At 50.7% G+C, this 70,321-nt stretch overlaps 2 protein-coding genes across 2 annotated transcripts; both read right to left on the bottom strand.

Annotated features, from left to right (window-relative positions):
* Nucleotides 1–5,612: 5,612 nt before the first annotated feature.
* PGM2L1 (phosphoglucomutase 2 like 1) lies at nucleotides 5,613–56,888 on the bottom strand. Its single transcript, XM_084270230.1, has 14 exons — nucleotides 56,776–56,888; nucleotides 35,292–35,459; nucleotides 31,725–31,831; nucleotides 28,530–28,614; nucleotides 26,297–26,380; nucleotides 23,690–23,883; nucleotides 22,125–22,314; nucleotides 21,812–21,906; nucleotides 19,844–20,024; nucleotides 15,296–15,389; nucleotides 13,826–13,955; nucleotides 12,318–12,507; nucleotides 11,494–11,627; nucleotides 5,613–5,768 (listed from the first exon to the last, which is right to left on the bottom strand). Exons 1-14 carry the CDS (start codon nucleotides 56,884–56,886, stop codon nucleotides 5,666–5,668), a joined length of 1,866 nt encoding a protein of 621 aa, XP_084126356.1. The 5' UTR covers nucleotides 56,887–56,888; the 3' UTR covers nucleotides 5,613–5,665.
* Nucleotides 56,889–66,182: 9,294 nt separating this feature from the next.
* KCNE3 (potassium voltage-gated channel subfamily E regulatory subunit 3) lies at nucleotides 66,183–67,062 on the bottom strand. The gene has a single exon (XM_084267422.1). It carries the CDS (start codon nucleotides 67,045–67,047, stop codon nucleotides 66,724–66,726), a length of 324 nt encoding a protein of 107 aa, XP_084123548.1. The 5' UTR covers nucleotides 67,048–67,062; the 3' UTR covers nucleotides 66,183–66,723.
* Between the last annotated feature and the right edge of the window lie 3,259 nt (nucleotides 67,063–70,321).

Consider the following 70,321-nt stretch of genomic DNA (forward strand, 5'->3'; position numbering starts at 1 on the left):
CCCCCCTTCTCCTGCATGCTTGTTGTAGGCCAAATAAAATGACTTGAACCTTGACTCCTTTTTGAGTCATAATTCTGTTTCCAAGAATTGTGAAGACCCGGTCATGATAAAACACGGGATGAGGTGTAACAAGGCCAAGTGCAGAGAGCTGCACATGGGACAGAACAACCCTGAGCAGTGCTACAGGCTGGGGGAGACTGGCTGGAGAGCTGTCAGGCAGAGAAGGGCCTGGGGGTGTTGGGTGACTGACCATGAGCCAGCAGTGTGCCCGGCTGGCCAGGAAGGCCAATGGCATCCTGGCTTGTGTCAGACACAGTGTGGCCAGTAGGTCTGGGGAGGGGATTGTGCCCCTGGACTGGGCACTGGTGAGGCTGCACCTCGAGTGCTGGGTCCAGTTCTGGGCTCCTCACCATAAGAAGGACATGGAGGTCCTGGAGCGAGTCCAGAGAAGGGCAACCAGGCTGGGGAAGGGGCTGGAGGGCAAATCCTCTGAGGAGCAGCTGAGGGAGCTGGGATGTTCAGCCTGGAGAAGAGGAGGCTGAGGGGAGACCTTCTCAGCACCTCCACTGACCTGCCAGGAGGGTGCAGAGAGGTGGGCGATGGTCTCTTCAGTCAGGGGACAGGAGATGGGACAAGGGGAAATGGGCTCAAGCTGCACCAGGGCAGGGTCAGCTCAGATGGGAGGGAAAAGTTCTTCCCTGGCAGAGTTGTGGGGCTGTGGAACAGGCTGCCCAGGGAGGGGGCTGAGTCCCCACCCCTGGCTGTGTTTAACAGGAGTGTCGATGAGGTACTTGGGGATATGGTTTAGCTTAGGACGGGGGATTGGTTGGACTTGATGATCTGAAAGGTCTTTTCCAACCTGGTGATTCTGTGGTAACACCTAATTGGTCCTCACTCAGGAGTTAAGCCCAGCTGCCCCAGCCACCTAGAGCAATGTGAGGTCAGTTGGAACACAAGGGGGTTTAACCTCTGCCAAAGTAGTCTATCTGGTTGGGGGTCATGACAGGGCACTAGAGTTTGACTAAAGAAGACCAAAGAAACACCAAGGTTTGCTACTACGAAGAGAATATTTTATTACTTATAACACTTCATTCAGCTAAATCCACAGAGCAACACACAGAGAAATACTTTGGAAAAGTGCAAATTCTCACTCTGTGTCTGTAATATGCCCTAGTTTTCCAGGAGAACAGACACCAGGTAAACAAGAGTACAGATCCAGAACTCCCCAGGATTCCAGACAACCAACTTGAGATACTCCATCACCTCGTACAGAGCTTATCTTGAGCACACAAAGGGCTGCACACCAGGGATTTGTTATCAGGATGGGCTCTTGATCATCCAGGCATCACCATGCAAAGAGCTCTCTTCTACTTGGGGAGAGAAGAGGGCAAATGTGGTGGTGGGAAGACCAAATGAAGGGATGACAGTAGTTTTAAAATGAAAGAGAAGATCGAAGTGCTTCTTAAAGCTTTTGGAAGTGCTTTCTAAAGCTGACCACACATTCCACCCTGCCCACCCAAGTGGCAAAAACCATCATTCTCCCCTTCTTGGTGGCTTCTCCCTCAGTCCTCAGACAGATTCATACAGAGTCCTTTAATAAAACAGAAACTGAAACCCCAAAGGCTTCAGGAGCCAGAGGGGACACAAAGTGCTACCTGAGCATTGCTACATCAGGGGGAAATGGATTCCAATGTGCTGGTATCATCTGAGGAGATGCAGCAACAGCTCGAGGTCAAGAGCTGCGTGGGGCAGGCGGAGGAGCCTGGGCAGTGAGTACTGCGTCTGGTACATAAACTCAACCTCTGAAACAACCCCATACACATTTAATTCTTCATTTAGTCTGTGGATGACACAGATAAGTGTTTCCCCTCCTTCAAAGAGTATTTAAAGTTAAGGAAATTAGGAGATCTACTCAGGCAAGATGCCAGTTCTCCTGCAGCCCCAGGGAAACCTGGCTCCGTCGAGCTGCATCACACTGGGGATGCCAGGAAGGGAAGGACAGGTGAAACCTGAACCAGTTCACCACCTGAACTGGACACTGTACCAATGGCAAACGTGAACCAGGGAATACACCACTTCAGGCCCCAGCTAGAGCTGTACTTGGAGCTTCTGGGTAAACTTCTCCCTTGTTAAACACCCTCCTCTTCCTACTAAGAGGCTCTGTTTCACTCGTGCTGCAGCAGGAATCATCCTTTAGAAGTGCTGGTGGAGAGAGTGAGTAGCACTTGAAGCAGTTAAACCCCAGACTGGACACTACAGCACAACTCAAATGAAAACATCCAGCTAGGAGCTCTGTATTGTAGATACTCAACCTCACCTGGCAAGTCTCCTGCACCTACAAAGGGTTTACTCCGGGCCCAGGGAAACACAATGTATCTGAGCCAGGGATGAAACCTGTCACAATGAAAAGGGAAAAGACAAAAAGGAGTCCACCCCCCTAATTTTATCAGGCACCACAAACTGTGATTGTAGTTTAAGCCACTGACTCGTTGTAGGCCAACCTTTGCAAGGGTGTATTGTAACTGGAAGCGCCTAGTAAACAACATCCACAGCGTACTTTGATCTGTTAGCTGCTTCCTACTCAAGTCTGAAGCCTTTGTTCTTATCTGAAGAGTAGTAAAGAACAGCTGATGACCCACAGAAGGCTGTGCACAAGCCCCCATAAACTCTCATCACGAGGTACAACTGAGTTACACGTCAACATAAGAGAGTTACACACTTCACAGTAACAGAAGTAGGGGAAGCCGGATCAGCGGGAGGAAATAAAGGAGGAGTTCCCCAAAGGGAACAGAATAAATATATGGAAGGGTTGGAATACAGTAGGAAAATGACTGTAGCAGCAGTTTTAAGACAGCAAGAGTTATTCTACCCTTAAAATACATTCAACACACTGTGCCTGTTGCTGTCATTCCATCAGCACAACCACGTTGGCAACTGATGGCTCAAAACTATTGAGGAGAAGAGTCTCAGATCCTTCACTCCTTGGATCTGGAGTAGGAACAGTTACTGACTTTGCCAATTCTTCCACACTGCATTTGTGACACTTTGCTTAAGGATCTAAAAGAGATCTCTGGGAAATTGTGGATTCCTGCTCTCTGGAGGAGCACAACCAACTCACAAGATACAACTCCTACCTCTAAGTGCTACGATTCACACACAGCTGAGCTCAGCACACACACTATGCTTTTTACAGTGTTCACCTTTGTTCACAATGATGTTCCAAGTCACTTGTTCTCTTCCCATCTACCAATAGGCTACTGAAAAACCCCAAATCCAAAATGCCTAAAAAGCCTTAATCTGGGAACAAACAGTGAAAGATTCCTTCAAATTCAGTGCAGTTTGAATCCAGATCTGCACCTTTTTTTGGGAAAACCAAAGGCAAAGCATCAGGTAGAAATATCTTCATGCCTTCCAAGACCTACTCAGCACTCTATGATAACAGGAGTCTGGTCAAAGCATCAATGCTTCCACCCATTCTCCTCCCTGCATCATTCAAATGTACAATCGAGGATGAAAAAAGGGGGAAAAAAACAATAAAAATAGGGGTTTTTGGCATTAGATACATTGTACTCAATGGCAGAAGGACTTGGAACTATTTTCTTTTCAAATAAAAAATAAATAAATAAGAATTTGCAACACAACACAGCCCCTCCTGAATGTACATTCATATACAGCAAAATACTTCTCCATGGATATAGTGCAAAGCTTCTGTCAAGCGTGAAACAGCCACATGGCCACAGAGAAACCTCAGGTGCTCTTTAAAACCATCTAGATGCAACGCATCCACAACCGCTCCCTGCTGTGAAGGGGTAAGAGGATGGAGGAGAAGATGTAGAGATTTAACAATAGTGGCAAAAAAGGGCTTGAATTTAGGTTCTTGTTCATGAAACCTTCAAGATTAAGGTTGAATGTTCAGTTTTATCTATTTTTCTTATTAAATTATTATAAAGTGATTGAGGGGAGATGCCCAGAACCTCACTGACCTGATTCTGAAGGCTTCTATCAGCCCAATGAGCAGGACTCTCAGTGAAGCAATAAGCAGGTTCTCTTGAAGCATCGTTGCAGTTAAGGGGTGTTGCCACCTTTTCCATCCCAAAAGTTGGCTTTTTGGAAATGTTCTCAAATCTCTCAACTTTTTTGAAAATTTTCCTTAAAATCTCTACTTTTTATGGAAATTTTCTCAAATATCTTCTACTTTTATTTTGGAAATTTCCTCAAATCTACTATTTTTGAAATTTTCTCAAGTATCTCTTTTTTCTGGAAATTTTCTCAAAGTTTTCTATGTTTTTGAAAATTTCCTCAAATCTCTCTACTTTTTTTGAAATTTTTCTCGAATCTGTCCTCTTTTTTTTGAAAATTTCTCAAATATCTTTACCTTTTTCTTGGAATTTTTCTCAAATCTCCCTACTTTTTTTTAAAAATTTTCTCAAATCTTTACTTTTTTTGGGAAATTTTCTCGAGTCTTGTTATTTTTTGGGACTTCACAAATTATCTTTTTTTTTTGAAATTTTCTCAAATGTTATTTTTTTTAATTTTTCTCAAATCTCTCTATTTTTTGGAAAATTTCTCAAATTTGTCTACTTTTTTGGAAAAAGTGATCAGCAGTGTCACTTGCTGCTCAGGCAAAGGTAAGAAACAGATGGATGGGAAGTTGTTACAAGTTTGCCCTAAAAGATAGAGCATTAGGGTCTTTGCAAACCACTAATGGCCAATTATTTTACAAGACATGACAAAAAATTAAGAATGATTAAGGATGTCAGTGTCTCACCTCCACTTTCTCCCAGGCAGGATGAATTCAAGCCAAAAATCAAGACTCCCTCACTGGAATTTTCATAGTTACTGATTTTTTGAAACATTTGTTAAAAATAACTAAACCAAAAACTTAAGTGCCTTCAGAGATGTTGGACATGAAACAATTCCAAAACTTAGGGTTGTTAGAAGGGGCAATTCAACCCAGGAATGAACTGGTTTCTGCTACTTTGGAAGCCTCAAAAAGGAACTATGCCATCAAAACCCCAGCCTGCAAGCGGAACTGCACGCATTGCCACTATTGTTTCACCATCAAAGGAATATTATAAGATACACCCAGGAAAAATAACAGCACACCAAGAGCACCTTTAACAACAGAAAGATACTGGAGTAGCTGAAAAAAACATCGTTATTCCAAGAACTTGCCTCAACAAGAAATGCCAAGCACTGAGCTAAATGGTTTTGGGAATGAAGACCTGTAGCAATGACACCCACGTTCACGCACAACGGTTAGGAAGAAGCAGGATTTTTTTGTCAGTTTGGAGTGATTGTTTCCTTCAAACTCTACAGATTACCCCATTTTAACCCTTTTTTTTTTTGTTCAAAGAAATGGTATTTGGGTAACCTGAGATTAGTTTGAGACAAGATCTACCAAGGCAGTCCATTTGCATCAGTCTTTTTGGTCAAAAGGACAGAAAACGGTAATAAATTGCACCTTTTTCCTCTCACCTCCTCTCTCCTTATCCCAATTTTCTAGCCCAGACTTTGGTGAAAAGCCTGACAAAAGAATGCTTCTTCTTTACAGAATAAAAAGGTAGCTGTTTAATGCACACACATATTAAAGTTGGAGTTCTGTTCTTGGTTCCTTCGTTTCACGCGATGCGGTCACGTCTTTGAACCCCGTGTTAGAGGAGAGCTAAGCAGAGCGCCAGATCAGTCCGTTCTTATCAGGTTCCAGAAAATTCTCAATCAAAGCTTTGATAAGCTGCCCAAGGTCTGCTTCCAGCAGGGCTCTGTCACTAGAAGAGAGAACAAAACCACGTCAGAGGTTCGGTAAACACCAGGCACCTCTTAAAAAAAGAAACAAAGGCAAATGAGATGGTGATGGACTTGATGGACTCGCTCCGTTACGTTTCTGACCATCATCAACGTGTTGACACTCCCAGCCACTTGCTTCAAGAAGCTGTTTGTTAGTAGGGGTCACTGAAGTATTAAATGAAATTTAATTAATTAAAGAAATAAATCATTGCCACTAGAGGCCTTTAGGCTAGCAGGGGGAACGCAGGGGTTGGTGACTTATTGGATGTTGCCTCAGCAGTTTGCAGATGACACTAAACTGGGAGGAAGCGTTCACAGAATCGTAACAGAATCACAGAATCAAAGGGGTTGGAAGGGACCTCAAGAGATCATTGAGTCCAACCCCCAATCTGTTTGAGTCTCTTCAAAGGGATGTGAATAGACTGGATGGGATGAGGTTTAACAAGGCCAAGTGCAGTGCTGCACATGGGACAGAACAACCCCGAGCAGTGCTACAGGCTGGGGGAGACTGGCTGGAGAGCTGTCAGGCAGAGAAGGGCCTGGGGGTGTTGGGTGACTGACCATGAGCCAGCAGTGTGCCCGGCTGGCCAGGAAGGCCAATGGCATCCTGGCTTGTGTCAGACACAGTGTGGCCAGTAGGTCTGGGGAGGGGATTGTGCCCCTGGACTGGGCATTGGTGAGGCTAAACCTTGAGTGCTGGAGGGAGGTTGGACTCAATGAGCTCTGGAGGTCCCTTCCAACCCCTACGATTCTGTGATTCTGTGATTTATAGAATCAGAGAATGTTTTGGGTTGGAAGGGACCTCAAAGCCCAACAGTTCCAACCCCCTGCCATAGGCAGGGACACCCTTACTATACCAGGGTGCCCAAAGCCTCATCCAACCTGGCCTTGAACACCTCCAGGGATGGGGCTTCCACAGCCTCTGTGGGCACCCTGTGCCAGGGCCTAACCCCCTCAGAGTGAAGAATTTCTTCCTAGTGTCTAACCTAACCCTGCCCTCTTTCAGCTTGAAGCCATCACCCTTTGTCCTGTCCCTGCACTCCCTGGTGACCAGTCCCTCTCCCACTTTCCTGTCAGACCCCTTTAAGGATTGGTCCGCTGCAACCTGTCCTAGAGAGCTGCTTTGGCAGGGGGGTTGGACCCGATGAGGTGCCTTCCAACCCCTATGATTCTGTGATTTTGAGAAATGTGCCCTTGACCTTATCTTAACACACGTGAAGGGCAAACGAGCAAGAGTAGAGGGGAGAGAAACAAATCCCCTGAGATGCTTTGATGCATCCTTTGGGCTTCTGCTGTTCAGTCTGGTAAATACAAAAAATACATCGACCTTTAATTTTGGTCATAAAATGTGGTTAAAGGCAGTTGTTATCCAGGACATGACATTGAAAAGCTTTCAAGTTTCCCTGGTTCAAGGCATGAAATGCTCTGAAGGAACCTCAGAAGACACTCCTCTCTCTGCAAGCTTTGCAAATCTTTCTCTGAGTTGCTGTTTATTGATTATTCTTAAAAGCTCAGCATCAGGAAAGTCAGCTTTATTGCAGCGTTCTGGGGTGATTTCTTTAAAAGGAAGAGGTGACCTCAAGGGCAGCGATATATTGCCAGTTCCCACATGAACAAAGCAAATGGAATCACAGAATCACTGGGGTTGGGAGGGACCTCCAGAGCCCATCAGGTCCAACCCCCCTGCCAAAGCAGCTCCCTAGGACAGGTCGCACAGGTTGGCGTCCAGACGGGGCTGGAATATCTCCAGAGAAGGAGACTCCACACCCCCCTGGGCAGCCTGTCCCAGGGCTCCCTCACCCTCACCGGGAAGCAGTTCTTCCCCAGATTGGTGTGGAACTCCCTGTGCTCCAACTTGAGGCCATCGCCCCTTGTCCATTTCTAATCTTCCCTTCTTGTTTGCCTCAGGCGTGTCTTACCTGCTCCTAAGCATTGACATTAAACCATACCTTCCCACTCCTGGGTTTATGGAACAACATTAGAATTGAAGGGAGAATTTCCCTACCCAGGTAACAAAGAAGAGCTTCCATATCCCAGGCAATCAGGAAGCTCTTTGACCAAATACTTACAAGCTTCTAGCAAGAGCTGCCAATCAGAAAATGGGGGTGTAGGACTCCTACCGCTTCTTCGACCTGCTGTTATTCCATGCTCAGTTCAGAACAACTTGCTGGAGGTGGAGGCAAGCTCAATCCACCCCACACCTACAGTTCAACACCAGTGCCAGGAAGAGATGCCCAGAGATGGGAGAAGGATCACAAGTCAGCAGGAGAGCACCTGATCTCAGAATCCCAGGATGTCCTGAGCTGGAAGGGACTCATAAGGCCCATCGAGTCCAACCCCTGGCTCCACACAGGCCAAGTCAGCGCTGGGCACTGAGCGCATCGGCCAGACGCTTCTCACCCTCAGCCCAGCTCGGGGCTGTGACCCCTTCTCTGGGGAGCCTGTGCCAGCGCCCAACCCCCCTCTCAGGACAGAACCTCTTCCTGACACCCAGCCTAAACCTCCCCTGTGCAGCTTCACGCCGTTCCCTCGGGTTCCAGCCCTGGTCCCCACAGAGAGGAGAGAGATCGGTGCTGCCCCTTCACTCCCCTCGGCAGGAAGCCACAGACCACATGAGGTCACCCCTCAGCCTCCTCTTCTCCACGCTGAACACCCCCAGGGCCTTCAGCCTCTGATGTGCAGCGCAGAGGAATTCCAGGCCGTGTGTCAGGTTCATTGAGGTCCAGTTTAAGTGGTGATAATCAAACACGTAAGGTGGGGAACACATAAGAAGAGCTGGAGACATGCACACGCCTTCAGGGCTGTGATCTCATGGGCATCTTGGCGATGTGGTGGGACAGCAGGGCACAAGCAATCCAGGAGGTTCCTGGATGGTAATTTCCTTCTCCAAGTACTAGGGGAGCCAATGAGGAGAGGTGCTGTGCTTGACCTTGTTCTCACCAACAAGGAGGGGCTGGTGGGGATCTGGAGCTCAAGGGCAGCCTTGCCTGCAGTGAAATGGTGGAGTTCAAGATCCTCAGGGGACAAAAGGAGGGTGCAGAGTGAGCTCACTGTTACCTGGATTTCAGCAGAGCAGATTTTGGCCTCTTCAGGGACCTCTTTGGTAGAGTACAATAGGACTCGTGGAAAGCTGATGCCCTGATAGAGCCAAATCTGGCCAAGGGACCTCAAGGGCAACAAGAAAAGCTTTTATAGGTATGTCAGTGAAAAAAAGGAGGATTAGGGAAAATGTGGGCCTGCTCTGGAAAGAAACAGGACACCTGGTTACCCAGGATATGGAGAAGGCTGAGGTGCTCGATGACTTTTTTGCCTCAGTCTTCACCAGCAAGTGACAGGGTTGCAGCCCTGGTGGATAAGGGAAGAGCAACTGATGTCATCGACCTGGGCTTGTGTAAAGCACTTGACACTGTTCCAGATTTTATCCTTGTCTCTAGAGAAGAGACATGGTTTTGACAGATGGACCACTCAGTGGATAAGGAACTGGCTGGGCAGTTGCACTCAGAGTTGTGGTCAACAGCTTGATGTCCAAGCAGAGATCAGTGATGAGTAGTGTTCCTCAGGGGTTGTTACCGGGACTGGAGCTGTTTGATATCTTTGTCAGAGACATGGACAGTTGAGTGCACTCTCAGCAAGTCTGCCAACAACACCAAGCTGTGTGGGGAGGTTGACACACTGGAGAGAAGGGATGTCACCCAGAGGGACCTGGATAGCCTGGAGAGGTGGGACTGAGTGAATGGCCTGGAGTTCAATAAGGGCAAGGGCAAGGTCCTGTGTGTGGGTCGGGGCAATCCCCAGTATCAATACAGACTGGTTGATAAAGGAAATTTGACTTGAGAATACTGGCAGGTGAAAACCTGGACATTACCCAGCTATGTCTGCTGGCAGGTCCCAAAGCCACTCCTGTCCTGGGCTGCATCCCCAGCAGCAGGACTGGCAGGGCTGGGACAGGGGGATTCTGCCCCTCTGCTCCGGGACACAGACCCCCCTGCAGTGCTGCCTCCAGCTCGGGGGTCCCCAGGACAAGGAGGACATGGAGCTGTGGGAGCCAGTCCCCAGGAGATGATGGGAGGGCTGGAGCCCCTCTGCTCTGGAGCCAGGCTGGGAGAGCTGGGCTGGCTCAGCCTGGAGAAGAGAAGGCTGCTTCTGGGGAGAGCTCCCAGCTCCTTCCCATCCCTCAAGGGACTCCAGGAGAGCTGGAGAGGGGATGGTGCCCAGGGGAATGGCCTTCAGCTGCAAGAGGGCAGCTGGAGAGGGGCTGGGAGGCAGAAATCCTTCCTGTGGAGAGGGGAGACCCTGGCACAGGGTGCCCAGAGAAGCTGGGGCTGCCCCTGGCTCCCTGGCAGGGTTCAAGGCCAGGTTGGATGGGGCTTTGGGCACCCTGGGCTGGGGGGAGTGTGCCCCCACCTATGGCAGGGGTGCAACTAGATGGGCTTTGAGGTCCCTTCCAACTCAGTCTGTAATTATGTTATTTTCAAGTCTCTACTCCTCTGAAACGCTGGTACAGGACTAAAAAGGAGGGGTACACACCCAACTTCCATCGGGAATCCTGTTCAAGAGCCTGCTTCTCTCCATTAGTTTAGATGGAGAAGCCAGGCTCCTCACTTGCACTCCTGATTTCAATGGTGTAAATAAAGAACTACATTCTCCCCTCCTCCTTTATACTGGAAGGAGCTCAATCCAAATGACTCTCAAAAGGGGAGACATTTCTAATTAGTATCCCACAGCCCCTAGCAGCACAGGAAATTCCCAAAGGCAGCCAGAATCCACGTGGGTTTAAGCGTACCTGCCATGATCATCACAGCTTCATCCCTTTTTAATATTGAGGGAATGAGGACTTGAGTTAATAAAAGAAGTCTCCTATTACAGCAGATGCTGAAAATTCAATTCTGTGCCTTATCCAAGATCCCTCATGAGCAGGAATGTGCATTGCTCAGTTTAAGAGGCTGAAGAGTCAGCTGAGTCTCAGGTCTCCAAGGAGGCAGCAGAAGAACCCCCCTGCCAGGCAGGGAAGCGATGCCCATTGATTCAATGAAATGTAATAATGGTGAATAGATTGATGTAGATGTAGCTTAAGAGACAATTAATGTAATTTGTGTGTTTTAAGAATAGTTTTAGTTTGGATTTTGGTAGAATATGGCTGCAACCATTGAGCTGTGAGAGCAGCTACAAAATTCAGCCATAACAGTGGGACAACCTTGAAGCTCAAGGAAATGCAGATGGGGAGCCATTAATAATGAGACCAAAAACCAATTAAGAGAGTCTATCTTGTTTTCAGCTAAAAGGAGTTCCTAACTAGTTTGTGCAGGAATGTGGTTTTGAGACTGTGGAGAAAAACGTAAAGAGCATGCACTGAGAGAGAGGAAGACGTCCAGCCTCCATCCCTGAAGACATCAGAAGACCCCCTGAGTGTCACTGAGTATGCTCCATCTGGGAGGAGTTAATGTAAATGACTTCCTGGAAATAATTTTCTTAGAAATTATAATGAATATGTAGAGTTGATCTGTATAAACATGAGAAATTTGGCTTTAAACAGGATACACATTCAGAGGAGCGACCCCCTGTGTGCCCAGCGCTGCAAGAGAGGATACCAGCTCCAGAGTCACCAAGGCTGGGGAGTTTTGATTCTGGCTTTGTGAGGCATCACCATGTCCTGATGTCTCAGCCCAATGGCATCTGGCAGTGTGTGGGTGCAGAGCTGCTACTGACCTCTGCTCGGGGAGCGCACACATCTCTGCGTAGTACTTGATCTTCGGTTCCGTTCCACTGGTGCGAAGGGTGGCCACACAACCATTTTGAAAGGTAAAGGTGATCATCTGACTGCTTTTACTCACTGGCAGCACCTACAGAAACAACAACATTTTGTTACAGAACAGCCCAAATAATGTAAAATTTTATTTATTTATTTATTTATTTAAGAAATGCAACATTCAGGACATACAAAGCTGAATAAACATGATGAAATCCCCTGAGGGCCACATCCACCAGCCAATACAGATTATAACAAGCCTATCACCTAGATCAGACTCAGTACAGGAAAGAGTCCAGAGGAGGCTACAGAGATGATGAAAGGCCTGGAGCATCTCCCCTGTGAGGAAAGGCTGAGTGAGCTGGGGCTGTTCAGCCTGGAGAGAAGCAGCCTGAGAGGGGATCTGATCAATGGGTATCAATATCTGAAGGGGGGGACACAGGGGGACATGGCCAGCCTCTTCTCAGTGGCTGTGGGGACAGGACAAGGGGCGATGGGCTCAAGTTGGAGCACAGGGAGTTCCACACCAATCTGGGGAAGAGCTTCTTCCCGATGAGGGTGAGGGAGCCCTGGGACAGGCTGCCCAGGGGGGTGTGTCTTTTCCAAGCTTGTGATTCTGTGATTCAAGCAGTTTTCTCCCCAGTAAAACAGTCTTAATAAATAATGGTAAACATACCACGAACTTAGCTAGCACAGTATGTCATTCTGCACAGTTCTTGGTGTATTTAATGTTCAATCTCTTCAAAACCCCAAACTTCTCCTTCAAGAATCCTTTGGAACTCACCGATTTCTTATTGGGTTGGCTGCTGTCGTAGCCGGTGGTGATGTCTCGTACGTGCAAGATATTGTAGATCCCACAACATCTGGGGTAAGACTGGGGACCCTCGAAGTTCCGAAGCTTCTCAAATATCTTTTTGATAGTAGGAGGATCATAGCACAAGAAATAGGATGTCTTTGATATGTGATATCCATACCTATGAGAAGATTAGCAGTTTGAATTAGAAGATTCAAAAGGTTTCTGCACATCTGCTATCTAAAGAAAGGTTCTGTTTGGAAAAGGAACAATAGAAAAAGGATGGAGTTCTCACAGATGTGGAAACAGCTCTTTATAGGCAAATGTTTAGATACTGAAGCAGATTTTGCTGCATTACTCAAATCATAGAATCCCAGACTGGTCTGCGTTGGAAGGGACCCCAAGGATCACAGAGCTCCAAATCCCCTTCCATAGGCAGGGCCACCAACCTCCAGGCCTGGAGCTACACAAGGTTGCCCAGGGCACCATCCAACCTGGCCTTGAACACCTCCAGGGATGGGGCATCCACCCCCTCTCTGGGCAGCCCCTTCCAGCCCCTCACCACTCTCTCTGGAAAGAACTTCCCCCCAATATCTCATCTCACCCTTCCCTCCTCCAGCTTCACCCCATCCCCCTTGTCCTGCCAGTCTCTGCCCTTTAACAAGCCGATTCCCCTCCTGTTTCTCTGCTCCCTTCAGGGACTGGAAGGCTGCAATGAGGTCCCCCTGCAGCCTTCTCTTCTCGGGGCTGAACAAGCCCAGCTCCATCTATTTTTAAATTCAAGCAAAGGTTTCAGTTCCAAAGAAATAAAAGCCAACCATTTGCTAAGAGTAGCTTTGGTAGCCCTCAGGAAAATAATACTCAGTATCATTCCCACACCATCAGAAATTGTCTGCTGGAGCCACATCAGCAGCCACAATGACAGATTATTTCAACAGCCTCTGAGGAAGGTGACCGATTATTGCATCCAAGTTAAACCTGCTCCTCTCCAATCAGACCAAAAGCAAACACTCCCTAGGTGCAGCAACCACGCTTACACATTGAAACTGAAGTTTCCTGTGCTATGTTCCACACTCTCTGTGTTCTACAGAGACCATTCTTTCAAGTTGGAGCACAGGGAGTTCCACACCAATCTGGGGAAGAGCTTCTTCCCGGTGAGGGTGAGGGAGCCCTGGGACAGGCTGCCCAGGGGGGTGTGGAGTCTCCTTCTCTGGAGATATTCCAGCCCCGTCTGGACACCGACCTGTGCGACCTGTCCTAGGGAGCTGCTTTGGCAGGGGGGTTGGACCCGATGGGCTCTGGAGGTCCCTTCCAACCCATATGATTCTGTGAGTCTGAGGGTTGCCCTGATGAGGCCTCTCCAGGGCAGGGCAGACCAGAGGGGCAGGAGAACCTCCCTGACCAGCTGCACACACTATTCTTAACACACCCTATTTAAAATATTGACTCCCAGCTCCAAAATACTTAAGTAGAACCTTCTAATGAAAAAATACACTTACGTTTCATAGATCTCAATGAGTTTCTGTGCCAGTGTCAGGTTCTTGCTCTCCAGGTAAGTTGCCATTTCAGCTATGACCACGGCTGCGCTTACGCCGTCTTTATCTAACACTGATGTGCCACACATGAAACCTAGAAAAAAATATATTGATAATGGACAAATAAAGCTGACATACCTTAAAGTTTGATTTGTTTTACTGCAGTTTCAAACTATTTCCTGTAAAAGAAAACCAGGCAGTATATGTAAACTGGATTTATTACTGTATATGAGTTCCCTTTTTTTAAGAAATCAAATTTCCTCAGGGCTTATGGTGCTGGAAAGACACAGGCTAAAATCAATCCATTTCATTGGAAGGCCAATGGCATCCTGGCTTGTGTCATAAGTAGTGTGGCCAGTAGGTCTGGGGAGGGGATTGTGCCCCTGGACTGGGCACTACTGGTGAGGCTGCACCTCGAGTGCTGGGTCCAGTTCTGGGCTCCTCACCATAAGAAGGACATGGAGGTCCTGGAGCGTGTCCAGGGAAGGGCAACCAGGCTGGGGAAGGGGCTAGAGGGCAAATCCTCTGAGGAGCAGCTGAGGGAGCTGGGGGTGTTGAGCCTGGAGAAGAGGAGGCTGAGGGGAGACCTTCTCAGTGCCTCCACTGACCTGCCAGGAGGGTGCAGAGAGGTGGGCGATGGTCTCTTCAGCCAGGGGGAGAGGAGATGGGACAAGGGGAAATGGGCTCAAGCTGCCCATTCAACTCAGATGGGAGGGAAAAGTTCTTCCCTGGCAGAGTTGTGGGGCTGTGGAACAGGCTGCCCAGGGAGGGGGCTGAGTCACCGTCCCTGGATGTGTTTAAAAAAAGGGTAGATGAGGTACTTAGGGATATGGTTTAGCTTAGGATGGGAATTGTTGGACTTGATGGTCTTAAAGGTCTTTTCCAACCTTGTGAATCTGTGATTCAGATTGGTCACATCTGCTCTAGGAGAGGTTCTCACATAGCACAGGGTTAAATATAAACATTTGTGTGCTTTCTGCAGAGTCTTGCCAGTATGGCAGAACTTCCAAGTTAGTGTAGCCAATGACTTGAGTCCTCACAGAAAGGACTCCCGTCAGGGACTGGAAGGCTGCAATGAGGTCCCCCCGCAGCCTTCTCTTCTCCAGGCTGAACCAGCCCAGCTCCCTCAGCCTCTCTCCGTAGGGAAGGTGCTCCAGCCCTCTGATCATCTCCATGGCTCCTCTGACCCCTCTCCAACAGTCTCACATCTTTCTTGTGTTGGGGCCCCAGCTCTGGACACAGGACTCCAGCTGGGGCCTCCCGAGGGCAGAGCAGAGAGGGACAATCCCCTCCCTTTCCCTGCTGCCACCCCTCTGCTGATGGAGCCCAGGATCCCATCGCCCTTCCAAGCCGCAAGAGCAGCTACGAGCACTCGTTTTTAGTTGCATCTCCCCACATTGGCTCTCAACATTTTACTAATGCTAACATACATACCAATAGACTCTTCAAATGCAAAGAGAACTTCTTTCCCATTATCCAGGAGATCTTTTACTCTACTTCCAATCCACTTAAAACCAGGGAGTGTTTCCTGAAACAGAGAGAGCATTAAATACACAGTTGCAATTTATTTTCAAGTCAAAGGAGGAAAAGTAGCAACTATTCCCTTAACTTCTGCGATGCTTGGTCACCGCACCTCGAGTGCTGGGTCCAGTTCTGGGCTCCTCACTACAAGGAGCTCACTCCCTTTGCCTAGGGACGTGGTTGAGTCACCTTCCCTAAATATGTTTAAAAAAAGAGTAGATGAGGTACTTAGGGATATGGTTTAGCTTAGGATGGGAATGGTTGGACTTGATGGTCTTAAAGGTCTTTTCCAACCTTGTGATCCTGTGATTCTGTGAGAAGGACATGGAGGTCCTGGAGCGAGTCCAGAGAAGGGCAACCAGGCTGGGGAAGGGGCTGGAGGGCAAATCCTCTGAGGAGCAGCTGAGGGAGCTGGGGGTGTTGAGCCTGGAGAAGAGGAGGCTGAGGGGAGACCTTCTCAGCACCTCCACTGACCTGCCAGGAGGGTGCAGAGAGGTGGGCGATGGTCTCTTCAGCCAGGGGACAGGAGATGGGACAAGGGGAAATGGGCTCAAGCTGCATCAGGTCAGGATCAGCTCAGATGGGAGGGAAAAGTTCTTCCCTGGCAGAGTTGTGGGGCTGTGGCACAGGCTGCCCAGGGAGGGGGCTGAGTCCCCACCCCTGGGTGTGTTTAACAGAGGGTAGATGAGGTACTGAGAGATCTGGGTCAGCACAGGACAGGAACGGTTGGACTTGATGTTCTTAAAGGGCTTTTCCAACCTGGTTATTCTGGGATTCTGTGCTTGGGAAAGGGACAGAATGACGCCTTCTGAATTTGGGGGTATATGCGAAAGACTCCTCTGGAGTCAAACCACTAAACCTTAAGTATTTTGTTCTTCTCTTCTTGAAACCATTTCCCTGAACTGAAGCTTAATTAATTGCCAAACAGAACAGGGCTAGTGAAAAAAAAACATGAGACAAGTCCTTTCTTCAGTTTAGATTATGAATCTAAGGCAAAGAGTCACCATGTAACATTATACAAGGAATACCCAACCAGGACGCGTATCAAATCAAGGAGTAACTGTGCTCAAGGGACTGTGGTTCACTCTGAGGTCAGGTAACATCTTCCATGGTGCTTCTCAGATGAGACAACAGCACAAAGTTATTCAGAAGGAAAAGTTACAGAAAATAAAGAGTAATTTTGGGTCAGAGGAGCCACGGAGATGATCAGAGGCTGGAGCACCTCCCCTAGGAAGAGAGGCTGAGGGAGCTGTGCTGGTTCAGCCTGGAGAAGAGAAGGCTGCAGGGGGACCTCATTGCAGCCATCCAGTCCCTGAAGGGAGCAGAGAAACAGGAGGGGAATCAACTTGTTAAAGGGCAGAGACTGGCAGGACAAGGGGGATGGAGAGAAGCTGGAGGAGGGAAGGGTGAGATGAGATATTGGGGGGAAGTTCTTTCCAGAGAGAGTGGTGAGGGGCTGGAAGGGGCTGCCCAGAGAGGGGGTGGATGCCCCATCCCTGGGGGTGTTCAAGGCCAGGTTGGATGGGGCCCTGGGCAACCTTGTGTAGCTCCAGGCCTGGAGGTTGGTGGCCCTGCCTGTGGCAGGGGGTTATAGCTCTGTGATCCTTGGGGTCCCTTCCAACCCAGACCAGACTGTGATTCTGTGATTCTATGATTGTGGGTGATGGGAGGGAAGAGCACTGGTTGTGCTCTTCAAATTGCGCAAAAGCACTCAAAAGCCTGGAAACAATCCTTCGTGGGTAGAAGGAAGGTACAAAGAGGAGACCAAAGGGTTCTGTAAATTCCTTGGGTGTTCTTCTTTCCATCAAATGTGTCCATTTCCAGAAGAAACAAACCTACCCCTGGTGGACAGCAGGATGACCATGACCAGCAATGTGCCCTCCTGCCTAAGAAGGCCGATGGCATCCTGGGGTGTATTAGAAGGGGGGTGGTTAGTAGGTCAAGAGAGGTCCTGCTCCCCCTCTGCTCTGCCCTGGTGAGACCCCACCTGGAATACTGGGTCCAGTTCTGGGCCCCTCAGCTCAACAAGGACACAGAACTCCTTGGAAGAGCCCAGTGCAGGGACACGAAGGTGATGAAGGGAGTGGAACCCCTTCCTGATGAGCAGAGGCTGAGGGAGCTGGGCCTCTTGAGCCTGAAGAAGAAGAGACTGAGGGGTGACCCATCAATGTCTATCAGTATGTAAAGGGTGAGAGTCAGGAGGCCGGAGCCAGGCTCTTCTCAGGGATGGCAGTGACAGGACAAGGGGCAGCGGGTGCAGCTGGAGCAGAGGAAGTTCCATGGGAATGTCAGGAGGAACTTTGTCCCTGTGAGGGTGACAGAGCCCTGGGCCAGGCTGCCCAGAGAGGCTGGGGAGTCTCCTTCTCTGGAGACATTCAAAACCTGCCTGGAAATGTTTCTGTGTGATTCAGTCTGGGTGACCCTGCTCTGGCAAGGGGTTGGATTAGATGAGCTTTCAAGGTCAATTCCAACTCCTAACACCCTGTGAGTCTGTAATTGTTTGGCAAGCTAATTGAATCCGTGTGCAATAGGAAAAAATACAAGACAGGCATTAAACAAGACCTGGATCTCTGTATGATTGAGCTAAGCTTTAGAAAGCTTACACCTTCCATGGCTGACAATCCAGCAGGTCTCAAGAAATCAGCACAAGGACTTAGTTTGAAGGCAGGAACTAAATTGAGAACTGTCACTCTCAATTAAGGGAGACAGCCCTTATTTTCCTCCATGAAACTACATTAACTACCTGGATAGAAAAGTTCCTTTGTATGTCAGAATTTGAAATAAAAACAAATTTAAAACTTCCTAGTGATCTGGGGACCTGAAGGAACATTGTGTAACCTGGAAGTCTGCTACAAATCCATCAAAAATGAGGGTGGTAGCTCACTGCCACAGAATGCCCAGAGAGGTGGTGGAAGCCCCATCGCTGGAGACATTCAAGGTCAGGCTTGATGGAGCTCTAAGCAACCTGCTCTATCACAGAATCATAGACTGGTCTGGGTTGGAAAGGACCCCAAGGATCAGAGAGTTCCAACCCCCCCACCACAGGCAGGGACACCAACCTCCAGGCCTGGAGCTACACAAGGTTGCCCAGGGCCCCATCCAACCTGGCCTTGAACACCCCCAGGGATGGGGCATCCACCCCCTCTCTGGGCAGCCCGTTCCAGCACCTCACCACTCTCTTGGGAAAGAACTTCCCCCCAATATCTCATCTCACCCTTCCCTCCTCCAGCTTCACTCTATCCCCCTTGTCCTGCCACTCTCTGCCCTTTAACAAGCCGATTCCCCTCCTGTTTTTCTGCTCCCTTCAGGGGTGGGAAGGCTGCAATGAGGTCCCCCCGCAGCCTAGTGGAGATGTCCCTGCTCACTTCATGGTGGCAGTAGATGGGCTTCTAAGGTCCCTTCCCACCTAACACATCCTCGCACACGCTTTCATACTCTCACAAAGTTCTTTACCTCTTGGAAAATCTCCAAGTCAAAAGCATTTCTATTCTATGTAAATTAGATTCTCATTTGCATCACCTTTTACAGCCTCTTCCTTGCAGCTCTGCATAAGCCCATCTCTACCTCATGAACTGCAACATGAGTTGAGAAATGCTGCAGATGTTGCAATCAGGCTAAAAAACTCCCAGTCAAAGGCTGGAGGTCATCTGTCATCTTTTCATTTCATAAAGCTGTGAGGGTTGGGGGGAGAAGGAGAACACAGCAATCACAGAACCGTAGGGGTTGGAAGGGACCTGCAGAGCCCATCGGGTCCAACCCCCCTGCCAAAGCAGCTCCCTAGGACAGGTCGCACAGGTCGGCGTCCAGGTGGGGCTGGAATATCTCCAGAGAAGGAGACTCCACACCCCCCTGGGCAGCCTGTCCCAGGGCTCCCTCACCCTCATCGGGAAGAAGCTCTTCCCCAGATTGGTGTGGAACTCCCTGTGCTCCAACTTGAGGCCATCGCCCCTTGTCCTGTCCCCACAGCCACTGAGAAGAGGCTGGCCATGTCCCCCTGTGTCCCACCCTTCAGATATTGATAACCATTGATCAGATCCCCTCTCAGGCTGCTTCTCTCCAGGCTGAACAGCCCCAGCTCACTCAGCCTTTCCTCACAGGGGAGATGCTCCAGCCCTTTCATCATCTCCATGGCCCTCCTCTGGACTCTCTCCAGGAGATCCCTGTCCCTTTTATCCCAGGGAGCCCAGAACTGGACACAACACTCCAGGTGGGGCCTGACCAGGGCAGAGCAGAGGGGAAGGATCACCTCCTTTGACTTGCTGGCCACGCTCCTTTTGATGCACCCCAGGATCCCACTGGCCTCCTTGGGCACACTGCTGGCTCATGGCCAACCTGTCACCCACCAGGACCTCCTGGTCCTTCTCTGTAGAGATCCTCTCCAGCACCTCACCCCCCAGTCTGCACTAATACTGATGAGATTTTACTCTGCCAAGAAGACATCATAAAAAACCCCACACTTACTTCAAAGTGAAATCCCTCTTTCAGTGCAATTGCCCTCAAAATTTTTGAGGAGACCGTTGTCGCCAACATGTAAACGTTCTTCACATCAGCATCTTGGGAGTGGTTTTCCTTCCAGCAAGAAAACATCCACCACCCAAACAAAGCTGCCAGCTCGTTGCCGGTGAACACCTTCCAGCAGCCACTGCAGAGAGGATGGAAAACAAAGGAATTCTTACAGGTTTTAAGGAGCATCCACTCAGGGGGAGATGTTTTCTGCAGTCCTTGGTGCAGCAGGAATCTGAGCACACCACTGAGAAGCTGCTCTATATACAAAGCCACCATACTAACAGGACTCCACATTTATCACATCTCAATGATTTACAAGCCCAGTGTGTTCTGTTAGCAAGCAGAGGTACCAATATAGTATCCTTGCTGTCAGCTTTAAAACAGCCTAAGGTCTCTTTAATTGATTAAACTGAAGGCTAATGATCTAATACAGTCTACACAGGCAAGCCTGTGCAACCACACGTTACTTACACCACAGTTACTTACACAATGATTGAAATTTTGGCCTGTTAGTGGGAGAAAAAGAATTTATATTCAATATGAAAAAAAACAGAGAAAACAAACAAGAAACCAGTCAGCCCACAACAGCTCTCTGTCTCAAGGAGAAATTTGGTGCTTAATTGAAGTGAAAAACCAGTAACACCAAGGATTTTAGGATTTAGAAGGGGAATCAACTTTTTAAAAGGGTAGACAATGGCAGGACAAGGGGAATGGATTAAAGCTGAAGGAAGGAAGATTTAAATTAGATGCCAGGGGGAAGTTCTTTCCAGAGAGAGTGGTGAGGGGCTGGAACAGGCTGCCCAGAGAGATGGTGGATGCCCCATCCCTGGAGGTGTTCAAGGCCAGGTTGGATGGGGCCCTGGACAACCTTGTGTAGCTCCAGGCCTGGAGGTTGGTGTCCCTGCCTGTGGCAGGGGGTTGGAGCTCTGTGACCCTTGGGGTCCCTTCCAACCCAGACCAGTCTGGGATTCTATGATTTACTGTCTTTAGAAACCTCTCAATTCTTCAATTAATTTTATTTGGCCATTTACTCCAACACTGGTAAGTCTTGAATCTTTGCTGAATTATTTCTCCTTCGCTGAAGAGCTGTCAGGCAGAGAAGGACATGGGGGTGTTGAGTGACTGCAGACTGACCATGAGCCAGCAGTGTGCCCGGCTGGCCAAGAAGGCCAATGGCATCCTGGCTTGTGTCAGAAATAGTGTGGCCAGTAGGTCTGGGGAGGGGATTGTGCCCCTGGACTGGGCACTGGTGAGGCTGCACCTCGAGTGCTGGGTCCAGTTCTGGGCTCCTCACCATAAGAAGGACGTGGAGGTCCTGGAGTGAGTCCAGAGAAGGGCAACCAGGCTGGGGAAGGGGCTGGAGGGCAAATCCTCTGAGGAGCAGCTGAGGGAGCTGGGATGTTCAGCCTGGAGAAGAGGAGGTTGAGGGGAGACCTTCTCAGCACTTCCACTGACCTGCCAGGAGGGTGCAGAGAGGTGGGCGATGGTCTCTTCAGCCAGGGGACAGGAGATGGGACAAGGGGAAATGGACTCAAGCTGCACCAGGGCAGGGTCAGCTCAGATGTGAGGGAAAAGTTCTTCCCTGGCAGAGTTGTGGGGCTGTGGAACAGGCTGCCCAGGGAGGGGGCTGAGTCTCTACCCCTGGGTGTGTTTAACAGATGGGGAGATGAGTTACTGAGAGATCTGGGTCAGCATAGGACAGAAACTGTTTGACTTGATGATCTTAAAGGTCTTTTCCAACCTGGTGATTCTGTAATTCTCTGATTCTATTGAAAAGAAGTTACTTCCAGCAGAGCTATACCAAACTAAGTCACAATAGGAATGAGTGGGCTGAAGGTGCTGCCTATCATCTGGGGACATCCTGTGCTTTTCCCTGCCTCTTCTTGCAGAAAGAGATTTAAAATAAAAGTTCCCATCACTCACTTGTGCTGTTCTGCCACAGCAAGTCTGTCTGCATCAGGATCAGTGGCCACCACGACTTTAGCATTTTCTTTCTCTGCAAGCCTCAGTGACAACTCCTGGGGGATAGAGAGGGGAAGGATGAAATAAAAAGTCACAAAATCAAACAAATCTAGGGTCTTGCTTCTTAGATACATATAACAGGCTTAAAGAATATCTCCCATCTGTTGCGCACTGGTACTCCCTGTTCCTTCTTGTGTTTCACCAAAGTATCATGCAACCAGGAAGAAGACCACAGAAATACACAAATCTGATGAAGTAGAAACCAAAAAACTACCAGCACAGATTCTCCTTCTTCAGGATTTGGGCATTTGACAGTAGAGAAGTCTGGATCTGGATCTTTTTGTTCAGGTACTGGAATGGGAGGTTGAAAGCCAAAGGCTTTGAAAGCCAACTGCACGTAGTCATGTCCAACGCCATGAAATGAAGTGTGAATGAACTTCAAATTTGTCTCCATGTTCAGCTCCCTGAGAAGGTGAAAAGAAGGTCAGTGAGATTGGTTATTTAGTAAGAAATTACTGATTTAAAGCTTCTGAAGAATGAGGTATTTACTTTCTCCTGAGGCAGCTAAAAGTCTCCCAAGAATGAACTGGTAATTTCTGAATCAGTCCTGAGCTTTTCCACCACCCTGAAGAACTTACTCTGGCTGTACTCAACCTACATTATTCATAGAATCATAGAATGGTATGGGTTGGAAGGGACCCCAAGGATCATAGAGGTCCCTTCCAACCCATTGCATTCTATGATTATTCATCCTCCTCCTTTTATTCCTGTCTTCTGTCTCAGCTAGCCTTTAAACTGAACCTTCTCACCTCTTTATAATGCATGTTCACCTCACCGTGATTCAATTTCTGCATTTTATTGAGTTATTGGAGCGTGGAAATTAGAGCCCTCAGCACAAGAAGGACAGGGACCTGTTGGAGCATGTCCAGAGGAGGCCACAGAAATGGTCCAAGGGCTGGAGCAGCTCTGCTGTGAAGCCAGGCTGGGAGAGTTGGGCTGGGTCAGCCTGGAGAAGAGAAGGCTCTGGGGAGAGCTTAGAGCCCCTTCCAGTCCCTGAAAGGTGCCTGTAGGAAGCTGGGGAAGAACTGTTCCTGAGGGAATGGAGCGAAAGGACGAGGGGGGATGGTTTAAATTCAAAAAGGGAAGATTTTGTTTGGGTATTAGGAAGAAGTTCTTCCCCCTAAGTGTGGTGGATCCCTGTCCCAGGTTGCCCAGAGAGGTGGTGGAGGCCCCATCCCTGGAGACATTCAAGGTCAGGCTTGCTGGGGCTCTGAGCGACCTGCTCTAGTGAAGATGTCCCTGCTCACTGCAGGGGGTGGGACTAGATGGCCTTCAAAGGTCCCTTCCCACCCAACACATTGTATAGTTCTATGGAATTTCCATAAAATGGTTCACATCAGGGTGCTTTACTGTAGCTTAGCACCCAAAGGCAGGCCACTTTATTGACAAGAAATGTTTAGTCCTAATGATGGTGACCATCTAATTCAATGACACATTAGAGGAGAGATGGGACAAGCAGAATGGGGAGGTGACCACAAACGATTCCCACCATAAAGAGCACAGAGCCTCGGGCAGACAGCGATGGCTGTGGCCGAGCAGAACACCCAGCTTCCATGAACCGTAAAGACACAAATAAAGTCACTGACTGGTGATGATAAAAATCACTAGAGGCAGGTCCAAAACCATTAAAGGTTTGGAAGACAGCCCAATCCTGATCCCCAGATAGAAAATGTTTAGGTCTTGCAGCACTGCATGCTTTATTATTGAAGGCTTTCTGTCCATACGTAACCCAGAGCTTCATTTAAATCATAACTGAGTACTTTTTAGTTTCCACCATACCTATGGTAACAGATCTTTTTCAGATCCTCCATGTAACAGTCACAAATTTTCTTCAGAGGATCCTGTCTGAGGGGACTGGTGTCTACAAGATTTTCATTCCAAGAGCCATTCCATGGTTCAACACATTCTTCTATACATTTTATAATTTCCTTATCATGAGGAGAGGTGATCTGAGCTCCATTTTCCCAGTAAACCTGGTGTAAGTTGCAGGAAAACAAGAGAAATTCATTTACAAAAGGTTATTAACTTGAATTATTTTAGCTTGAGGACTTTGCATACTTCCTGCTTCGTGAAGTCATGCAGAAAAGGCTGGTGTAGGACAGGCTTGAGTCTCAAGAACCATCGGGAATCATATAGTTTAGGATTTTATGTATGGAATGAGAGCTACTGAGCAACAACAACTTATTTTAATCCTAGAATCATAGACTGGTCTGGGTTGGAAAGGACCCCAAGGATCAGACAGTTCCAATTCCCCTGCCACAGGCAGGGCCACCAACTTCCAAGCCTGGAGCTACGCAAGGTTGCCCAGGGCCCCATCCCACCTGGCCTTGAACACCTCCAGGGTGTTAATAAATCTTAACAAAAGACCAGAAACTGAAACCAGGCACTAGGATATGAAAGTGTTGTGCAAGCGGCAACAGCAGGAAACTGTGACCTTCTACAGAGGCTGGCATTCCTTCTGAAAAAAAAAGGAGCACGACTTGGTTTTGCAATAAAAGCAAAGCAGATAAGGGGTGTGCCAAGGTACATGTTTTTCCATAACTGAACAACTCTAATCTTTCAGCTGGAAGCACTATCAAACCCTGACCTATAAAAAGGGCTTTGTTAAGGAATTATTTAGAGCGCAGTTTTCCCACAGTTTGTTCCCAACAGCGGGGTTGAGGTCACAGTGCTGACTTTCTACTTGGAACAAGCTGATTCGCTTTACTAGTCTGTTGGCTTTCACGAAATCCACAGGAACTCAGCATCTACAGACCTTCCAGTCCCTGAAGGGACCTACAGGAAAGCTGGGGCGGAATGTTTGTAAGGGCATGGAGTGATAGGACAAGGGGCAATGGTTTAAATCAGAGCAGGGCAGGTTTAGATGAGACCTTAGGAAGAAGTTTGATGATAAAGGACTGGAGTATCATCCCTACGAGGAAAGGCTGAACGAGCTGGGGCTGTTCAGTCTGGAGAAAAAAAGCCTGAGAGGGGATCTGATCAATGGGTATCAATATCTGAAGGGTGGGACACAGGGGGACATGGCCAGCCTCTTCTCAGTGTCTGTGGGGACAGGACAAGGGGCGATGGCCTCAAGTTGGAGCACAGGGAGTTCCACACCAATCTGGGGAAGAGCTTCTTCCCGGTGAGGGTGAGGGAGCCCTGGGACAGGCTGCCCAGGGGGGTGTGGAGTCTCCTTCTCTGGAGATATTCCAGCCCCGTCTGGACGCCGACCTGTGCGACCTGTCCTAGGGAGCTGCTTTGGCAGGGGGGTTGGACCCGATGGGCTCTGGAGGTCCCTTCCAACCCATATGATTCTGTGAGTCTGAGGGTTGCCCACAGTAGTGGAGGCCCCATCCCTGAAACCATTCTAGGTCAGGCTTGCTGGGGCTCTGAGTGACCTGCTCTAGTGAAGATGTCCCTGCTCACTGCAGGAGGGTTGAATCAAATGACCTCTAAATGTCCCTTCCCACCTAACACAGTCTGATTCAATGAAAAATATAGGTTTATCAAGTTTGGTTAAAATTACCCAAAACCTTCAGAAACTCCTGAATTCACAGGGGAAATAGTGAAAGATAAAACAATTGTTGTGACAGGCTCCAAAAGCCAGTAACCTGGCCAAAGGAAAACACTTTACATCAGAATCTACGAAGACATATAAAGCACCTGGAAAGCTGATGTGGCTTGGGTTCTTATTCATCACTCTAGTCAAGGATGGTGGAGTGCTCTACAACTTGTTCCACAGAGGACAGGTGCAGGACAGTCACCTCCAAGAGTTATCTCTTTGCAGACTGGATTTCCTATCATTGTCATTACTCCCTGGCCTGTGACTAAGGTTCTAGAAAGCCAAGTTTAGTTCAAATTTAGGCTTTAGTTCAGATTCTTACAGAATTCTGAAAGGAACCGCATGTCACAACACTGTGTAAGCAGCATTTGATATTAAGGATGGTTACACTGTTCCAAGCTTTCAAAATGAAGCCACCCACCTCTCTGTCAATGTCCAGAAGAATGACCTTACAGGGAGCACCACACTACTATGAAGTTCTATAAATTATCTATTGAACAGTCATCATCTTCAGCACAGTTACCTACAGCTTGGACTACTAGCCCTAAGTCATAGCATAGTTTTAAACTAATTTTTAAGTCAAAGAAATAAGGATTTCTTCAGCTGCTGATTAGAGGCTATGATATGTCACAACAGATTTGTGCTCAAGACACACCAGCAGCATGGTCTTAAGTTCCAGTTGCAGAAGAAAATGTGTGTAATACAGGTTATAGAAGGATCTTGAAAACATTTCTCCACCTAATGCACACCCACTCCAGAAGAGGTCAAATGCCAAAGGCATGTGGGTAATACTGGAAAGCAGCTGGTTGTGACATGCTGTGAGCTTCAAGTTCAAGCCTTACCTTGTATCCGTTGTCCTCCTTCCGGTTGTGGGACGCTGTGATCATCACACCAGCCACGGCTCTGAGCTGCTGAACAGCATAGGGCTACAAAGGAAAGCCAGGAACATCTGTTTACCTGAGAGCTCTGCAGTTGGCACAAACAACACTGGATTGTTAGGGCAGTAGGATGCTACAGGAGAAGCAGCTCTTCATGTTTCACCAATTTACTTGAAAATTATAGCACGTAATCACAAAATCACCAGGTTGGAAAAGCCCTTCAAGATCATCAGGTCCAACTGTTCCTGTCCTATGCTAAACCATATCCCTAAGTACCTCATCTACCCACCTGTTAAACACACCCAGGGGTGGGGACTCAGCCCCCTCCCTGGGCAGCCTGTTCCACAGCCCCACAACTCTGCCAGGGAAGAACTTTTCCCTCCCATCTGAGCTGACCCTGCCCTGGTGCAGCTTGAGCCCATTTCCCCTTGTCCCATCTCCTGTCCCCTGGCTGAAGAGACCATCACCCACCTCTCTGCACCCTCCTGGCAGGTCAGTGGAGGTGCTGAGAAGGTCTCCCCTCAGCCTCCTCTTCTCCAGGCTCAACACCCCCAGCTCCCTCAGCTGCTCCTCAGAGGATTTGCCCTCCAGGCCCTTCCCCAGCCTGGTTGCCCTTCTCTGGACTCGCTCCAGGACCTCCATGTCCTTATGGGGAGGAGCATTAGAAGGATATTCATATACATGAATACCCATCACTCTGTTCCCTGTAGCTAGCAAGAGAGGGAAAGCTTCTTCTATTCTGTTGTGTAGGAACATGAATTTATTTATAACTGCATAAACACAACTGCTCCCTGGCCAACAAAAGGAAGTCTACATTAGTACCAGAGAAAAGGAAAACAGGTTGAAACAGAACAAAGGAATTCACCACAGGCTGGTTGAGTAACAAGGTAGAGGTATTTCCAGTTCAAGAGAATCCTTTCCCTTCTCCCCTCAAAACAAGAGCCACAGCCTATCCAGCACGCCAGAAAAGCTTGCAGAATAGAAAACAAAGGTTTCAAACGTTGTGAGAAGTTTCTAGAAGTAGAACAGAAAGCTCTGCTTGATGAGAGGTGAAAAGCAGTGGCAATCCTTCATTTCTTCCACTCTGAGCAGCGTAAGCCTAATGTCCAAAACCACCTGGTCTCTATATACACGTAGATACTCAAACAACACATAAATATCACCTCTGCCCCTATCACCCAGGTGTTTGAGAACAGAACAGAAGAATAGCAGAATGTTTTACCTGTAAGTAACAGAGCAAAGCCTGGACTGAAATAACTCCTGCCCTCACGTAGCAGCTTAGAGTGAAATGCAATTCTACTATCTCCACAAAGAGGAATTCAGTGACATTTCTATTACAGCCTCTTTGAAGAGCCAAGTTTACGTATTTTTTCTGTTTTAAAACCAGAATCTGAGAAGAAAATTGCCAGTTTCCATTTTAGTGTGCTTTCAAAGCCTATCAGTACAGGCTGGGGTATGAGCTGTTGGAGAGGAGCTCTTGAGAGAAGGACTTGGGGGTCCTGGTGGGTGACAGGGTGGCCCTGAGCCAGCAGTGTGCCAAAGGAGGCCAATGGGATCCTGGGGGGCATCAAAAGGAGCATGGCCAGCAGGTCAAAGGAGGGGATCATCCCCCTCTGCTCTGCCCTGGTCAGGCCCCACCTGGAGTCTTGTGTCCAGTTCTGGGCTCTCTGGTATAAAAGGGACAGAGATCTCCTGGAGAGAGTCCAGAGGAGGGACATGAAGATGATGAAAGGGCTGGAGCATCTCCCCTGTGAGGAAAGGCTGAGTGAGCTGGGGCTGTTCAGCCTGGAGAGAAGAAGCCTGAGAGGGGATCTGATCAATGGTTACCAATATCTGAAGGGTGGGACACGGGGGGACATGGCCAGCCTCTGCTCAGTGTCTGTGGGGACAGGACAAGGGGCAATGGCCTCAAGTTGGAGCACAGGGAGTTCCACACCAATCTGGAAGAGCTTCTTCCTGGTGAGGGTGAGGGAGCCCTGGGACAGGCTGCCCAGGGGGGTGTGGAGTCTCCTTCTCTGGAGATATTCCAGCCCCAGCTGGACGCCGACCTGTGTGACCTGTCCTAGGGAGCTGCTTTGGCAGGGGGGTTGGACCCGATGGGCTCTGGAGGTCCCTTCCAACCCCTGTGAGTCTGTGATTTTGTGATTCAAAGACTCCCTTAACTACATGGTTCACCAACATGAAAGAGAAGACTCACCACGAACGGTGTAGGGACGTACGTGGAAAAGAAGTACACAGGTACATCTTTAGCCAGCAGCACAGCTGCAGTGAGCTTGGCGAGTCTGCCAACATCAAAAAGAAAACATTTAGTCACCCCAGCTCCCCATGATCATCATAACATCCATATGGCAGTTCTAGAACATTCATTTCACTTGGTTCTTAAATCTTCTCGCCACCTTCTCCTACACTAAAAGCGGTATCCTACAGTTTACACAGTCAATGTAATTCAGCTTCCAGGTTAGAGGATCCAAGACAACGTTTTTGTTTGTGCTACTTCAGTCAACCATATAAATAAAACAGTGTTATTGTCAAAAAACAGCTACAGAAACGTACTGGTGGGACACTCGTCCTTCATTCAAGGACAGAATCAATCTCCCCAAAAGTTTGAAGTGCCAGATGTCTGCAACAGCAGGTTTGGAAAAGGATTCTGGATCTCACACTGCAAAGCTGATTTGCCAGCCTTGTTCAACAGCTTCAGACAATATCCATGAAGCAGATTAATATGCTAAATATACTAAAAAATACTATATATACATTAAATATATTAAAATATACTATATATAAACTAAAATATGCTATAAATATACTAAAAATGCTAAATATATCAAAATATACTAAAATATACTATGAATATACTAAATATATTGCAAAATAATAAAAATACACTAAATATATTAAATATACTTCTGCAAAGCACAAGAAACTCCTGGACACTATTTGTCCAGGAGGTTTAGAAACAGTAACACCACCTGTGCTTTTAAACTTTGCCTTTGTAATCAACTTTTCCCTTTGAGCAGCAGGGAAACTCTTTCTCTCTCAGGTCACTGTTTGAAAACCGTAGTGGTTTCGTGTCAAGCCAGGTCCACACAGCTCAGCAGCTCACTGGAAGTCTTGCTTACAGTCAAAACTGATGAGAGATTAACCAGTTTGCTCTGCTCGCTGGTTTTCACAAACAAGCATTCCTTATCTCCCCTGAGGAATATTCTGTAATCTAAGTTTCAGTTACTCAGAATTTCACTTCTAGCACCTATCAAATATCACCTGAAGCCACTTAAAAGCTCAGAGTGTAGTTGAAACTACTCAAGTTTTGCTTATGTATCACAAGGGTTTATATAAAACTTGGTTATGGGATCCAGCCAGCTGGTCTGACATCTGACTGCAGGCTGACCATGAGCCAGCAGTGTGCCCGGCTGGCCAGGAAGGCCAATGGCATCCTGGCTTGTGTCAGACACAGTGTGGCCAGTAGGTCTGGGGAGGGGATTGTGCCCCTGGACTGGGCACTGGTGAGGCTGCACCTCCAGTGCTGGGTCCAGTTCTGGGCTCCTCACCATAAGAAGGACATGGAGGTCAGATGGGAGGGAAAAGTTCTTCTCTGCAAGAGTTGCGGGGTTGTGGAACAGGCTGCCCAGGGAGGGGGCTGAGTCCCCACCCCTGGGTGTGTTTTAAAAAAAAGGGTAGATGAGGTACTGAGAGATCTGGGTCAGCACAGGACAGGAATGGTTGGACTTGATGATCTTAAAGGTCTTTTCCAACCTTGTGATTTTATGATTTAAATACTTAAGGAAGAGAGGTGTGGATTAAAGCCTTTATAATACCAGATACCAGCAAGCTGGAAAGGGGAGGCTGGTCCCTTCCCCAAAGAATTTACAGGCTGAATTCAGGCATTATGGGGAGAAATTTGAATTGGAAGATAAATTCAGAATACTAACCTCTAGTTGAAAATCCCTAAAGGTTAATCTACCACCATTTATATTGCACCTCTGATTTAAGCTTGCTTTGGGGAGAAGAATTCTTCCTGCAGCTTAATATTTCCACACTGGAAATATTTGACCTGGAATACTGAAAATGTAAGCTTCCAGCAATGCCAAATTGTGCTTTTTGCAAGGAAATGGGAGAAAGAATCTGAGAAGGTTGCTTCCTGAGTTGGGTAAGGAATCCTAAGCCCTTGTCATTTGGGGAGTGCAACACTGGTTGTAATGGTGTGCTTTACAAAAAGCCATCCCACTAGCTAATTACTATCCAGCTAGTGAGCAGTTAGTTATTGTAGTTAATTGCTGTAACTAATGATTAATTTTTTAAATTATTTTTGTCAACATTTAATATTCTGGGATGTAAAAATTCTTGGTGTAACAGAATCTAGTGACTGTCTTCTAAGAGTTTCTCCGCTCCCCCAAGCCCATTTCTCCACACCTTCCTGCTGGGTCTTCACATACCTGTGGCACATTATGCACCCAGCTTTGGCACCAGGGTTTTAAATTCATCTGTTACAATCTGTTTGCAAGGCAGCTCCCCAAATTTCCTGGGTTAGGCACAGCCTAAAAACACAGAAGCCTAAGCAAAACAATCCAAAGCAAAGCTTGGAATTCAGGCTTGATGACAGCACTATGTCAAATGAACAAATCAATTCACAACTATGTGCTTCTCTAGTCTTCTTGGGATGCTAAGCAGTTACAATAATGATAAAATGAAACCAAACCTCCCCAAAAGAGTGCTTGCAGTTGTGTCAGTGTCTTTGTCCAGGACTGTGTGAGCAGGAGTAGCCCTTTCTTTGCCCCAGTTCCAGTGCTGAGGGAGATCACAGAATGTGACCTATTTGCCACACTATTTCTGACACAAGCCAGGATGCCATTGGCCTTCCTGGCCAGCCGGGCACACTGCTGGCTCATGGTCAGTCACCCAACACCCCCAGGCCCTTCTCTGCCTGACAGCTCTCCAGCCAGTCTCCCCCAGCCTGTAGCACTGCTCGGGCTTGTTCTGTCCCATGTGCAGCTCTCTGCACTTGGCCTTGTTAAACCTCATCCCGTTGGTCTCAGCCCATCGGTCCAGCCTGTTCAGATCCCTCTGAAGAGCCTCCCGACCCTCAGGCAGATCAACACTTCCTCCCAGCTTGGTGTTATCTGCAAACTTACTGAGGGAACATCCAAACCCTTCATCCAGGTCATTGATAAAGATGTTGAACACATCTGGACACAGGACTGAGCCCTTTATTTTTAAATTAAAGTGAATAAGGTCGAGAAAAATCCATGGGCAAACATGAAAAGGGTCCCTGGATAAAAATGAATGAACCAAGCGAGGGGGGAGAGAGCACAGGGTTCATGCCAACAACATTTTGGAATGCATTTTAAAGTCACAATTTCATTTCTAGTCTTGCAAATGCAATCAATACTCATACTTCTTACTGCTGCAGTTGCTGGTGACCTGACCTCGTGTGTCATATCCAACAACAAAGCCTCTCTGCTTAAAGTCTGAGAAACACCTCTCGAGGTACTTGTAGATCCCCTGGGAAGAGAAAAAGGGAGAAAGAATTAGGTCTAGTGCAGCACACACACATATTCTTTATCTTATCATAGAATCATAGACTGGTCTGGGTTGGAAGGGACCCCAAGGGTCACAGAGTTCCAACCCCCCTGCCACAGACAGGGCCACCAACCTCCAGGCCTGGAGCTACACAAGGTTGCCCAGGGCCCCATCCAACCTGGCCTTGAACACCCCCAGGGATGGGGCACCCACCACCTCTCTGGGCAACCTGTTCCAGCCCCTCACCATTCTCTCTGGAAAGAACTTCCCCTTAATATCTCATCTCACCCTTCCCTCCTCCAGCTTCACTCCATCCCCCTTGTCCTGCCAGTCTCTGCCCTTTAACAAGCCGATTCCCCTCCTGTTTCTCTGCTCCCTTCAGGGACTGGAAGGCTGCAATGAGGTCCCCCCGCAGCCTTCTCTTCTCCAGGCTGAACCAGCCCAGCTCCCTCAGCCTGTCTCCATAGGGGAGGTGCTCCAGCCTCTGATCATCTCCGTGGCTCCTCTGAACCCTCTCAAACAGTCCTACTGGACTCAGGACTCCAGCTGGGGCCTCCCGAGGGCAGAGCAGAGGGACAAACCCTTCCCTGTCCCTGCTGCCACCCCTCTGCTGATGCAGCCCAGGATCCCATAGTACTTCCGAGCTGCAAGAGCACACTGCTGGCTCATTTTAAGTTTCTCATCCACCATCTTATATGAAAGGTCACTCAATGTCTGTAGGTAAAATATGGCTCAAGAAATAAAGGCTCAATAAGGATATTCACAAAAGCAGCATCTTTCTGTTCCCCAAAGTGTTCATGGAGTAAAAGGAAAGAGAGAGAGCGAGCTGTGGGAAATAAAAGCAGCACAGCAGTAAGTGACCAGAAGCTCGAGCCAGCCAGAGCCTCAAGCAGCAAAATGTGTTTTCAAACCACACTGAGCTTTTCTATGTCCAAACCACCTGAGGAACATCTGTGTTTTCAAAGCCCATCCACTCAGGGGATGGAAGGTTAGTGTATGGCAGGCCCTGTCTGTGCCCTGTGTGCAGAGCGCACAGGAGACTGCTCCTCAGCACTGCTTCAAAAGCCTTAGCACCACCTTGCATGGAATCACAGGAGACCTTTGGTGGGAAGGGACCTTTAGAGGCCACCTAGTCCCACCCCCTGCAGTGAGCAGGTTGCTCAGACCCCCAGTACTTCGGGATATGGTTTAGCTTAGGATGGGATTGGTTGGACTTCATGATCTTGAAGGTCTTTTCCAACCTTGTGGTTCTGTGAAGATTTATTTTAATTGAAGGAAATATTTTAATTACACTGAAGTTGACTGTGTTAATGGCCACTGATTCCTGCAGCAGTTGAGGACAAAGTGGGGCTGCCCATTTTCAGATTAGGTTCAGCAAAACTCTCTGTCATTTGCTACTTGAAACAAGAGAACTCAAAAGAGATTAACTCTGAGGCAGTTCACTTAAGAAATGAGTTTTAATCCACTTCCCAGGGACTGCTTTCTTCAGTGTGATGTATGGCTTTGATAAACAACTAAAAATAGGAGCCCCACAGAGGGAGCAGATGAACACCAGCCAGTCTGCTACTTTCAGAACCCAGCAATGCCCATGAAATTCAACTTGCAAACACGTTCCCTGCTGTCGAAAATGAAACTTTTCACATTCTGCCAGGAATGTGTAATCAGTCAGTTGATCCAAGCTCAGTCACGCTGCCCTGAGACTGGAAACACAAAGGCAACATGTAACATCCAGGCGCCGGCAGCGTGAGCAGCTCCAAACTCAGACTGCACAGGCCAAAAAGGAAAGTGATTATTATTAACTGCTCCACATTATCAACATATTTACTCTGCTTCAAAGAGAACTGAGCTTCTTTAAAGCAACTATACTGCTCTGAACAATTCCACCACTAGTTTTTAATAGATTTTTTTTTTCCTAATCTCTTGGGCTCATTCCCACTGGGATCAGTGGACACCAACTGTATCACATCATTAAGTTTTGTTCATAGAATCATAGAGTGATCTAGATTGGAAGGGAGCCCAAGGATCATGATCAGAGGGCTAGAGCACCTCCCCTACGAAGAGAGACTGAGGGAGCTTTAAAGAAAAGCAGAGATTATTTCACTTTTTATAAATCAACAGGTTGGTTTATTCAGACAATCAGCACACATATAATCCATTAACATTGCCTGAAAGAGAAGCAGGGAGGGAAACTGAGAATGATCATTGTTCAGCCCTTTTCTGGCATCCATGATGAACACCAACAGAGGAAAAAAGGAGGGTAAAAGACAGTGAAGAAGAAAATCCAGAACATTGTATTTCTGACCACTAATCAACCCAAACAGCTCTTCAAAAGAACCTAAAAGACTGTGTCAGAAGCGAGGAACCACCAATCTTCCCCACCACAGCACTGATGCTATTCATGTCCCCAATGCAGCCTCCATCAGGCCCTTCTAAATGTACACCCAGCAGACCCTAATCTCCAGCAGAGGAGCAGGAAATTAAAGCTGAAGCCTCCCTGGCTAAAACTTTACCACACAAACACCCCCCATCCCAAGAGACCTTTTCCAACACTAATATATATCAACATGGAAGTCAAGAGCTACATCTAAGTTCCAACATCTCCCTGTCTGTACTCAAGTCAGGAAGTCCATCCCCAAATATTCTACTCCAAACTTCAAAGAACTAGTCCTCAAAAACATCTCTTTCCACTGTTTTCTTAGCAGATAATTGTATAATGATACCGCTAACCCAAAGGCACCAATATTAAATCATGAATAAAACATGAAACATTAACCACTCTGATACAATATGTAACAAAGATTTGCAGTTAAAGAGTTTAATTTTGTATCTCAAATTTCTTTCTTGCATCTCTACTTAGAGAGGTACACCAAGAGGTACAGAGAGCGCTACAGCAACACCAATGCACTTGACCACAGTATTTTCTATAACTATCCAAACCAGTTGCAGGGAACAACCAGTTTCTTAACTTCAGGGGAAGGTTCCCTCTGAAGTTAAACAATTTATAATATCAATATTCTTCACAGCCAGTCTACATTTGCTTTTTCATCTTACTTGCTGTTCTTTTTCTTAGTAAAACCTGCCACTTTGGCTAAAAAGGAAAGAATAGGCTTGTTTGGTTGGGGTGAGTTTGCTTTTTTAGGTTTTCTTGGGGTTTTTTTGTTTTGTATTTGACAAATACTATAAGTTCTTATGACAACTAATGATTTCCAACCTTAGAGCAGCATAACAGACTTTATTGGCCAAATTCCAGTGGAAGTGGTTATAATCTGCCTCTTCAGATGGCCTGTTACACCCAGTCAAGCTACTTTCCTCCCAGCACTAAACACTTCATGCTATTACTGTCTCATTGAATGGCTGCTGTGTTCCACCCTCAGCTCAGTGAGACATGATATAACCCAAACGTTTAGTGTGACATCATTCAGTCCTCTCCTACACATCTTACCTGTGTTGACTGGATCACTGTAAGATCATTGATGTAGCAGAAGCCAGCTCCCATAGCAGAGCGAAGCCCGGCAGTCCCGAAGGTCAGCCTGCAGCACAGCCGATCCCGTAACTCTTTATGTTTTCCATTCTGTAACAAGCTCTCAATCTGCTCTTTGGTTTTTTCATTCTGCAAAAGAAGATGAAAGTCTTCATTTAGATCTTGAAATCAGGATCTGGACTGTATGGTCAGTGGGTTCTGTGGTGCAACAAGGTCTTACTGTCCCATAAAATGCCTGTGTGCACAACAAGCCTTCATTGTTGCCACAGTTTTGCATAGCTGGGCGCTGGGAGAGAATGGGGGCTGCAGAAAATGGCTGCTGGAAGGAGCTGCTGGAATTCTCTGCAGACCCAGACTGTAAACATCAGCCAATTCAAGGCCAAAGTTGCTGCTGACCAGGGCTAAGCCAATCGGCTATGGTCACAGCACCTCTGGGAATCACATATAGGAGAAAAAAAAACCCACAAGCAGCTGCATTTTGCCACTGGAGAAGGGAGTGAGAAGATGTGAGGACCTGCTGTGCAGGCACCAAGGCCGGCGAGGGTGGGAGAGGAGGCACCCCAGGTGCCTGAGAGACAGGGGCTGCCCCTGCAGCCCCTGGAGAAACCCATGGTAGAGTGGGTGTCTCCATGGAAGAGGCTGAGACCCCAGCTGCAGCCCGTGGAGGAGCTCCATGCTGGATGGAGCAGGTGGAGACATAGAGAAGATGTTGTGACCCGCATTGGAGCAAGTGTCTACCAGCACTTGCAGCCCATGGAGAGAATCAGAGACACAGAGATGAGTGAGAGAGAGATTTGCGCCGGAACAGGTTTGCTGGGGGGAGGTTGGTGACCCCGTGGAGGACTGGAGAGACATTGTGATTTATTGCTGCACCCATACCAGTGATCCATAGCAGGGCAGCTGATGAAAGAGAAAAAGCCCTTGGGGAAAGGACTCACGTTGGAGGAGTTCATGGAGGACTGTCTCCCGCGGGTGGGAACCCACGGCACAGCAGGGGGAGGGTGTGGAATGAATGTGTCCCCCCCAGGCCAAGAAGGAAACCAACTTGCAAGGAACTGATCAAAGCCCCCATCTCCCAGTCCCAGCCCCTCCCTGTGCCACAACAGGAGGGAAGAAGGGAGCAAAATCCTGACTATAGTCTGCTAAGAAGGGAGTGGTGGGGGAAGGTGCTGTAAGATCTGGTTGTGCTTCTCATTGCCCGACTCCGATTTCACTCTGTGTATAGTGCAGTGTAATAAATTAGATAGTTTTCTTTCGTTCACTCTTGTTGAGTCTGTTTTGCCCAACTTGTTGATGACAAGATGATCTCCCTGTCCTTACACTGACTTCTAAGCCTCAATATATATTTTCTACCCTGTACAACTACAAAGGGGAGTGGTAGACCGCCTTTGGTGGGCATGTGACCTCCAGCCAGGGCGAAACCACCACAATTGTAACTCATTTCTATCCTATTCTTTTCTGTACCTCCCTTGCTTATAAAAAGGTTCAAGAGCCCTTGCTGATGTTGATACACTCATGCATTTACCCAGCCATTAGAACAGGGGTAAGTGAGGAGCACGGACTTTCGAGCAGGTTTTCTTCCAAGGCAGGTAGCACAAGTTAATCCTCAAACTATGCTCCTGGGAGACAGACAAAAATACTAACTTCAAAGCAGTGTTTCCTTCCTCCCCACCTCCAGGAAAGGTCTGCAAAGAGGCATGATAAAATAAAGCTGACAATGTATAGCCAAAAATAAAGCCTGTCTTTTCAAGTTACATTAATGGTTAGTGAGGTGAGGACAAGAGAGTGGAAAGGCCTATTTACCCCAAACTTGGATAAAGATGGGTGTTTCTCTCAGAAAATCCCAGACATTTTTGATGTTTTCCTTTTTCAGGATATACTGCAACCCACTTCTACCCAGTGCAAGTAAGTTAATTAATGAACTCACAGAATCATAGGGGTTAGAAGGGACCTCCAGACATCATTTGGTCCAACCCCCCCGCCAAAGCAGGGTCCCTAGGACAGGTCACACAGGTCGGTGTCCAGACAGGGCTGGAATATCTCCAGAGAAAGAGACTCCACACCCCCCTGGGCAGCCTGTCCCAGGGCTCCCTCACCCTCACCGGGAAGAAGCTCTTCCCCAGATTGGTGTGGAACTCCCTGTGCTCCAACTTGAGGCCATCGCCCCTTGTCCTGTCCCCACAGACACTGAGAAGAGGCTGCCCATGTCCCCCTGTGTCCCACCCTTCAGATATTGATACCCATTGATCAGATCCCCTCTCAGGCTTCTTCTCTCCAGGCTGAACAGCCCCAGCTCACTCAGCCTTTCCTTGGAGGGGAGATGCTCCAGGCCTTTCATCATCTTTGTAGCCAATAAATAAAGTCCTACTCTTAGAGATAATCACACACATCATTGTAAGAGCCAATTTCACTGCTCTCCAAACTTAGGATTTTAACTGTATTTACAGGGATCTCAGGAGTCTTGTCAGTAAACCCCAGAGAATTAAAAACAACTTTCCCCCTTAAAAGTTCACAGGGAATACACTTTTACACACCAAATGTAACACAGCCAATAAACAAAGAACCCTCTGAAGAAGCTTTATGCTTCTGAGGAGAAAAAAAAAATCAAATATTGACAGATTTGTGGTTCAAATGGAAAAGCCAGAGATATTCTCCTTTTCTGGTGTCACCGCCAGCCGACTGCTACACCACTTCATTCTACACTTCACAGAATCACAGAACTGTAGGGTTTGGAAGGGACCTCCATCGCCCACCTCTCTACAACCTCCTTTCAGGTAGCTGTAGGTGGTGAGAAGGTCTCCCCTCAGCCTCCTCTTCTCCAGGCTCAACACCCCCAGCTCCCTCAGCTGCTCCCCAAAGGATTTGCCCTCCAGCCCCTTCCCCAGCCTGATTGCCCTTCTCTGGTTGCTCAGAACTGGACCCAGCACTTGAGGTGCAGCCTCGCCAGTGCCCAGTCCAGGGGCACAATTCCCTCCCCAGACCTACTGGCCACACTGTGTCTGACACAAGCCAGGATGCCATTGGCCTTCCTGGCCAGCCGGGCACACTGCTGGCTCATGGTCAGTCACCCACCACCCCCAGGCCCTTCTCTGCCTGACAGCTCTCCAGCCAGTCTCCCCCAGCCTGTAGCGCTGCTCGGGGTTGTTCTGTCCCATGTGCAGCACTCTGCACTTGGCCTTGTTAAACTTCATCCTGTTGGTCTCAGCCCAATGGTACACTCTGTTCAGGTCCCTCTGAAGAGCCTCTCTACCCTTCAGAGGGATCTGAACAGACTGGCAGGAATCTGGACAAAGGTGCAAGGGTGATTTCAGTATTTCTGATCTGCACAGGAAGGCTCCTTGTGCCAACAAAAGGGACACAAACACCAGACAAATCAGGGCAGAACACATTTTAAGATATTGTGATCCCACACCTTTATCATCTAAATCCCATAACTACAAGGAACAGGTACCTGAGGAGGCATAAAGGTTTGGCTAAATACAACAATAAGAAGCAGTTCTTCTGGCCCGAAACCCACTCTATTTTAAACAGAGTCACTGCATTTATGCAGCAATACAAGCATTTGCCACTTCCATGTCTAGAGAATACATTTAAAGGCTTAGATGGAGTATTTACCTTAAGGTAGAAAGTGCTACAGATGTTTTTAAGTCAATCCCATGCAGCACACAGCAGGTTATGGAGCTGGGTGGGTAAGAGACTTGTGTCACTGTCAAAGCAACAGACTTCCAAGTGTACAAAACGCATGTACACACACTCTACTCATTCTTCATAGCTACTCTGCATCCTCAACTAATAGTGAGGCTAGAAAACAATGGGACAAAGCCAGAGACACTTTAGTATTAAATTACTTATGTTGATTAGAGTTAGATAGTCATGGTAATAGCAACCACTCTCTCACGGACATGCCTGGGGGGAAGTGAGAGAAGGTGATTCCAGTTTGATAAAGAGAAACGATGACAGAAGAACATCCTTATCTGTCCTTTTACAACATAGAATCACAGAATCCCAGACTGGTCTGGGTTGGAAGGGACCCCAAGGATCACAGAGCTCCAACCCCCCTGACATAGGCAGGGACACCAACCTCCAGGCCTGGAGCTACACAAGGTTGCCCAGGGCCCCATCCAACCTGGCCCTGAACACCCCCAGGGATGGGGCGCCCACCCCCTCTCTGGGCAGCCCCTTCCAGCCCCTCACCACTCTCTCTGGAAAGAACTTCCCCCCAGTATCTCATCTCACCCTTCCCTCCTTCAGCTTCACTCCATCCCCTTTGTCCTGCCACTCTCTGCCCTTTAACAAGCTGATTCCCCTCCTGTTTCTCTGCTCCCTTCAGAAACTGGAAGGCTGCAGTAAGGTCCCCCCACAGCCTTCTCTTCTACAGGCTGAACCAGCACAGCTCCCTCAGCCTGTCTCCATAGGGGAGGTGCTCCAGCCCTCTGATCATCTCCATGGCTCCTCTGACCCCTCTCCAACAGTCCCACATCTTTCTTGTGTTGGGGCCCCAGCTCTGGACACAGGACTCCAGCTGGGGCCTCCCGAGGGCAGAGCAGAGAGGGACAATCCCCTCCCTGTCCCTGCTGCCACCCCTCTGCTGATGGAGCCCAGGATCCCATTGCCCTTCTGAGCTGCAAGAGCACACTGCTGGCTCATGTGGAGTTTCTCATCCCTCAGAACCCACAGGCCCTTCTCAGCAGGGCTGCTCAGCAGGAGCTCTTCTCCCAGTCTGTAAGTATGTCTGGGATTCCTCTGGCCAAGGGACACACAGCTGGAAAAAACACTGCCTCCACAGCCCAGGCTGGACAAGCGCTGCTCTGAAATGCTCTTGCTTCAAGCAGGGTCCTAAGGAAGAGTTAAAAAAGGCCAATGGAATCTGAAAGGCAAGGGCAAAGCACCCCTGACATTTAAAACAGAGGTCAGCCAGCTTCAGCTCCCTCGCTGCCTTCCCCTTAGCAGGGGGAAAGGTGCTCTGCAGAGGGACCTTACTCAAGAGGATCTGAAAAGTGTTGTGAGAAGCCCAATTCTGGGAGATGCATGAAATTTCAGTAAGGAAAAAAAAATCATTCAATAAAACTTATTTAAAATCTGAAACTACTTCCACTGCTTGACAACAGATCTTGAAAACCAGCAGCATGAGATGTGTGAATTTGGAATAAAATTTAAGTTCTTTATGCCTTAAAATGGAAAAAGAAGCCATTATTGTTCAGGCTCTAGGATGGTTCTGCAACCAAAGTGAACCATTACTCCCAACCCAGCTAAAAAAAAGGCCTATAAATAAAATGAAAACAATGAGGCACAACAAATATTAAATGCCAGAAGCAAAAGCTTCTCTTGTTGTTGCTCATAGGCAATCAACCAGAAAACAAATGACTAATCTGAAAAGAGGCTGAGGCAAGACTCATTTCACACTCATCATAATTCAGCATGTAGCTTGGCTTAAAATAAGGTTATTAAATTACACAGCATGGTTAATAGCTTTGTAGAATAAGCTGCATCATTTGCCTGCAAGAACAGAATGGTGCTTTACCCAGTTTATGGGCTGAAGTTTTGCAAAGCTGAGGTAAAAGTTTGCTCTCCTGAAGCAAGAGCACATTTACTTTACAATTAGATTAATATGCATTTTTGATTGAAGCCATGTTACTTATTTCCAGGAAAAACAAATGAGTCAGTCAAAGAGCATCCTAACAACATTTTAATTTGCTCAGGTTGTATTCTCGGAATCACAGAATGATTTGGGTTGGAAGGGACCACAAAGATCATCCAGCTCCAAGCCCATGCCATGGGCAGGGACACCCTCACTAGACCAGGTTGCCCAAAGCCCCATCCAACCTGGCCTTAAACGCCATGAAGATGATCAGGGGGCTGGAGCACCTCTGCTATGAAGCCAGGATGAGAGAGTTGGGCTGGGTCAGCCTGGAGAAGAGAAGACTCCAGGAAGACCTTGTTTCAGCCGACCAATCCTTAAAGGGGTCCTACAGGAAAGTGGGAGAGGGGTTGGTCATCAGGGAGTTCAGGGACAGGACAAGGATGAAGAAGAGAAGGCTGCAGGGGGACCTCATTGCAGCCTTCCCATCCCTGAAGGGAGCAGAGAAACAGGAGGGGAATCAGCTTGTTAAAGGGCAGAGAGTGGCAGGACAAGGGGGATGGAGTGAAGCTGGAGGAGGGAAGGGTGAGATGAGATATTGGGGGCTGGGGGGCGGTGGTTCTTTCCAGACAGAGTGGCGAAGGGCTGGAATGGGCTGCCCAGAGAGGGAGTGGATGCCCCATCCCTGCGGGTGTTCAAGGCCAGGTTGGATGTGGCCCTGAGCAGCTTTGTGTAGCTCCAGGCCTGGAGGTTGGTGTCCCTGCCTGTGGCAGGGGGGTTGGAGCTCTGCGATCCTTGGGGTCCCTTCCAACCAAGCCCAGTCTGTGACTATGACAAGGGGCGATGGCTTCAAGCTGGAAGAGGGCAGGGTTAGCTTAGACATTAGGAAGAAATTCTTCACTCTGAGGGGGGGTGAGGCCCTGGCACAGGGTGCCCAGAGAGGCTGTGGAGCCCCATCCCTGGAGGTGTTCAAGGCCAGGTTGGATGGGGCTTTGGGCACCCTGGTCTAGTGAGGGTGTCTCTACCCATGGCAGGGGGTTGGAACTAGATGGGCTTTGAGGTCCCTTCCAACCCAAAGCATTCTGTGATTCCATGAGCACTGTGTTTAAAAGGCTCTGCAGTCAGGTGGGGCTAAAAGATAAGGACAGCTTCCACTGCTGACGTCTAACCTTACTGCAAATTCTCAAAAAAAACAGGGTTGTTTTTTTTCTTTTTCACTTAACAGGTATGAAATGAAGTCAGACATCTAAGTAATACATCTGTAGTGTATTGAAAGTTTCACAGCAGCTCTTACAAAGATTCATTTTTCAAAGCTGAATAGCTGTGACGTTAAAACACACAGCAGAGCAAGCCATTAGAGACTGGGTCATGAAGAAGTGTAATATGCCTTTACACAAAGCCTATTAGCTGCAGTCAGTTTCACACACAGTAAGTCTCCCCATCAGCATTATATTCCCCATCTTGTGAAGCCAGATGTGCTACGAGGGTGTATCAGATGACTCAAGTTATGCAGCATCCCACTGTATTTCTAAGATTCAAGGAAATAACATCAACTCCACCTATGGATGCAACCTGGGGCACGAAGAATTTGAGATAAGGACACTAACTGGATTAGGGAATGGGCAGAACAGACTGAACATAGCTGGGGGTGGAATAATTGTAGAGAATTTCTGTTGGTATCTTAAGGACAGTCCTCATACGTGTGATTCACAGAGGTGAGGAGTGGAATGTTGTGGCTTTGAGTAGCTGTGGTGCCGAGATGGCTGCTGCAAGCAGCAGCCAGAAGCTCTCTGCAGGCCCCAAACTGTAAACATTGGCCAATTCAAAGCCAAAGTTGCTGCTGACCAAGCCTAAGCCCATCAGTGATGGTCACAGCGCCTCTGGAAATCACATATAGGAGAAAAAAAAAACCTGCAGGCTGGGGCATTTTGCCACCAGAGAAAGGAGTGACAGAATGTAAGGAGCTGTGCAGACAACAAGGCCAGAGAATAAGGCACTCCACGTGCTGGAGAGCGATTCCCCTGCAGCCCGTGGAGACCACCATGGTAGAGCAGGTGTCCTCTGCAGCCCATGGATAAGGACGGGGAGCAGAGACATCTACAGCCTGTGAAGAGATTGATCCACACCACAGCAGGTTTGCCAGGGACTTGTGCCTCTGTGGGGGACCAGGCTGGAGCAGTCTGGGCCCAAAAAGTCAGCACCCCATAGAAGGGAGCTGGGCTGAGGCACATGGTGAGGAGATGACTCCCTGATAGAGAGGACTCATGCTGGAGAGGTTTGAGGAGGACTGCCTGCCATGGGTGGGACCCCACAGTGCAGCAGGGGAATGGGGGGTGCTGTGGAATGCTCCCCCCTCCCCCCAGCTAAGATGTAAGACAACTCAGGAGGAACAGACTGAAAACCCCCATTTCCCATTCCCTGCCCCTCCCCATTGAGGTGAGAAGTTTATTTCCAGCATTAAGTAGTTCATTAATGCATTCAAAAATAACTGTAAGAGACCACTGCTTAGGAAGGAACTTCTCAGGCTTCTGAAGCCAAGGAAAGCAGCAGCACAGTGGCAGCACCAACCTCAGCTCAGAAACACAAAGTGCCCACTCTTCACCGTGGCCTGGATTAGTGTGTGAGCAAGCTCTGCTAATCACAAGGCAGAGGCCTAACCTAAGCAAATGAGAAGTTCCTTAGAGATTGTCAGCTACACTATTTGGACATTATTTTTAGCATTCTTTAAAAAACACCAAACAAACCCAAAGACAAAATTGTCTAAAGCTTCCTGTCTTAAGCAGAAGTAAACTATGCTGTTTCACATGAAAACAGTCCTTCTTGATTAAAGGCAATGCTTTAAGACATCCTTGCCCTACCAATAGCTCTAACAAAGAAATTCAAATTCTTCTCATGGATTTAAGGACTTGAAGAGCCCACAGTGCTTCTAAAGCCATACATTCCATGGATGTCAGCAATATGACAACAGCATTTCTGTAAGGAACCCTGTGGAATGACTTGGGATCCCCCAGCTGTTCCAGAAGCCCGGTGACTTGTCTGGTAGGGATACCCTAGTGGGTTCAGGTCTAACTGCCAGGCACTGCCTTCTCCTTCATTGCCCTGTGAAGCTGAGCAGGGAATATCCAGTAACTAGGCTGTACTTGCTATCCCATGCCAGGAAGCAATTAGGGAAGAGGTGACAAGAGGAAGCTGATTCAATTTTCATACCATAGCTTCAGCAGGGTCTACCTGTTGCAGTAGGAATGTACATGCACAGACCCAAGTTCAGCACTGAGCAGCACTCGGGACCACCCAAAGAAAGGAAAGATCCTTCAAAGCCTCTAAGCCCCACACAGCTACTGGCTGGCTTTCAGAGGATTACTTACTGGGGGGAAAATCATCTGGCAGAGTCCTTCAAGCCCACAGGGACCAGCATCCTTAAGGCAAAGAGTGCAGGGAAGAAGGCAGCACTGGGGATGGAGGAGAGACCCACACCCCACAGCAATGGGGGGACTTCTGTAGCCAGCAAAACAGCTTTTCACTCATCTGACAAGCAGCTGCCATGCCACAGGGCCCCCTAACCTCTGCAGCTGCACACTACCACAGACATCTATAGGTCAGGATGCAGGACAAGGCAACAATCAAGAGGCAACAGATGCTGTTCCTCCTGCTCCGGGTGAGAAAGGGGTCCTGGCCACTGCCAGCAGCGTGCAAGGAGGCGGCAGATAAGGTGAGAGTGGCAAGGAGGGCCCTGGAAGGAGCTACCTGAACGTAGGCTGCTGGGGCCAGAAAAGGGACAGGGAAGGGAAGAGCTGCTTCTGGCTGGTGACTGGGCTGGAGTTGGGTTTCTGACTGTGGCTCTTACCATGGAGAAGGATAGGTAAGAAAAGCAGCACCAGTTCCTTCAGTCTCACCTCAGGGCGAGCGCTTCAGCCCCCCGTCAACTTGGACCTCCTCTGCTGAACTAGCACCAGTTTGTCAATACCTTTTGTGTACTGGGTGTCCCAAAACCAGACACACTATCTGGACACAGGCTAGAAGCACTGAATAACAGGAGGTAATAATCCCATCCCCATGCTGGCTCTGGATGCTGTCAACATCCTCAGCTGTCAGGGGAGGCCACTGTTCAGCACAGAGACTTTCCAGCAGAGCAAAGTCCCAGCTTGCATCACCACACCTCCAAGTGCAGCCTGTCCTCATTGAATTTGACTTAAGGTCCCTGCTGGCCCATTCCCCTGGCTCAGTACTTCCCCCCCAAACAGCAACTCTGTCCTCAACAGCCTGTTTCCCAATCCAGCAGCACCTACAAACGTGATGCAAGTGTCCTCAGAGGTGGCAATCTACCATTTTAAGATGTCAATTTGTGGAGCATTCTTAATTTTTAAATAGCTTTGAGACTTGCCACTTGATACGTGGCAAGTAAAGAGCAACCAGAGGTCAGCAGTGTTTTCCTATCCCATTTCAAGGAGCTTCTACCAAGCACATTCACAGAGCCCTCTCATTCTCACAGCACATGGGCTTTTGCATTATTAACAACTGGAAAGAGAACGAGACTATGAAAACCTTTCCCACAGTACTGCAGGTTCATTGTCACAAGGAAACTAAAAGAAGAAATGTTTGGGCAGAGACAGGCTGCCTCACAGGCAAGGGTCTGAGTATAGTTCTGCACTTACATGAGCAGAAAAAAAAAAAAGACAGAAGGTACTACATCTTTTTCCTACAAAATTATTTAATGGTCCATATCCACAAGGCATTCCTAGAAAGCCAGCACTGCTTCCTCATAAAATGTTTTTGCAAGTTGCCCATGTTGTTTCTGACTTTAGTTCTCAGTCAGGAATTTCATATATCACAGAATCACAAGGTTGGAAAAGACCTTTAAGATCAAGTCCAACCATTCCTGTCCTAAGCTAAACCATATCACCAAGTACCTCATCTACCCCTCTGTTAAACATCCCCAGGGGTGGGGACTCAGCCCCCTCCCTGGGCAGCCTGTTCCACAGCCCCACAACTCTGCCAGGGAAGAACTTTTCTCTCATATCTGAGCTGACCCTGCCCTGGTGCAGCTTGAGCCCATTTCCCCTTGTCCCATCTCCTGTCCCCTGGCTGAAGAGACCATCGCCCACCTCTCTACATCCTCCCTTCAGGTAGTTGTAGGCAGTAATTCTGTGATTTAAACCAAACCCTCCATCAGCTGGTCAGGGGGTGATTAATCATAGAATCACTTGGGTTGGAAGAGACCTTTAAGATCACCGAGTCCAACCACAGCCTGACCCTGCCTGGTCCACCTCTAGATCATGTCCCCAAGCACAACATTTACACACCTTTTAAACCACTCCAGGGATGGTGACTCCACCACCTGCCTGGGCAGCCTGTTCAAATACTTGACAATCCTTTCAGTAAAGAAATTCTTCCTCACATCTAACCTAAATCTCCTGTGGTACAATTTGAAACCATTTCCTCTTGTCCTATCACTTGTTACCTGAGGGAAGAGACAGACCCCCACCTCTCTACATCCTCCTTGCAGGTATTTGTAGAGAGCGATAATAAGGTCTCCCCTCCCCCAGTTCCCTCAGCTGCTCCTTGCAGGATTTCACCAGGTTTGTTGCTCTTCCCTGGACACAATGAACACTCAAGAAGAGCAGAACCGAGGGGACAAGAGCTGCAAGGCTCCCACAAAGAGGTGCGAGCTCTGCCTGTGTGAAGTTAGGTTGTTCCTTCCAAAAAACAGGTGAGGGATGCAGTCAGCTGTGCCACGCACCATCTCCGGCTCCTCGCAACAAAGGGTGAGGAGCTCCAAGAAGAGATGATGACCTAGGAGAAGAAGATGAAGCCTTTTCTGGGGACAAACAATAACTCTGAAGGGATGCAAAAAGGCAAAGTGGCTTCTGTGTATAACATGTATTAGTGGCACTGTGGAGCTTTAAAGTGGTTTTAATGGCTTTTAAGAAGCGGGAAGAGGACAAAACTGCTGGGGAATCATATCCTGCTGCAGTCTTGTGGAGTAGTTGACACTCTATAACATCACCAAGTTTAAAAAAGGGTTGAGCTTTCATTAAACAGAATCACAGAATTGTAGGGGTTGGAAGGGACCTCCAGAGCCCATCGGGTCCAACCCCCCTGCCAAAGCAGCTCCCTAGGACAGGTCACACAGGTCGGTGTCCAGACGGGGCTGGAATATCTCCAGAGAAGGAGACTCCACACCCCCCTGGGCAGCCTGTCCCAGGGCTCCCTCACCCTCACCGGGAAGAAGTTCTTCCCCAGATTGGTGTGGAACTCCCTGTGCTCCAAGTTGAGGCCATCGCCCCTTGTCCTGTCCCCACAGACACTGAGAAGAGGCTGGCCATGTCCCCCTGTGTCCCACCCTTCAGACATTGATAACCATTGATCAGATCCCCTCTCAGGCTGCTTCTCTCCAGGCTGAACAGCCCCAGCTCACTCAGCCTTCCCTCAGAGGGGAGATGCTCCAGGCCTTTCATCAACTCCATGTCCCTCCTCTGGACTCTCTCCAGGAGATCCCTGTCCCTTTTATCCCAGGGAGCCCAGAACTGGACACAACACTGCAGGTGGGGCCTGACCCAGGCAGAGCAGAGGGGGAGGATCCCCTCCTTTGACCTGCTGGCCACAGTCCTTTTGATGCTCCCCAGGATCCCATTGGCCTCCTTGGGCACACTGCTGGCTCATGGCCACCCTGTCACCCACCTGGAGCCCCAGGTCCTTCTCTACAGAGCTCCTCTCCAGCAGCATATCCCCAGCCTGTACTGATAAAATTTACAAAATAAACAAAAATTTATACTCTGCTGAATTCAGTGTTCATAGAATTGCAGAATCCCAGACTGGTCTGGGTTCGAAGGGACCCCAAGGATCACAGAGTTCCAACTCCACTGCCACAGGCAGGGACACCAACCTCCAGGCCTGGAGCTACACAAATTTACCCACGGCCCCATCCAAGTTGGCCCTGAACACCTCCAGGGATGGGGCACCCACCCCCTCTCTGGGCAGACCCTTCCAGCCCCTCACCACTCTCTGGAAAGAGCTTGCCCCACCAAAATCTCTTCTAACCCTTCCCTCCTTCAGCTTCACTCCATCCCCCTTGTCCTGCCAGTCTCTGCCCTTTAACAAGCTGATTCCCCTCCTGTTTCTCTGCTCCCTTCAGGGACGGGAAGGCTGCAATGAGGTCCCCCCACAGCCTTCTCTTCTCCAGGCTGAACCAGCCCAGCTTCCTCAGCCTCTCTTCATAGGGGAGGTGCTCTAGCCCTCTAAGCATCTGGTCCTCCTGTGTTACCCTGCTTCATCCTCAGTCTTCCATGTACTGCATGGTTACCTACTGAAACATAATTACACTCTTTGTAGCTCGTCAAGATACATAATCTGAAACAACTGGAGAATTACAGTGAGAGGGCATTAGCTGAGTGTTTCTTACTGGCTCTTTCACTCCCAATCATGTTAATAATGTGTACTTACTGCCAGAGTTGGGTTTCAAAGCTAATAACCTGTCAAAGTAAGTGGCAGTTTACAACTCTTAAAGCAATCATTTCTTGTTTTGCAGGCACTCTTGGCATATGCAGCCTGAAAGAAAAGGGGGTGGGGGGGAAAGTCTCAAATTTGCTTTCAATTCAGCTCATTTGACAGCCACAAATTAAGTGCATCAAGCCTTGCCAGCCAGCCTTTGGGGTTTTAATCAGCCATTGTTTTAAGCTTCTGTTTTGTGGGGTTTTTTTCTCCTCAGGGTCAGTCTCTAAGACCTGAACTCAGACAAGTACCAATTTGGAGGAACTCTTGACCAACAGAAACCAAGCACTGGCAGTGGCACAGCTAATCACCTTGCATACACAATTAAGACCAGCAGTAGCACTTGCTTTGATGTCTCATTTACAGTTTCCCTTACAAATTTTAAACTCTTGTTCCCTCCTCTAATGGAGATTTTGTATTCTGGTCATCGACTGCACCAACATTCTTATGTGACAATCAGTTGGGTTACTGCAGTGGGAGAGGTGACGGTGGAGTGAATCTCAGCCTCTACATATAGCTGTAAGTAAGGGAAAGGAGTTTAAGTCCCATCTCCAGTGCTCCCCCTTCCATGATCAGGGACACCCCCCGCAGCCCAGGGTGCCCAAAGCCACATCCAACCTGGCCTTGAACCCTACCAGGGAGCCAGGGGCAGCCCCAGCTTCTCTGGGCACCCTTTGCCAGGGCCTCCCCTCTCCCCAGGAAGGATTTCTGCCTCCCAGCCCCTCTCCATCCCCCTCCTGCAGCTCAAGGCTGTTCTCCTGGGCCTGGCCCTCCCTGCCCTGGGCACCAGCTCCTCTCCAGCTCTCCTGGAGCCCCTTGAGGGACAGGAAGGGGCTGGGAGCTCTCCCAGAAGCAGCCTTCTCTTCTCCAGGCTGAGCCAGCCCAGCTCTCCCAGCCTGGCTCCAGAGCAGAGGGGCTCCGGCCCTCCCATCGTCTCCTGGGGACTGGCTCCCACAGCTCCCTGTCCTCCTTGTCCTGGGGACCCCCGAGCTGGAGGCAGCGCTGCCGAGGGGTCTGTGTCCCAGAGCAGAGCAGAGGGGCAGAATCCCCCTGTCCCAGCCCTGCCAATCCCACTGCTGGGGATGCAGCCCAGGACAGGGCGGGGTTTCTGGGCTGCCAGCACACAGCAATGGGTCAGGTTGAACTTCTTGCTCCCCTACACCCTCAAGTCCTCCTCTGGGCTACTCTCCATCCATTCTCCACCCAGCCTGTAGCTGACAGGTAGAATGTTCCCTACACAACACCCCTTGTCTCTGCCAATACATTTACACTGTGAGCTCATCTTGTTCTGTTTTGTTCCTAAATCCTGGTACCTGGACTTCTGTTTCACAGAAGAGGACCTCCAGAGATGATCTTTTCCAGCCTTCATGCTCAGTCAGGGACACAGAGTTATGTGCCCAAGATCCTGTTATGGCTTCTACTGAATTTATCTCCAAGGATGGAGACTCCACCATCTCCCTGGACAACCTGTGCCAGTGCACAGTCACCCCCATACCCCCCTTGTTTCTTCTTGCTTCAGTGGTCCATGTCCCAGTGAAACATCAGCCCTGGCCATATCACAGCAAGAGAACATCGGCCTTGACCCATGTCACAGAGGAGTTGGTGGCATAGCCAGCCCCAGATGGGCACACCAGGGGCTGTGCCAGGCAGTGGAGAGTAAGGTGGTTGTTCTTCCTCTCATTTTTCCTGCACATCACAGAGGGTTTGGCCCTGACCACAGCACACTCCTGTACTCTCCTCCCAGAGATAAGTATCCTGTCTGTATTCACCACAGTCATACAGGGAGCTGGAAGCTTCTCACTGCCATGGGCAGAAGGAGCTTCCCATCCTTCTACCCTCAGCAGCACTGTCCAAAGTCTACATGAGCTCCTGATACCATCACTAGTGATGCACTGGCTAGAACACTGGTGGTGGCCCATGTCACCAGGAAGCAGGTGGCATGGTTGGCCCTGAAGGCCATCAGTGAGACATGGGATGGACAGCCTTGGCAGAAGGCTGGGAGACCTCCAGGCTGGCTGAGGGGATGGAAGATGACCACTGTGATGGTAGATTCTCCCATCTTTGACAGCTGCAGCTCCAGACACAGACATTAAGCTCTTCAAAATAAAGCTTCTGATTGCCAAAGCCATTGGTTTGTGCTTCCACTTTGTGCTGAGTTGTGTGGTAGCCTTTTGGGGTTTTTCCTTCTTGTCCCTGTTCCTTTACATTTCTGCATCTTTAAATATGTGTGTGCATGCATACATACATAAATATACATATATAAAGTGAATAAATCTGAGAGAGTAGCCCACAGATGTGGAAGACACCAGGGCAGGGTGCTTTAGGGCTCCCCAGGAGCCAGTGGCACAGGCCAGCAGACAAACCACCTCTTTTACATTGACCCAATACAAAACTAGAAAGAAGGAAACCTTATAGAACTGCTTTTTAACAGTCATTTCTACAGATCTGTTTTAAATAAACCAGACCAAAAGATACTGTAGTGATGCATTGTAGCTCCCTGCTGCTGAGGAAGGTAGTTCTCACCTTCCCAGGCTGCTCCCACTACTGTGCTACTTTTGTCAGGAAAATATTTATGCAGCTGCAGGGAGTCTGATCAATAACAAATCCACTCCCTTCCCCCCACCACCCTGGATCCATTCCCTGAACAACCACGCTAACACTGTGTCAGCACAAGCAGGTAGTAAGGGAGAAGTTAGGCAACAAGGAAGGGTGGAAAGAAGGAAGGAACAGCCCCACAACTCTGCCAGGGAAGAACTTTTCCCCCCCATCTGAGCTGACCCTGCCCTGGTGCAGCTTGAGCCCATTTCCCCTTGTCCCATCTCCTGTCCCCTGGCTGAAGAGACCATCGCCCACCTCTCTGCACCCTCCTGGCAGGTCAGTGGAGGCGCTGAGAAGGTCTCCCCTCAGCCTCCTCCAGGCTCAACACCCCCAGCTCCCTCAGCCGCTCCTCAGAGGATTTGCCCTCCAGCCCCTTCCCCAGCCTGGCTGCCCTTCTCTGGACTCGCTCCAGGACCTCCATGTCCTTCTTATGGTGAGGAGCCCAGAACTGGACCCAGCACTCGAGGTGCAGCCTCACCAGTGCCCAGTCCAGGGGCACAATCCCCTCCCCAGACCTACTGGCCACACTGTGTCTGACACAAGCCAGGATGCCATTGGCCTTCCTGGCCAGCCGGGCACACTGCTGGCTCATGGTCAGTCACCCAACACCCCCAGGCCCTTCTCTGCCTGACAGCTCTCCAGCCAGTCTCCCCCAGCCTGTAGCATTGCTCAGGGTTGTTCTGTCCCATGTGCAGCTCTCTGCACTTGGCCTTGTTAAACCTCATCCCACTGGTCTCAGCCCATCAGTCCAGCCTGGTCAGATATGTTCACACTACCTTCTTTCTGCAATTTTTCTCTTTATGAGCCAATGTAAAATAAACCACATCCATTTTGAAGTCATTAAACCACCCAAATACGTGTAGAACAGGAGGTAAAAGCATGGGAGGTATCCTACAGAATACTTACACTTAGGAAGTCAGACGTTCTGAGTTACACAGAGCAAGTCTTGATACTCAAGTCTTGTTTCTGTTATCTGAGTGTGTAAACACAGAACAGCAATTCCCTTTGTCACCTCCATGATGACACCATGGAATCACAGAATCCCAGACTGGTCTGGGTTGGAAAGGACCCCAAGGATCACACAGTTCCAACCCCCCTGCCACAGACAGGGTCAACAACCTCCAGCCCTGGACAGACAGTAACAGCATGAGGCTTAAGGTTCAAGTCCACCCTGATGGACTTTGTGGAGTTAAACTCTCCAAACAGGCACTAAAGCACAGGAGGGTTGTTATTCCAGAGCTTCACCATCTTCACACAGTTGTCCTCATGCTCTCACTAGCGTTGGTTGCCCCAAGACAGGTTTTGTGCCTCAGTCCACCCAGAACCAACTATTTCCTTCACAGTTTTGTCTTGTCCTAGCATTAAGATCTTGCAAAGCATACATGTGATTTTGAAGAATTTATCTTCTCACTTGTGGCCAATTTATAAACTTTATTTTCCCCCCACTTTAATTCTTTAAAAAAAACTCCAAACATTTATTAGAAAAGAATATTGCAAGTTGAATCACAGGAGCAGGTTACTGGTCTCTAACTATCAAGTCCATTTCCTCTTGAAACACATCTGAAAAGTCACAACATTTAAAACCACTGAGGAGGACTCCAAAAAAGCCCCCAAATCAACCAAACCACCTCCTTTTGGAGAGGGGTCAGAGGAGGCCACAAAGATGATCAGAGGGCTGGAGCACCTCCCCTAGGAAGAGAGGCTGAGGGAGCTGGGCTGGTTCAGCCTGGAGAAGAGAAGGCTGCGGGGGGACCTCATTGCAGCCTTCCAGTCCCTGAAGGGAGCAGAGAAACAGGAGGGGAATCGGCTTGTTAAAGGGCAGAGACTGGCAGGACAAGGGGGATGGAGTGAAGCTGGAGGAGGGAAGGGTGAGATGAGATATTGGGGGGAAGTTCTTTCCAGAGAGAGTGGTGAGGGGCTGGAAGGGGCTGCCCAGAGAGAGGGTGGGTGCCCCATTCCTGGGGGTGTTCAAGGTCAGGTTGGATGGTGCCCTGGGCACCCTTGTGTAGCTCCAGGCCTGGAGGTTGGTGGCCCTGCCTGTGTCAGGGAGGTTGGAGCTCTGCGATCCTTGGGGTCCCTTCCAACCCAGACCATTCTATGATTAGCAAGAAGGAAGCTATTCACACTATGTCTGTGCACTGACAGTGAGTCCATGAATTAGTAAAGTCAAATGAGAGTACAGTGGAAGGGTCCTCCACAAACAGCTCCCAGAGAACTAATTCAAGTTTTCCCCTCCATGTGATGTTCTAATGGTGCCTTTGTACTCACCATGAAGCATCCCCTTCCCCCAGGCACAGTCCACCTCAACAACCACAGCCCAGGAACAGTCTATGTACACATACTCCCCTGTATCGTCATTGAAGATGGGCAAAGCTACTCCCCACTGAGCTGTTTGGGGAGTCTTATCAGTGATCCTACAGGGCTAGTTAAGAAGCCAGCAGCCAACAGTTTGAGCTTAGGTTTCATTTTAACTATGTGAGGACTCACTGAGGGAAATCAAGAGGATACTCACTATTTACTCTGACTTGTAGGTAAAGCTGTGATTCTGTCTTTGGGACCACGTTTTTGATTAAGTACATCAGCACCTTAATTACACTGTTCTCTTTCCCACAAGAGACCCTCAGACTTACACCAAGGCCTCTCCGTTACTACACACTGAGCACACCTCATCTTCATGCCACTCTGTGTGGGAAACATTTTTGCCACTCTATAAAACCACCTAAGATAAGCACATAAAATCATTCCAAGGTCCAACACTAACATCTGCTCTGAGGAACTGTGGTTCTCTCAGAGACAACTGCTCTGGCACAGCTTTCTACACAACCCAGGCTCTTCAGAAACTGTGGAAGTACAATAGGACAGTTACAAAGAGGATTAAGAAGAATTAAAGGGAGAAAATAAAAAACAATGTCTAATTGTTCACACAGTTCACCAATGAGGACTGAACAAAAGGTGGGTGCTTTGTGCCTCCAAGCCTGTCCCTAAGAAAAATAAAGTCGTTTTTCTCCAGTAATTAAGGAGAGAGAACTGGAAATGAGGGAGATTTAGTTTGTGACCTTCCTTTAAGCCTGTTGTTAGAAGCATTAGTGAAGATGCATCATACTGGTGAGAGGAAAGCTCATCGTATGGTGAGATTTCCTCCATGTCCCAGCTCATAACCAGTTACGGTTTTAGATGAGGTTAGCACAGCTCTAAGAATTAATTACAGCAAGTCATTTTCAATTAAGTTAGAGGACAAAAGCTCCCCACAGCTACACGTGTGAATGTGGTGCATAGATTTTTTTTTCCCCTTTGATCAGAGGCAGCACAAGTCCCCACGGCCAAGGAAGCTGGGGGTGGGGAAGGGTGAGGCTGAGACAGCTCCTCATCAAGTTGTTTGATAAGCAGCAAACCTACAGACCTCATTTCCTAAGTCTGTGGTGAAATACGAGGGGTTTGGACAAATAATCCCTCCTCATGCCATATTTGCCTTCACCTTTTTGTTTACATCCTCTACAGGGCAGTTACAAGTGCTTCTGAAGCATCCATGCCCCCAGCCATGCAGCCCCTCTCCTGCAGGAGAAGCCTTCTCCAGGCGATTTTGAGTTCCCAGACTTCACAGGAATGCTCCCTTAAAACCTATCCAAGCAGTAAATTCAAGCAGCCTTGGTTATCAAGTCATATTTATCACCTAGGAAAGTAAGGGCAAACAAGTACAGTCAAACTGACTCTTCAGCTTGTGTTTTATTCATTAATTTTGGCCCTGCAAGTAGCTACAGAAGCAGTAAGGCTTCACTACTGTTGGTTTAAGTATTATTCCCCAGTAACCTTAACATTAAAAGGTGTAAGCTGTCTTACTTCATGCATTTCCAGCATAAACATATTAATCTGTTAAAAAAAAAACCCACAACAAAACCAACCTCTCAAACTAACCAGAAGTTGTAAAAAAGAAAATAATAAAATTAGTGGAGTTCAGCCTGGGTTATCAAGTGTTATTTTCAGGAAAGCTATTTCCCTTTTTCACTCCTTCCCTCCCCCACACCACTATTCCCAGTTATCTTCACAACAGCAGCTCTGAGCACAGACTGTGCAGATGGCAAGTGTTAATTTCTGGGGGGAAAAAAAAAAAAGATTGAAAGAGATAGAAGGTATTTTTAAACAGCAGAAAAGCTCATCTAAGGGCCATCACAGAGAATTTAGTTGTAGCCCTCCAGCCTTGATCCCCACAGGATGAAAATGGAAAGGAAACTGTATAAATGCATTGATAACCACAGAATCACAGAACCATAGGGGTTGGAAGGGACCCCCAGAGCTCATCGGGTCCAACCCCCCTGCCAAAGCAGCTCCCTAGGACAGGTCGCACAGGTCGGTGTCCAGATGGGGCTGGAATATCTCCAGAGAAGGAGACTCCACACCCCCCTGGGCAGCCTGTCCCAGGGCACCCTCACCAGGAAGAAGCTCTTCCCCAGATTGGTGTGGAACTCCCTGTGCTCCAACTTGAGGCCATCGCCCCTTGTCCTGTCCCCACACACACTGAGAAGAGGCTGGCCATGTCCCCCCGTGTCCCACCCTTCAGATATTGATACCCATTGATCAGATCCCCTCTCAGGCTGCTTCTCTCCAGGCTGAAGAGCCCCAGCTCACTCAGCCTTTCCTCACAGGGGAGATGTTCCAGGCCTTTCAACATCTCTGTGTCCCTCCTCTGCACTCTCTCCAGGAGATCCCTGTCCCTTTTATCCCAGGGAGCACAGAACTGGACACAACGTTGCAGGTGGGGCCTGACCAGGGCATAGGACAGGTCGCACAGGTCGGCCTCCATACAGGTCTGGACTATCTCCAGAGAATGAGACCCCACACCCCCGGGCAACCTGTCCCAGGGCTCTGTCATCCTCACTGGGAAGAAGTTCTTCCACATATTGAATCACTCTCATTAGAACGAAGAATAAAAAGGCCACATATAGAAACCTAACCCACTGGTTGTTTACCCTCCTGCATCTCCAAGATGTTTTTATAAATGCACAAGCCAGGACATTCAGCCAACCCAGCTGAAAATAAAAGTAACCCTTTCGATAATGAATTAAGCGGAATAATCATCAAGATGATATTATTGTGGTCCTAAAGTTGCTTTGGATCGTTTAATCAGAACTAACCAAGCCTGCAGGCCTCTCAACACCCGGTAGAAGCTGAAAAAATAAGGGACACGCCAGAACTGAAACCTCTGGAGCCTGTTTCTTCCCTGGGGAAGGAGTTAGAAGTCAGGAAGTGAAGGGGGGAAAAAAAATAATGCCATTTAAGTGGCATTAAACAATCCTTCCTCAAACCTGTTTGTGTCTGAGCGAAGAAGCAGCAGGAGGGATACGAAGCAGGTGCCACGCTCCATGTGCCAGCAAGATGACATCATGCCAGCCCTTCATCAGGTACAGCCCCCCCTGGAAGGCTGCACACCTCGCCTCTGCCCTCTCCAGGGTTGAGGGTTCCTCTGGTACGGCCTGGCAAGATGCAGGACCATCTGCTTGGGGAAGGGGACGGGCCGCACAGCAAGGCCGCTCCCCAGTCTCCGGGGGAAAGGGCCCTGCGGAGGGGAGGCTGAAGGCCTCGGGGAGGGAGAAAGGACCACACGCCACCCTTGACACCGGGCAGGGCGGGGTGGACACGGCACAGGCGAGGGAAGCGGGGACAAAACACCCCCGGGGAGGGCGGAGAAGCCTCCACTGGGGGGGCGGGGGGGGGGAGGGAGAAGAGAAGAGGGAGAAGGGAAGAGGGGAGCTGCTCTCACTGCCCCCCCCCTCGCCACACACCCACCTTGTCCCAGCTCAGCCACTGCCACACCGCCTTGTCGAGCTGCGCGTCGCCGGTGCTGCGGGCGATCAGCACGTTGGAGTTGACATCCCCGGGGGCGCCGCAGTCGCCCATGTCGCCGCCGGCGGGGGTCGCGGGCGGGATCAGAGAGGGACTGGAGGGGGCGGGGGGCAGGGAGAGGCGGCAATGGCTTCCCTTCTTCTTCTTCACGCCGCGGCACCGTGCATCGCCCGAGGGAAGGCAGGAGCCAGCGGAGGCGAGCCGGCGCCCCGGCGCACGGAAGAGGCGGCAGCCGAGCGGGGGCTGCCCGCGGCGGCCGCTATTTACCTCCGCGCAACACCCGCCACGGCGACCGCCGCCTCAGCCGGCAACGGTCGGGGCGCGTGCCCCGCCCCTCCCCGCCAGCGCCCCGAGCACCTCCCGCCGCCGCCGCCCGACGGCAGCCCTGTCCCCGCCCCCGCAGCACGGCCCCACCAACCCCGCCTCACTCCCCATGCCGAAGGGGCGGGGGTAATGCCGTGTCGCTATGCATGATGGGAAACGTAGTCCGGGCACCGCTGCGGGGTGGCTGGCGGGTGGCGCGGGGGAACTACAACTCCCGGCAGCCCTTCCGGCGCGGCCCCGTTCGCCTCAGGGTGAGGGGAAGCGGAGAGGGTGGAGGGCGCAGAGGCTTTGCCTCCGCTTAGCGCCCCGGCTGCGGGCGCCGCCAAACTTTACCGCCTCATACCTTCCCCAGCACTCATGTCTCTCCCCTCAGGGCCCCGCCTTGCCCTCGCCCCGGGCTCCCCGGGGTGGTGGTAACGGTCCCGCGGGCGTTGTGTCGCGCAGCTCTTGGCCTTCGGGAGGCCGGAGCAGGGCGGAGGCCGAGCGTGCTGGGGCCGGGGGGAGGAGGGGGGGGGGGCGGGCCTCCTTCCTTTGCTTCATGCCTCAAACTGGGGATACCTCCTACTGCCCCATACCTCTTACCACCCTGCTGAACCCGTGCTCTCAGCCCTCTGTGCCGTAAACGAGAGGAGAAGTTAAAAACCTCCCTGTCTGTGACACTCTGAGGCGGGCTTCCACCCTGCAGAGCGGGATCATCCATGCCCTGGGGATCATGGAAACAGCTGTGCCCTGGGGGACAAGCCCCCTTGTTGGTGGACTCAGTTTGCATTAGGAGGAAAAGCATAGCCCCTTGCTTCCCTTTCCCAGGCTGCTTTGGTTCTAACTGAATGGCCTGTCCCCAAGCAAAAGGCCACAGCAATGACCCACGTCCTGCAGAGCATCCACGGCCTGCAGAGCATCCGCATCCTGCAAAGCATCCGCATCCCACAGTGCATCCTTGTTCCACCGCACATCCTCCTCGCAGAGGTTGCCATAGCGACAGCAGGCACTGCAGAAGGATGCCAGGCGCGGGTGGTGGGACTGCTGCCCAGGGGATGCTGGAACACCAGGGGAGGTATGGAACGCAGGGGTTGTGAGTGGCTCCTTAGGGAGACTGCAGGCAGAGGAAGATGTAATGAGGAGTTGACAAAGACGTGGGGAGGTGGTTTGGGGTACCTGAGCAGCACAGCAAAGGATGTTGTTGAAATACAATGTGGAAAAGAGTGATCCATCCTAAGAAAGCTTAGAAACCTCAATTTAGCCTCTTTCATCTTTGAAACTCTCAGGTCAATGTCCTGAAGAGACCTCTTTCATGGCTGCAGACACAAACAAATGCTCCTTTCCAGAGGTTTGGCTCGAGTGTGGGGAGATGAACCTTTAAATTGGTCTATTACAGTGAATTAGTGATAGAAGTCAACAGAGGACTAAGATAGGAAGCAGGAAAGAAGTCAATGTAAGTCTGTTATCACCAGAGGACTCTGCTAAGGTTGTTTCTGGTAGAGAAGAGTCTGGATACTGACTGAGAGAGTGAGGAAATCAGGCATAATAAATGACTCAAACAGTATGTGACCAGGATAGGAGCTGGGCTGGTTCATCCTGGAGAAGAGAAGGCTGTGGGGGGACCTCACTGCAGCCTTCCAGTCCCTGAAGGGAGCAGAGAAACAGGAGGGGAATCAACTTGTTACAAGGGTAGACAATGGCAGGACAAGAGGACTTGAGTGAAGCTGAAGGAGGGAAGGGTTAATTAGATATTAAGGGGAAGTTTTCTACAGAGAGAGTGGTGAGGGGCTGGAAGGGGCTGCCCAGAGAGGGGGTGGGTGCCCCATCCCTGGGGTGTTCAAGCCCAGGCTGGATGGGGCCCTGGGCAACCTTGTGTAGCTCCAGGCCTGGAGGCTGGTGTCCCTGCCTGTGGCAGGGGGGTTGGAGCCCTGTGATCCTTGGGGTCCCTTCCAACCCAGACCAGTCTATGAGTCTATGATTCTATGATACTTCCATCTCCGGATGGATTCGGGGCATCCATCCTTTGTTGCTGATGCTTGGAGAAGGAGTGAGGCTGTTGGGGAGTAGGGAAGGGCCCTACAACCAGAGCTGCTATGCTGTGCACCTCAGAGGACTACGAACCAGAGGTGACCCCACTATCCCAATCCCAGAGCAGGATTACTCAGCTCCACACTTCCCACCAGCTTTGGCTTCACCCCATGGGCTTCTGGACCCGATGCCACTCACGCCCAGTGTTGGTTCCTCTCCCATTCCTTTATCTTTCCCTCCTCATAAAGAGGAGCCTAATTAAACCCATATTTTAGACAGATGCTGGCACATCTCTCCACACCTCAGAACAAGCTCACAAGGGCAGCTCCTGCAATGAATTTGCAGCATTTTTCCTACCTCTGCTGCTCTTTTCCTTCCTTTCTGCTTAGTCTTCAAGAAAAGAAGGCCAGAGCCCACTGTAACAGGAGTCCAGCCATGAAACCTTTGTTTTCCCCCTAAAAATGGACAATTGCTGTGTTAAACACCTTCCCAAGGAGCGTATCTTACAAAAATAGCATAGCTACACACCCAGTGAACCAGAGTCGGGTAATGAGAAGCGCAGCCAGGTCTTGAAGCACCTTCCCCCCACCCCTCCCTTCTCAGCAGACTTAAACTTCATTCAGTATTTTACTCCCCCAGCATGGTGTGTATGGGGAGGGGAAGGGAATGGGGAGTGGGGTTCCAGTCAATTCCTCACAAGCTGCTTTCCTCCTCCAGATCTTAAACCACCTCTACTTCCCCCCACCCCTCCCTTCTTCGCAGACTTGACTTCAATCATAAATTCGCTCCCTTCTTCCCCCACATCGCAGTGTGGCGAGGGGCAGGGAATGGGGAATGGGGGGTTTCAGTCCATTCCTCCAAAGTTGTCTTCCTTCTCAGCTGGGGGGAGCATTCCACACACACCCCCCCTTCCCCTGCTGCACTGTGGGGTCCCACCCATGGCAGGCAGTCCTCCTCAAACCTCTCCAGCATGAGTCCTCTCTATCAGGGAGTCATCTCCTCACCATGTGCCTCAGCCCAGCTCCCTTCTATGGGGTGCTGACCTTCGGGCCCAGACTGCTCCAGCCTGGTCCCCCCCAGAGTCACAAGACCCTGGCAAACCTGCTGTGGTGTGGGTCAATCTCTTCACAGGCTGTAGATGTCTCTGCTCCCCGTCCTTATCCATGGGCTGCAGGGGACACCCGCTCCACCATGGTCTTCTCCATAGGATGCAGCACCCGGAGTGCCTCATTCTTCCAGCCCCCCCCATCCTTCCCTGCCCTTGGTGTCCCCACGGCTTGTTACATCATCTCATTCCCTTCTCTGGTGCCAAAATGCAGCTGCCTGCAGTTTTTTTTCTCCTATATGTGATTCCCAGAGGCGCTGTGACCATCACTGATGGGCTCAGCCTTGGTCAGCAGCAACTCTGGCCTTGAATTGACCAATGTTTACAGTCTGGGGCCTGCAGAGAGCTTCTGGCTGCTGCTTGCAGAAGCCATCTCGGCAGCACAGCCACGCAAAACTGCAACAGCAGCCCTCAGCTCTGCAGCCATGATTAAAAAGCAGAATCTTTCCCTTCAGATACCTAGATAGGACAATTATTATCTCAGATGCCAGCTCTCCTCTGCGATCATCTCCCTGAAGAACAGATAAAACGGCCTCATACAGGATAACAGTCTTATTTATGGGAAATGGCCACAGTGTGGAGGGTTTGTAACTTCTCAGGGTCTCACAAATGCATCCAAAGGCTTAGAGTGATGATCTGGCTTCCCTATATTTTCCTGGGAGAGGCCTGAGGCACCGCAGCACATACACCAGCTGTTCCACAGCCAGGCAGGCTTCTAAAAAAGATTATGGGCCATACGGCTTAGATCACGCTTATGGAGATTTGCTGTGTTGGCCTGGGGAAAAACACCGACCTGGCAGGAGACTGACAGCTAAAACCAATGTATTGGAGGGTTAATCAGCCACCAGAAGAATTTTTAAAGCTGATTATGTCGCTACAGGAAAGTTAAACTGAGTCCCATCTGCTGTCACAGAGGGAAATAACAAAGAAGCTGGAACAACTCCGGACTGCGCTGTGGCCCAGCACATCACAGCGCTCCTGGCCACGTCTGGGGTGCTTGTAGAACCTCCCAACATTCACTGGCCACTTACCAGAAGAAAACTAAATTTTCATCTATTACTAAGGACAGAATTTGCAGTCCTTATGTGGCAGAAAGCCAGAGGGATAGAAATGAAACTGTGAGTGATTCCCAAGCGTTCGCCCTCATGTAGCATTTTGCCTCATTGAGGCACAGTGTGCTCAGACCAAACTGAGCAGCAGCCACCAGTCTGGGGTCTAAAAACCATGGGAGAGGTCTCAGTACCAGCGATGGAAATGGGTCAGGCTGGGAGGAGGCTAACCCTTCCCTCCTTCAGCTTCACTCCATCCCCCTTGTCCTGCCAGTCTCTACCCTTCAGGAACAGGAAGGCTGCAATGAGGTCCCCTCACAGCTTTCTCTTCTCCAGGCTGAACAAGCCCAGCTCCCTCAGTCTCTCTTCGTAGGGGAGATGCTCCAGACCTCTGACCATCTCCATGGCCCAGTGAGAGGGACAAGGAGATGATGAAAGGCCTGGAGCATCTCCCCTGTGAGGAAAGGCTGAGTGAGCTGGGGGTGTTCAGCCTGGAGAGAAGAAGCCTGAGAGGGGATCTGATCAATGGTTATCAATATCTGAAGGCTGGGACACAGGGGGACATGGCCAGCCTCTTCTCAGTGTGTGTGGGGACAGGACAAGGGGCGATGGCCTCAAGTTGGAGCACAGGAAGTTCCACACCAATCTGGGGAAGAACTTCTTCCCGGTGAGGGTGAGGGAGCCCTGGGACAGGCTGCCCAGGGGGGTGTGGAGTCTCCTTCTCTGGAGATATTCCAGCCCCGTCTGGACACCGACCTGTGCGACCTGTCCTAGGGAGCTGCTTTGGCAGGGGGGTTGGACCCGATGGGCTCTGGAGGTCCCTTCCAGCCCCTACGGTTCTGTGAGTCTGTGATTCGGTTTGCAGTGTCTCAGTACTGAACCCCTGATTTTGTACCCACAGATTTGTTCTTACCAACGCCCTTAACATTTCTTTTCCACAGCAGACAGACTAAGCACGCGGTGATGTCACCACATATCAGACATAAAAACAACCCACCACACCCCCCCCCCCCCATCTGTACAGTCACATGAGCATCCTCAGCGATCTGGTACCGCAGATCAAATCCTCGCCCACAATAAACTGGATTAGCTTTTTGTCCATCCCACAGCTCTGCAGCCTGAGAGCCTCAGGGCTGAACCATGCCGGGCTCAGTGTTTCCATGGCAATGTTACCACACGGGGTTTATTCCACGTTGCCTGCAAGCTGCCCAGGCCATCCCCTGATATTCCACGTTGGTTTTCCACTCCCTTTTCCCTCAGTGAGCTGGGGTTATGTGAAACGAGGCCAGCACATCCTTGCAGCTCCCTGCTGTGCCTCTCTCTGTGTAGAGTTTGTTAGTTATTATTTATTCTAAGTGCAGAGTGCTGCACATGGGACAGAACAACCCCGAGCAGCGCTACAGGCTGGGGGAGACTGGCTGGAGAGCTGTCAGGCAGAGAAGGGCCTGGGGGTGTTGGGTGACTGACCATGAGCCAGCAGTGTGCCCGGCTGGCCAGGAAGGCCAATGGCATCCTGGCTTGTGTCAGACACAGTGTGGCCAGTAGGTCTGGGGAGGGGATTGTGCCCCTGGACTGGGCACTGGGGAGGCTGCACCTCGAGTGCTGGGTCCAGGTCTGGGCTCCTCACCATAAGAAGGACATGGAGGTCCTGGAGCGAGTCCAGAGAAGGGCAACCAGGCTGGGGAAGGGGCTGGAGGGCAAATCCTCTGAGGAGCGGCTGAGGGAGCTGGGGGTGTTCAGCCTGGAGAAGAGGAGGCTGAGGGGAGACTTCTCAGCGCCTCCACTGACCTGCCAGGAGGGTGCAGAGAGGTGGGCGATGGTCTCTTCAGTCAGGGGACAGGAGATGGGACAAAGGGAAATGGGCTCAAGCTGCACCAGGGCAGGGTCAGCTCAGATGGGAGGGAAAAGTTCTTCCCTGGCAGAGTTGTGGGGCTGTGGAACAGGCTGCCCAGGGAGGGGGCTGAGTCCCCTGGGTGTCTCAGGGGACACCCCTGGGTGTGTTTTAAAAAAGGGTAGATGAGGTACTGAGAGATCTGCCTCACAAGTCAACCCAGATCCGTGAGTCCCAGAGGGACACCCAGACAGCCCGGAGCTGTGGGTCCCAAGGGGACACCACTCAGTCCAAATCCATGGGTCCCAAGGGGACACCAGCCAACCCAGAGCTCTGGGTGCCACCGGGACAAGCCCGGCTGCCCTCTCCACAAGGATCCCACTGTGTCCCGGGGAAGGAGCGGGTGCCGGTGGGACGGGGACCCTGCGGCAGCTGCCACGAGGTGGCACTGGCACCTTGTCACTCAGCCCGGTGGTTTCCAGCCCGAGGCCCCAGGGCGGGGGGACACCCAGGGCACCCCCCAGCCCTGCTGCAAGCTCTTGCTCCGAACTTCATTGCGGGGCCAGACGAGAGGAGCTGCGGCTGGATCAGGGATCGGGTGAGTAACGGACAGCCCTGTCTTGCAGGAGGCTTTTTCCTCCTCCTGGTCTTATGGATTAGGGAAAAGAAGCATTTTTCCCCCAATTTTTGTGATCCACCACCCTATAACACGATTTCCACGCCCCCCAACCCCACCCAGGTCACAGCAGCAGGAGGCACTTTGCAGTCACCGGGTCCATCCCACCCCACCCCTCCTTCCTCCCAGGAGTGCCAGTGGCCATCAGGAGAGGCAAGAAGACCACATCCCTTTGGGATGGGGTGGTTTGGGGGGTACCACGCTCACCGTTCAACACCCCTCCTATTGCAGGGACCCCCATCCTGGCCCTGGCACGAGCGGCTGCTCATGGCTCATCCCACCGGATGAGCCGGTCTTGGAGGACAAACACCACGGAGGGGGAAGACAACTGGAGCACGGTGTGTGCTCACACAAACCAGCCCTGCAGAGGGAGGGTTGTCACCTCAGCTGTCCCCACCTGGCCCGATTCCCCTGATTTATTTGAAGACAAAGGGTTTATTTTCCTTTCCCAGGGCTGCAACCACAAGACAAACAGAGCAAAACCTCCCCAGGTACTTCCTGCTCCAGGAGGGTGCTGGTGAGTGTGTGTGGGGGTGGATGGTGGTAGCATTTCCCCCCTCTCCCCATCCCTGGAAAGTCCCTTCAGGGACATAGGACATGGGGGGACTCCTATGATTTAGGGACCCTCCATGGGGACTCCAACACCCCACCTGAGCACCCCAAATCCAGAGGGTCCCCTCAACCCAGGCAGGAGCTGGGCATCCCTCCGGTGTCCCCCTGCCCTACTGCCCCCCAACTTTAATCACTGGGGGTCTGTAAGCCCTGAAATAGGGCGAACAGAGGTGCTTGCCCTTCCCCATTAACCCCCTGCGGTGACCTCAGGGTGCCTGTGTCTCCCTCTTAGCACCTCAGGGTGCATGTGGGATGCCTGTTGGGTGCCTGTGTCACCCCATTAGTGCCCTGGAGTGCCTGTGGGGTGCCCACATCCCCCCATTAAATCCCTGGGGTGACCTCAGGGTACCCATGTCTGCCTCTTAACCCTTAGCCCACACAGCAGGCTCTGTCCCAAAAGTGGGCAGCTCCTGAGGGCTTCCCAAAAATTCCCCTGCCTGGGGTCTTGTGCCCAAGAGGAGGGCATGGGAAATCAGGGATCGGTCACTAAACTGCCCCTGTCCCAGTGCCAAGGTTCCCAGCCCAACCCCAACCTCACTCACATCCAGGATTATTTTTCAGATTAGGGTTTGGCGTCACCGTTTGGGCTCAGGCATCAGAAAGGTCCCTATGGGCCAGCTAATCTAGCTGCAATTAAAGACGTTAATTATGACATTATTAACAGGTTAAGACGTGTTGAAGGACTGGGTCACCCCACAGCCTGGTTTGGAAGACAGGGGGACGTTTACTGCCCTGGACATGGGCCACTTCACTGGCTGGTCCCAAACCCAGCCAGCGTAATCGTGGAGCTGAAGCCAAGGAACCCAGCAGGACCTGAGAACATCCCCTTCCCGTCTGCTGCTGAGCCCTCAGCCCGTGGAAAACACATTTGGGACCTGAGGTACAAAAGGCCAAAGCTACAGCCGACAGCAGGAAGGAAGCAGGAAAACCTTCGGCATCACCGTCCGGAGCCCGGAGAGACCTTGGGGGACGTGCAGAGCCGGATGCCTCCGGCCAGGCTCAGGCCACGCGTGTGCCCGTAGCTCAAGCTGTGGTTCCTGGACAGTGGAGTCAGAGAAAGCATCTCATGTCCTGGGATGGAGTTGGGATAGAAGCATAGACTGGTCTGGGTTGGAAGGGACCCCAGGGATCAGAGAGTTCCAAACCCCCCTGCCACAGGCAGGGACACCAACCTCCAGGGCTGGAGCTACACAAGGGTGCCCAGGGCCCCATCCAACCTGGCCTTGAACATCCCCACGGATGGGGCACCCACCCCCTCTCTGAGCAGCCCATTCCAGCTTCTCACCACTCTCTCTGGAAAGAACTTCCCCCTAATATCTAATTTAACCCTTCCCTCTTTCAGGTTCACTCCAACCCCCTTGTCCTACCAGTCTCTGCCCTTTAACAAGCCGATTCCCCTCCTGTTTCTCTGCTCCCTTCAGGGACTGGAAGGCTGCAATGAGGTCCCCCCTCAGCCTTCTCTTCTCCAGGCTGAACCAGCCCATCTCCCTCAGCCTCTCTTCCTAGGGGAGGTGCTCTGGAGGATTGGATGCTGGTGGGGGATTGCTCCATCGTGAGGGACACCAGGCAGGAGTTACCCTTGATGCCCCTTTGGCAGCGCATACGGAGTGGGTTTAGCCCTTAATGCATCCCCAGGGCTCTGGCAGTCAGGACACTGGCATGGAGATGTGCCCCAGGGATTGCCCCCAACACTGACTTTGCTCAGAGAAGAAGCAAACGTGACCCCACTGGGAACTGCCACCTCCTTTAATTCCCAGCTGGAACAGCTGAGCCCCAGACCAGCCCAAAAATTACAGCACCAGAAAAGCCCACTAGCCCGTGTCGCGAAGCTGCTGGGAGCCCTCAGATGTCAACGCTGGCTGGTCCAAGCAGGGAGATGGTGAATTTTCCTCCTTGAAGGTCCCTACCAGCCTCAGCAGGCTACGGTGGGAAAGGAGCCACCTCTGCCATCCCCATCCTCCTGCAGCTCAGCCAAGGTGGGTTTGCAGGACGGGGACCTGCCCATGGGTTGCACCCTGCCAGATCCTGCCAGACCAGAGCTGTGAACCCAGCCAGGACGTCGCTGTGCTCCTCATGCCAGGGCAGAGGGAACCAGGTCTGGGCTGCTGGGAACCCCCCTCCTTCCATGGGGGGCTCCGTCGGGGGGGGGAGGTTCCCAGCAGCTTTGGGGCCAGGCTGACCAGCAGCGCTGCCCCATTCTGCAACCAGCAGCAGGATGTACAGCAGCTTCGTGACCCGAAAGAACCCCCCCAGCAGCTCACGCAGGATGAGGACGTCAGAGCTGAGCTCAGATCATGGAGACCCTGTTCTTGATGTAGACGTGGTAGGGGTCGCTGCGCTTGTCCACTTTACGGGAGCGGGTGTAGCCCAGGATGAGGCTTCCCACCGTGGCGGCGAAGAGCGTCATGACGAAGAGGATGTACATGTAAGCGTTGTCGTCGCGCCCCAGGCGGCTGGCGCGGGTGCTGCTGGCGTTGTGGGTGATGGTGGCGGCGGCAGCGGCGGGGCGGTCGGCGGGGCAGAGGATGACCCCGTGTAGAGTCTGGTTCAAGGCGTTAAGCACTGCCTGGAGGCTTTGGTGCCAGGTCTCTGTTCGGTTGTTCTCCTCCATGGCCTCGCCCAGCCTATGGGGAAGGACAGGGAGGCTCAGCTGGGGTTGTCCCTGCAGTGGCAGTGCCCTTGGGATGGTGCCAGGGGTGTCCTGCCAGACCCAGTGGTTACCCCAAAATGATCCTTGAAGCGCCTCCTCTGCAGCACAGCAAGGGTAGGAGCGGGGATGGCCAAACCCTTTGCATTCACAGCAGCCCCCTCCCCAAATTTCATTCCTTCCACAGAGGGAATAAAGCCCCTGAAGCTTTGGGGCAGCTGACTGTCCTGTCCCCTTCTCCTCCCCGGGCTGGGGGCAGTGCCAGGGGACAGCCTTCCAGGGATGGTTGGGTTCAAAGCCTGCTTTCCCCAGGGACACTCAGGGACGATGGGTACCACCATGTCCTGTCAGCACCCAAAGGACCCTTGGCGGGGGGCGAGGGGATGAACACGCTGTCTGGGGTCCCCCACCCTAAACCACAGCTCCAGGACTGATCCTGTAATGCACTGACCACCTGACTCCAGGCCAGGTCCCCTGGGGTGAGCAGGGACCTCCCATCAGCCCTAGCCCAGGGTCAGGAGTCCTGACCACCCTGGCAGGGGGGCACAGGTCCCCACGTACCCCCAAGGACCCATTCTGAGGGGTCACTCTCTTACAACCCCAGGGATTTCCCTCCCTGTAGGTCCCAGACCCCTTGTGACTCCCCCCAGGGACACGGTGTCCCCTCTGCCAGCCCATCCTGGACCCCCAGGTGCCCTCACAGACCCTCGTGCCTTGTCAGGGCATCAGGGCAGGTGTGGACAGGAAGGGACACAGGGACACAGTCCCCCACATGTGCCACCCTTCAGGGCACAGCAGCCCCCACCATCCACTGTCGTTCCCCCAGGGAATCCCCCCTGTGTCCCCCCTGCTCCCGAGCACCCTGTGCCTGCAGCTCAGGCAGCTCCCTCCTTCCCCCCTAAACAAAAGGAACACCCCAAAAACAGGGCACACCTCCCAGGACGAGACCCCAGCAGCGAGGAGGAGGAGGAGGAAGGGTTTGAACAGCCACAATCCAACAAGGATGGGCTCAGCCCCAACTGCCTGCCTGCCTTAGAAACAAGTTTGAAGTGGTGGGAGGCTGAAATTGGGAGATTTAGAGCAAGATCTGAGTTTATCCCAGGAGCGGGACCCACAAATGGGGTACAGCATAGAGGGACCCTGATTTAGGAGTGGGGAGGGTAGGTCCAGGGAGGGGAAGGGAGTGCTGGAGGGGTGGGAAGGGGGAATCACACTCACCTGGGGTGCCCTCCTTGCCTGTGCGGCTGCCAGGCTGAGCCGGGACTGGAGCATCGCGGGAGGTGGTGAGGGATGCCGGCCGGGCTGGGAGTGCCGCCAACCTCCTCCCCTTCCCGGGGCAGAGCCACCTACCAAAGCCACCGGAGCCCCGACACGGGCCACCAGCCTGTCCCCAAGCCCGCGGGTTCCACCGCAGCCTCCTCGCTCCGGCCGGATGCCGGAGGCTTTACAGGGCAGGGAGAGCTGGACCCTGCCTTTCCCTCCCAGTCACGCTTTCCTGTCCCTCCTCTGTCTGTCCCAGAGCCCTCCTCACGCCGGGCACCGAGCCTGCCCAGGGAGCCTTCGGCCTCGCTCGCATCCCCTCCCAGAGCCCTCCTCACGCCGGGCACCGAGCCTGCCCAGGGAGCCTTCGGCCTCGCTCGCAACCCCTCCCAGAGCCCTCCTCACCCCGGGCACCGAGCCTGCCCAGGGAGCCTTCAGCCTCACTCGCATCCCCTCCCAGAGCCCTCCTCACGCCGGGCACCGAGCCTGCCCAGGGAGCCTTCGGCCTTGCTCGCATCCCCTCCCAGAGCCCTCCTCATCCCAGGCACCGAGCCTGCCCAGGGAGCCTTCAGCCTCACTCGCATCCCCTCCCAGAGCCCTCCTCACCCCGGGCACCGAGCCTGCCCAGGGAGCCTTCGGCCTCGCTCACATCCCCTCCCAGAGCCCTCCTCACCTCGGGCACTGAGCCTGCCCAGGGAGCCTTCGGCCTCACTCGCATCCCCTCCCAGAGCTGAGCCGCCTCCGTGAAAGGGGTTTTTCCTTCTTCCCCTTGCCCCCCGCCCCAGGTCCCTTCCACCCCGTCACTCCCAGCAATCCCACCCTTCACCCACCCAAAACTCATGGGTGGGGGCTGCAGGATGGCACCCATGGGGAGCTACCAGCACTGTGCATGTGTCCCAAAGCTTGCAGGGCAGGAAGAAGGCCTGGAGCAGCAGTGAGGGGCTGCAGGTGGAGGGCAGGTCCTGTTCCAAGCAGGATGCAGGGACTTTGATTTCAGTGTCCCATTTCTCCTGACCCCAAAGCATCCATCCAGCTGCAGGGCTGCACCCATGATCAGCACCTCCAGCACAGGCATTGGGGCTGACTCAGACACAGCCATGGCCATGCACCAGCAGGGGAAGGTTTTGGACAGCCCAAACTGGGTGCTGCCCCTCCTGCCCACACACAGCTGGGGGGGAAGAGCTGGGAGCACCCCCAAGGGGCAGCAGGCAGCTCGAGGGGCTCAATCTCAGTTTGGGTTCTTACCCCTTGAGAACCCCCTTGATAAATTGGTTTATTTCTATGCCTCTACTCATAGGTTTGGGTTCCTGGGGCCAGAGCCCAGTGCCATTGCTGACCCCGGGGTGGCTGTGTCCCCTCACCAATGCTGCTGCTGGCCCAGGGATTTCAGAGGAGATGATGCTGCCTGCTCGAACCCTGGTGACATCTCCTCCAGCACGAACGCCCAGCCGGTACGTCCATCCCACGCTGCGTGGTCCCACAGGGTCCATGATGGCCATGGCTCTTTGACTCAGGTACCCCTGACCCTTTCCCCTCCTCCCGCTCTCCCACCATGTCAGCCTTTTAACCACCTCTCACAACCTCCTGCCAGCCATTTTTGGGGGTCCAGTTTCGTTCAACATGTTTATCAATGACCTGGATGAAGGGATTGAATGTTCCCTCAGTAAGTTTGCAGATAACACCAAGCTGGGAGGAAGCGTTGATCTGCCTGAGGGTTGGGAGGCTCTTCAGAGGGATCTGAACAGGCTGGACCGATGGGCTGAGACCAACGGGATGAGGTTTAACAAGGCCAAGTGCAGAGAGCTGCACATGGGACAGAACAACCCTGAGCAGTGCTACAGGCTGGGGGAGACTGGCTGGAGAGCTGTCAGGCAGAGAAGGGCCTGGGGGTGTTGAGTGACTGACCATGAGCCAGCAGTGTGCCTGGCTGGCCAGGAAGGCCAATGGCATCCTGGCTTGTGTCAGACACAGTGTGGCC

Source organism: Gallinula chloropus (genome assembly GCF_964237585.1).
Source record: "Gallinula chloropus genome assembly, chromosome: 1".
NCBI lineage: Eukaryota > Metazoa > Chordata > Aves > Gruiformes > Rallidae > Gallinula > Gallinula chloropus.

Coding starts and splice junctions, on each gene's coding strand:
- PGM2L1 (XM_084270230.1), bottom strand. CDS start 56,886: ATGGGCGACTGCGGCGCCCCCGGGGATGTCAACTCCAACGTGCTGATC. Junction 23,884..26,296: donor AGGAGGACAACGGATACAAG/GTAAGGCTTGAA, acceptor AACTTACACCAG/GTTTACTGGGAAAATGGAGC. Junction 12,508..13,825: donor CTCATTGAGATCTATGAAAC/GTAAGTGTATTT, acceptor ATCTTCTCATAG/GTATGGATATCACATATCAA.
- KCNE3 (XM_084267422.1), bottom strand. CDS start 67,047: ATGGAGGAGAACAACCGAACAGAGACCTGGCACCAAAGCCTCCAGGCA.